This window comes from Gossypium hirsutum, chromosome D11 (assembly GCF_007990345.1).
Source record: "Gossypium hirsutum isolate 1008001.06 chromosome D11, Gossypium_hirsutum_v2.1, whole genome shotgun sequence".
Classification (NCBI taxonomy): Eukaryota; Viridiplantae; Streptophyta; class Magnoliopsida; order Malvales; family Malvaceae; genus Gossypium; species Gossypium hirsutum.
The window spans coordinates 28,748,760-28,809,707 of record NC_053447.1 but is presented as its reverse complement, the minus strand read 5'-3'; the positions used below and the strand labels follow the sequence as shown (position 1 = coordinate 28,809,707).

The window sequence follows — 60,948 nt, the reverse complement described above, 5'->3', positions numbered from 1 at the left end:
TACCAATTTATTAATCTTCAAAACATTAATTAAGATATAGCAGCAAAAAAGTCATAAGTGATTGTTTTTAAATAAAAATAGGGTTTCATGCATAGCTTATTAATAGTCATCTTTTATTTCCATAAAATAAAATTAAGTGTCATGCAAAATAAAATTCAAAATCCTAAGTCTCATGCCTCAACTTCAAAATAAAATATTCCAGTCATTGAATAATATAATAAATCACACAATGAACCTATAATAATTTTTTAATTAAAAATCAAGCCGAAACCCTCTGAATATCGCATCCGAGTCCTAATCTGGCGGGTTATCTGTAAGGATGAAAATTAAAGAGGGAGCAAGCAATGATGCTTAGTGTGAGTTCCATCACAAGTAAATCAATGCCAACCAATATTCCAAGCATATATAATAACAGTTGTAAGACCCAATTTTTGCCCGAGCCCAAACATTAAAAAATAACGGTCCATTACAATGCCAGCCCAAACCACATAGCCCAAAACAAACCTAATCCATTACCCCAGGGCCCGATAAGCCCAAAACACTTACAGCATGTTTGGTTAGGTGTATTGGCATAGCCATTACACCTCTAATCGGTGGGCCCCACTTAATCCCCCTTTAATCCTTTGTTTGGTTTAGTGTATTGCTATTACAGGTTTAATACATTACAGACCTAATCCCCAAAATCCACCGATTTCTATTCCGGAGGAAAAGCTCAGTTTTGCTGTGTATTAAGTTCCCCCCATTTCTTCTACCCTGTTTTACCCTCCTAATTGCTTCTTCTGGTTTCTTCTGATTCCATAAATTTTTCCTTCCTTTCGGCCGCCACAACTGCTTCTTCTTCATCACTCATCAGCAGACTGCTTCTTCTTCTTCATCCGCTCGACCTTGTTGCTGTTTCATGGTGGTAACCGCTTGATTCTCAACTTATTGGCTCTCCAACAATGGGAACAAAGACTCCAAACTTCGCCACTTTACCGGAAATGATATTCAGTGAAAGTTGTTTGGTTCTCTTAAAGACGTCGCAAGCGGCAACGATATTCGTTTCAATGCATTAGATGCTTTTTCCGGTTGGAAGCATGAAGGTTTGCCTCCTGTTGAAGTTCCTTCTGCTGCTCAATGGAAATTCAGAAGGTAAAAAGAAATGTCGATTATTTTATTTAACATTTTTGGTGATTTAAATTCAGTTTTACGATCATTTAGTTTGATTTTATTTTACTTTTGAATATTAAACTAAAAGTGAAGCAAAATTGATTGTTTGGATGTTTCAGTAAACCGTTCCGGCAGGTGCTATTGGACTATGACTGTGGAAGTGACATGGTTGAGCTTGATTCAGACAAGGTATATTTTCTTTTAAAGGAGCTGCTAGAATTAGGCTTTTGTTCTATGTCATGCATTAGCAATTTTTGTTTGAGAATTTAGAGACTAGGAAATTTTGCAAAGGTTTATTTTTGTGTCCCAGGATATTTAGGATAGTGATTGATGGTGATTTTGTTGTCATTTTAAATTGCAATCAGAACCCAAGGGAAGAAATTTCAGAGGGGAGCTCAGGCCTCCATTGGGAGGATTGCACACTGTGGCTTGATGTCGCTACGCTTACATGTAAAGAACCAATTCTTTTCTGTGATGAGGTCAGCGTCTTAAACTATAAACATGGTATGAAAGACGATACATTGTATTTTGTACGCTTTTCTTAACATTCTTAAGTTTGCATTTAGGGAAGTATTCATGTTTGTTACACGGGTAGTTTTGTATGAAGATGAATTGACTGATAATTAGGTGTCACTTATAGTTGTGAAAGTGGTAACTTAGACAAGTTTTGGTTTTTTTCAATGGGTATAATCTTGGAAAGGCTAGAATGGAAGGTAGCTGATTGCATTATTTTCTTTTGTCTAAAGAGTCATGCCAAGTTCTTGGTTTCTTTTACAATTTTGGGTAAGTGGGTGACTACAAAATTCTTTTGATTATGCAAATCTATGTGGTTGACATTTTCTTAACCATCTCTTCATTTTTTTCACTCTGTATCCTGGAAGAAATGCTAATTTCAGGTTCATCTGGTTGCTTGAAAAACTCTTAATACATAAGCCACTGCACTCTTTTTCTCTCCTGAATTGATTTCCCCTTTCAACCACTTGCTGGTTGATGGAGTGCTACTTAGATTGTGGGACACCCGCATCCATTGTGTTTTTGGTGGGAGTGCACATCCTGCCATTCTTCGAGAAAGATGTTGGAAGGAAGGCACATATCAATCTTTATCTACTGTAAGTATATAATCATTGACTTCCTCTCTGGTTTTTTGTGTTTGCCTATGCCACACTAGCATGTTCACTTTTATATGTGTTTACATGGGAATATTATCTATCATACTTGTTAATTTCCTTGTAAGTTAAAGTGACAAATCTTATTTCCTTGTTACTGCAACTTTAAAATGTACCATTTCAAGTAGCTACTCTCCCCTTCTCCTTTTGGTGTGATTGGGGGTCAAAAAGTATACCTCGAGAGGCATTATTTCCAATGGTGCACCATTGACCCTTTTGTCGGTGCACCATTGTCCGACTGGTGGTAGCCAAGATGAAATGTTATGACGATACCAATTGCTCTACTGGAGAAGATAGTACTTCAAAGCCAGGAAAATCAAGAAAGCCAAGAAAGCTTTGGATTTCATAAAAGTATCCATAGAAGGACATGGTGGGCACCCGAATTCAGATATTAATATTCATACTTTAATTCTTTTTTGACAGTTGACTTGTTATTGCTTGGTTTTAATTCATAGGATCAGTGATGGACATCATTCAGCTTCATTGTTTAGTTTCTGGCATTGGTGCTCATGACATAGGTAGAGTAAGTAGAGATTTGATCATCTTGTATCTCTATACTCACTGCATTTTCATTCAATGGTATATTGACTCATTGATATACATTTCATGTTTCGTTTAAAAGCTAGTGATTGATCACCTGATTTCTGATTTTTATTAATGTTAATCAGAAAGATTGTTTTTTTCTTATAACTTAGGCTTTTATGTTGATGTAAGACTAGGTGGTTGGTATTTTCTGTGCATTGTCTTTTAGAATTATATAACTTTGATCTCTAGTGGTCTCAATGTCAAGGTTGTGACCAATGCAAGACAAAATTTATCTAACATTATAGATGTGCTTTTCAGTGACAGGGTTTAATGAATTGTAGTATAAGTAAGCCAAAACCTAGAGTTTAAGCTTTGACTTTAGAAATTTGCTACTATCAGGGGAACGAAGACAACAAAGAGTGTAGAGGGAATAAATGGCAGATTCCCTTCTGCTGAAAACGAGGAACAAGTAAGCTTTTAATTTCTTCTGCTGAATGATTGCTTTATATTGTAGTTGAACTAAGATCTTGAGGCAGTACTGCAACTTGTCAACAAATATGCCTTCTGGTTTTTGGTGCTTTAGAGGAAACATGTGCTCTTGGCAATTTAGCCTTCCTGGAGAGGTAAATTACTTTTGATTCATTGTGATTTTTTAGCAACCTTACCTCATGGCCTTCTTTTTCCTGATTTATCAATGCATCATATAAATCCAGAATTGGCAGAGATTGCTTTTTCCCTTAACTTGTGGAATGGACACATGAAGTTGGAGGTTATTTTCAATGGCAACTTTGGACAGTATTCGTTTTCCTGCTAGATTGGTGAGCTATTTTGTTTGAAGTGAAGAATTTGTTTCATGGAAGGCCAATTGGAGTTGAGAGCAGGGTGAAAGAGATATTGTATCGGCTTGAATTTCTTCTATTGAATGCTTGCTTTATATTTTTAGTTGAAGTGAGATATTGAGGCAGTACTTCCATTTAATTCAGAATTGTTGTAAATTCAATCGAGTTGTTGATGATAATTCGATGTGGTTATGTTTTTTTTTATTTTTTAGAGTTCAATTCTTACTCACTTATTGAATTTTATTAGTTATAATTATTTTAAATTTTATTAAATCATATATTTTAATTAAAATATATTTAATATTAATTATTTCAAATTATCTTTTATAGTATCATACATTATGATTTGAGTAAATTCATATAAGAATATTAATTATTAAGAATTTTATTAAATTATATATTTTAATTAAAATATATTTAATAATAATTATGTTAAATTATCTTTTATAGTATCATATATTATGATTTGAGTAAATTCATATAAGAATATTAATTATTAAGAATTTTATTAAATTATATATTTTAAATATAATATATTTAATAATAATTATGTTAATTTATATTTTATAGTATCATATATTATGATTTGAGTAAATTCATATAAGAATATTGATTATTAAGAATTTTATTAAATTATATATTTAATTATAATATATTTAATAATAATTATGTTTAAATATGATTAAATTATTTATTATTTATATTAATAATCTTATTAAAATTTAAATAACAATAACAATAATCATTTACCCAAACAAATTTATGCTAAGGGTATTCTAGTCATTTTAGTTTTTTCCATTATGCTATTACACCTCTATTCCATTCAACCAAACACAAGAATACTATTACGCCTCTATTCCATTACATTCAACCTAACAATTGATTTGCTATTACGCCTCTATTCCAATACAGCGAACCAAACGTGCTGTTAAAATTTTCAGAAAACCTTAGCCCCCAGAAACCTTTCTGGCGCCGCTCCTCTGCCCTCCACGTGAATGGACACATCGCCCGAGGTTTGATGCGTCTTTGCCGCCGGTCACCTGCAAAAGAGAACAGTGCACAACAGTAGCAAAATTATATAAAAATATAGTGTAAAATCGGCTATAAATGGCCTGAAAAAATATTGTAAAAGGGGGTTTTTCAGAAAATAAAGAAAGGACGAATGTAAAAACAAAAAAGGAGAAAAACAGAAAAGAAAATTAGAGAATTCTTTTTCTTTCTTTATGTTCGGATATCTATTTACCTTTATTTTTCTATTCTATTTTTTTCTTTCATACTAAACAACACAAAAACAAAAACAAAAACAAAAACAAAAAGCCTTACCTGCGCCGCGTCGGAGGAGGAGAGACCGAACGGTTTCTCCTCGTTTTTTCGGGTTTGGGCTCACCTTTCTCGAGATCCGACGTCAAATCCATGCTCTAGAGGCCACCAGGTTTAAAAAGAGACCCGAAAGGCTCGATTTTGCACCTCCAGCCGCGAAGCACTTGGCCGGATACTGGTCGGAGTTTTGAGAGAAAAAGAGGGGGTGTTTCTGTTTTTTTTCTGAAAACTAAAAATGAAATGTTTAAAAAAAGATTTTTGGTTTAAATAAAGTTATTAAACAACGCCGTTTTGGGGTTTAGGTTCAAAGACCAAAACGACGTCGTTTTGTTCTCTGACCCGTGACCCGACCCGCTCCAAAAAGGGGATCCGCATGTTTTCGACGAAGGGGCTATTTGCGCAATAGGCCCCTCTGCTTTCATGTCGTTTTACAATCCGATCCCTTTTTGTTTTATAATTCGGTTACAGAGTTTTCTGCGCTTTTCATTTTAGCCCGTGCCAAAACGCTGCGCATAACGATGGGAATATTTGCTCAATCAGCCCTCAGTTCTTTGGGCGCTTTATATTTTGTTCCTTGGGGACCCCCTTTTTTGTTTATTTGCGTTTTAAACCCCCAATTTTTATTCCAAAATTCGATTAAACCTGTTTGTTTTATTATTTTAGTTATTTTATTAATAATATTAGCAAATTAGACATTATTATGATTATTATTATCGCTTGTTACTGTTAATATATTATTATTTGTGTTTCACTTATTTAAATTTCAAGTGTACGTGTCTTATTATAATTATTATTATATAATTACTCATATTTTTATATTTTATAATTCATATATATATATATATATAAATCTATATACATATTCATATTTTTATTTCTTTAATTTATATGCATATACGTATGTACATACTCACATTGTTTTATTTTATAATATACATATTTATATCTTTGTTGTCTTTGTGTAATATATATACACACATGCGTATTTTTATTTATATATATATGTACTTATGTTTTCATACTTTATAATTCTTATACATATACATATATATACGTATAGACATGCATATTTTCATTATCTATATATACATACCTACATAGGTTTTTTTAAAATTCATACATACATTTTTATATTTTTATAATTTTATCCATTTCTTTATTATCATTATTCTTTTACTTTATGTTTATTTATTTATTTATTTATATGTCCATTATCATTTTAAAAAATGTTTTAGTTTTTATTTGTTTATTTACTTGTTATTGTATATAATTGATTCGTATTTTATATATTTTTATTTTTATTGTTTTTGCAAATATTATTTTTACTTGAATTATCATAATTGTTATTTCGTCATGTATAATTTTTATCCAAATTCGTAAAGAAGAGAAAATTTTAAAAATAAAGGCAATACTCGGTATTTGGGATTTTCGAGAAGATTGAGCCCTAACGTATTGAATTTCAATTTTCTTCGTTGAATCTAAATAGTCGAGAATGCTCTTTAATATAAAAAAACATAAATAAGAAGCTCATTATTGGGAATTCAATATGTTGTGTCCTAACGCATTGGATATGATAGATTGTTTTCTCGAAATGAGGATTTTTCTACAAAATAATAAAGGCAATGTTTTGCGTTTGGAAATTCGAGAAAATGTACCCTAATGTGCTGGGTTTCGATTTTTCGTTTAGCCAAATAGCCAAATACCCTCTTAAAGTTTCAAAGTATGGGTTTTGGAAACCATACCATAAGGTGATCTTGGTTTCGAGAGTTTAAAGTATCGTATCCTAATGTGCTGGATGTGGTATTCTTTCGGAACAAGAGAATCCTAAATTCCAACCCATATTGTTCGAAAGTTTTTAGGATTGTATTTCTTAAAAGAAAATTCTTCAAAGTTTTCAATCTTCGACACTAAAGACACTAAATAATCAACTAGGTACCAATTTTGGGCGTTACGAGGGTGCTAATCATTCCTCGTACGTAACCGACTCTCGAACCTATTTTTTTGAATTTCGTGGACCAAAATCGTTGTTTTAATAAAACCAAGTCATTTATTAAAAACAATCACTTTTTGAGGTGACTCGATCACACCTCATCAAAAAAGATTGGTGGCGACTCCCGTATTTATTTCCTTTTTCAAAAAACCAAGTCGACCCCGTTTTATCAAAAAATGGTGTCAACAACAGTTTTCAATACGTTAGTAATCATATAGCATAGCAAAAATTGACAGTTCATTCAAGCATGTTAATGCGTGACGATGCAATATATTTAGCAATTTCAATTTACTAGTATAAAGAGGTCCTACCCCACCAATACACTCCACAGTAAGAATTCCCCAGAATTCTTTTATCCCAGACACTCTAGTTTGTAGGTAAACAACCAGTGTTACAGGTTAATACGCTACCAGTAGTTGTGAGTACATATCGGGTTTGCATATAATAGTTGTTAGTATAAGTTGTGGATAAACCACGAGTTCTTGCAAGTTAATACGTTACTAGTGGTCGTGAATACACAACGGTTTTGCTGACGAAAGCTGTCAGTAATTTGTGGATAAACCACCAGTGTTTGTAGTTTAAAATTGCCAGAACTTCCTCCTTTCAAAGCAACCCGTCCCATGCAATGCAGTATGTCATGCGAGAATCAATATAGTACAGAAACAGTAAACATGTTTAACATGCGTTATATCAACAGTAGCAATAGACATGGCTGTCATGAATTCGATTTATCAATACAGTAAGCATGTGATTCATGCAATTAAAAATTTAGTTATACTAATAACAACAATAATCTATTGGTATTTCAGTCATAAAAGGCATGTAAAATCATGTAACATGCTTATAGAGTAATAGACTAATCAATCAATCATGGATTCTAGCATCTATTGTAATATCCCTGAACCGAGTCTAGTAGTTTCGGGTATATTTTTTGGGTTCCGAGTGTGAAACTAGGAATTTATAGCGTTTCTAGTAATTTTTAACTTAATTTAGGGGTTAATTTCATCTAAAATCGATTAAAAAATAATCTAGAAAATTAAAAAAAATATTTTCAAAAAATTAATTTTAAAGATTTTAAATAATTATTAGTGAAAATAATCAATTTGGGTTGAAAGATAATTTTAAAATAATTTTTATTGGGGGTAATATGAGTAAATTTTATATATTAATTAAATAGGATTTAATTGTAAAACAAGGGAAAATTTAGAGTATTTATATGGAAAATAAACCTTAAAATTCAGGATTTTGGAGGGAAATGATTAAATGGTAAAGTAAGGGAAATATGGGATTGGCCATTAGGCAAATTTCCCAATTTTAAAATTTCTGGTGGGTGGTTTCAATTTTAAAACTAATGTGTCTAGCCCACTTTTCACACATTTTACATCAGATTAGATTGTTTTAAAATTTGTTTTCTTTGCATGCTTTTAAAGATCTATCATCAGAGAATAGATCCAACCAATTCTTTCTCAAAATACTCTCTTAATTCACTTGAATTCATTCTCAAAAGTAGCAAAAAATATTTTGAAATTTCTCAAGTTTATTAAATCAAGATTTTAAATCAATGAATTTTGGAGCGAATCAAAGGTAATATTCAATCCTAAACTTGTTTCTATGATGATTAGAAACATTTTTACATGATTTGAGAGTTAATTAAAAGATTTTTGTCAATGTCATCTTCTTCCAAAAACACATGGTTCTTTAATGGTGGATCTTGAATTTTGAGAAGAAATCTACAAATAAATGGATGTTCTAACTCAAAATGGATCTATTAAAAGGTTTTTGATCTTATTTATCAAGATTAAACATGATTTTTAAGGTAATTTAAAGAAATCTGAATTTCATCATCTTCATGAACCGGTTTTCTAGAATTTTGTGAAATTGATTTAAAGATGAAATTGCTGCTTAGTATAAGTGTACTTCATCTAGTATTGATGACTGAAAGTGTTAAGGAGGGTTGGAAAGATTGATTTTGTGAGGAATTGAGTTTTCGACTTGATATTACAAATTCGATAATGTATCTTTGTGAGAGGATTTCAATTAGTATAGTTAATTAAAATTTGTGTTTATTATAGCATTGGAAAGGTGGTAATGTCTACTTTATCTCTGTTGAAACTTCGAATCTTGAAGAAGACCGAGCTAACCGAAATTGAAGCTTGTATTTGCTTGGTTAATCACTTGTTTTTGGTAGAATAAATTGTGTGGTGAGTGTTTCTAAGGGCAATTTGGTAATTGACCCTCATTTATGTTTAGTTAGTAGCTTAATTGATGATTTCAATTGATTAATTATGGTTGAATGGATGATTTTTGCAAGATTAATATTATATGTACAAGAGTTAAATTTTTATTGAAAAATGGTAAGTAATTATTTAGGTGGTTTTGTGCAATTTAATTAGGCTATTTATATTGATGATTAAAGCATGTTTACTGGAGTTTTTGATCATGATATATTGGTGTTACAATTGGTAATTGAATATTGGAAAATGGCAAATGAAATGTTTAGTTTAATTGGATGTTAAATGGCTATGTTACATGTTACACATAAGCATTTTGTCACATTAAATTGAGCACAATAATGACTGATTTATATGCTATGTTGGACTGAATATATTGGCAACATGCATGGTGGATCCATTGGATATAGTTGGCATGCCAAAGGATTTGTGAGTACTCACTTTTATTTGTGACATTGTGAGCATATGGCTCTAACTAGACTGATTTGTTTGGAGTAGATAATGGAGTGTTGAGCATGAGTCTCCAATCATTGGGTTATTTGAGGCGCTATAACGGAGCATGTGCTTCGGCCCACTCAACTCAATGGACTATATTTGATATTTGTGGGAATTCAAAGATCCGTTTATCCGATGTATGATCACTCGGTTAAGCCATGAGAAGTGTATGTCAATATATTTATGTGTGATTATTGTTATATCATTCGATGTTTGTAAGCCATGAATAATTGGTTTTTGATATTGATAAAGTAATTGGAAATTAAATTGACATGTTTCATTATTATGGCAGATAATTGGTGATTGATTGGGTGTGATTTAAGCATGATTTGGTTGTTGATTTCCTAGTCATTTTTATTAGCATTCACTAAGCTTTTTAAAGCTCACACCCTCACAATTCATGGAGATAATCGCTGGGCTTGAAGAGCTGAACAAGAGAGTTTCAAGAGATTTAGGATTGGTAGAGACTTTATTACACGTTTTAGAGACTGTAATCGGGCATTGTGGAACTTCTGGGAATTAGTTTAATTTTGGTTGTAATTAGACTTTGGACATTTTATTTTGGATGGTTTTATAATAAATTTAAGGCATGTTTGAGTTTAATTATTGAATGATTTACTGTGTATTGTTGCTTGATAACACAGTGATTGATAACACGGTGTGTGAGGCATGAAATTTATACTAACGATTATTTAAATGAAGCTTCCATGGAGTAGGTTACTAGCGACTAAGGTACACTACTTGATTGATTTATTCGGTGTTTGTTATGCAAGAAATTGATTGTCTAATTCTATATAATTGAGGCTTAATTAATGTCAATAAATTCAATTGAAGGTGTATGTATATGCATGTTAATTAATTGTAGTTAAATCGGGTTGAATTGGCCATTAAAATATGCAAGATCGGGTTTTAGAACGAGTTTTTCGTAAAAATAGGTGCAGTGGTTTTCAGACAGGCGTGTGCTTGTCCACACAGGTGTGTGAGGGGTTGCACATGGGCGTGTGGGTAAGTGACACGGCCGTGTCGGTTTTGGAGTTTGAATTTTTGTCTTTTTAAATTGGTATTCTAATTTTTTAAGTTATAATTTAGTTCTGAAAATTGATTAGTCTAATTAGAGCCTTAAATGATAAGGAAACTTGATAAAATTTTAGGATTAGTCTCATAATAGGTAAAATTTAGAAACGCATTTAATTTATAATTTGAAATAGGTCTTGATAGTTTGTATTTGTTACAATTTAGTCTCTAATAATAAAACTTGAATTAGACATAGTAAACGAACTCAAATTAAGCTAAAATTTTTAGGTTTGCTTAATTTGACTAAAAGAAGGTTGGTAAACACTTAGATATAAAATCGGGTTAGTTTTACCATCTGTAACAGCCCAATTTTCAGTAGTGTCAGAACAGTGATTTGAGATCACTAAATTCGATAAAAAAGTTAGAAAAAATTATTAATTAATAATTAAAAGTTATGCGTGATTTTAGAAATATTTTGAATTAGTGAATTTTGTGATTTAAAAGAAATTATTAGGTAAATTGGGTCGAAAACGAGGTATTGGGACCTCGATATTATAAACTGAGCTGTAAATATTTTTATAAATATTTACGGAGTGTCATTAGGGTAGTATTAAAGTTTCGTTAAGAAATTTTAACGTTTCGATGGTTAATTGATTAAAAAGGATTAAATTGCAATAGAGATAAAAGTTTAATTAAAGATTAAAGAAAAGTTAAAAGGACCAAATAATTATGCCTTTTTCTAAAGTTAAGGCAGCATAAGTAGATTTTTTTTAAAAATCTAAAGTTAAAATATATTATTATTATAATAATATTACTTAAAAGTTAAGTTATATATTATATATATTATATTATATTATATTATATTATATTATAAACGAAATAAAAGATAGAAAAAGAGAATTGAAACAGATTTGAAAAACGAAAACAGAGTAGAAATAGGGGAGAAAGAAAGAAAGAAAAAGAAAAAGGAAAATTTGGGGTTTCAAAGTTCAAAGTTAATTTGGTAAGTCAATTTAATCCCTTTTCTTATAATTTTTGAGTTTTTGGAGTTCTAGAACAAAATATTTCATGGTTTATGTTGAAATTTTGAAAGATAGTTGATTTTTAGACATGAGTTATGTTTAATTAATTGATGAATTAGGGGTTAAATTGATTGAATTTCAAGTTAGAAGTTAGTAAAGGGTTGATTTGTAAAATAAATTTATAGGTTTTGAATTAATAGGGACTAAATTGAGAGAATTTCAAAATTAAGGATTTATGGTGAAATTAGAGAGTTAAATTAGTTTAAAGTGGGAATGAAATGAAAATATGAAATTAGTTTTGAGAATAAAAGTTAGTCTCGATTCAGGTACTAAATTGGAATTTAGACAAATATTGAGTAAAAATTGAAATATTTAATGTGAGATTGAATGGTGTTGTATTGATGATTTTTAATTGTTTTAATTCCGTAGCAATCGCCGTACCGAAATTCTCGACTAAAAAGGGGAAAAATATAGTCGACGAGGAATAGCTCAGAATTCCTGGTTTGTATTTCTATAATCCGAATCTAATTATTAATTGTTGTATTTTTAATTAAATGTTATGGTAAGTGATTGAGGTGAGTATTATTGTTTTTTTTTTTTACAATTGAAATGGATTGTCTTGATATGTGATGAAATTATATTGGTTGAATTAAAGTGGAATATATATTATGAATATATATGTGTAAATGTGAAATTGTGCAAATATGATAATTGAATTATTTTTTATATGTATAAAATTCAGCCTTAATGCCCAAGTAGATGGAATTTAGAACTACTGGGATATTAGTGGCGTGCCATTAAGGAACTTTAGCGTGCTCTCTGATTATTAGCACGTTGGTGCTATCTGATTATTAGCATGTTGGTGCTCTCTGATTACTAGCACGTCAGTGCTCTCTGATTAGCACATCTGTGCTCTCTGTTCATCAGTGCATAATAATGCACCTTTGTATTTGTTCCGTATATCCGGTGTGTTCTATAAAATCTACTTTGGGCTAAGAATAAGAATATAAGATAGTAAACTGAAAATAGAATGTGAAATATGTTGTAAATACATGGAATACACGAGTTATATACTCATAAATTGATTGTGGAATGGATAGTGCCATTGTTTAAATGATACGTGAATAAATTATGGAAAGGTATTATATATAGCAAGTGATGAAAATCGAGTATTGTGTGATTTTAAATGTTCAATTGTGCTTAACATTTTATTATACATATTTTATTGTTTTATTTTTTTTTAAATATTCGGATTATAGAAATACCACTGAGTTTTTACTCAGTGTACGGTTTTGTTTTCCGTGCGCAGGTTAAGTACTTAAGTTTGATCGCTGATTCAGCATCCAACAACGATCCCGAACTCAAATACGGTAATGTTTATTTCTTTGTGTCGGCATGTACCTAGAGTGTCTAAATATTAGTTATTTTGTAGTTTGATTGTAAATGAAGTTATAAGATCTATTTTTGAGAGTTTATAATTTGGATTAAAACGATGATTGATGATTTATTTTGATGATATAAAATTTTTTAGATTTCTGTTTGTTTGATCTGAAATCTCCGGTAATGCTCCGTAACCCAGTTCCGGTGAGGGATACGGGTTGGGGTGTTACATTTATTGGTATCAGAGCTTTGCAGGTTTAGCTGATTCTCGGACTAAATCGAGCTTGAAATTTGAGTCTACAGGTACATGCCATAATTAAGTCGAATTGAGTTGGGATTTGGATGTTGATATATTTGTTTGTTTCAGTTTTAGAGTTGAAAGTGTTGAATGATTATAATGATTATGTTAATAATAAATGTTATGTTTTACGTGTGTATATATGAGAGTCAAATTTTGAGGCTTTACGACCTTCACCCCCTCACCTGTACAATGGAATTTATAAGATTTATATTCATTAAGTTTACAAGTGTGAAATTGAATAGTTCAATAATTGAATGAATAATAATGCGGTCAGAGCTGAGGATGGGATAGCAAGTAAAGAGAGTTCTAGAAAGATATCATATTTTTTTTAAACATTATTCGGGATACGCAATGTCATTATTAAAGAAGAAGTTATTCACGAGTAATCGACTTAATCGGGTATGGAATTTAAAGAACGGGTTAATCAGAATTTCTTTTGAATTGATTTCTTTATTGATTGGAATAATGTGAGATCATTGATGATTTAGTAGTTAGTTGGATAGTATTGAAATTGCAAAGATATCTGAATGCAGTTGTTATAGTCGAGTATCTTATAGTGATATCTTCTGGGTATTCTATATGTTCATTTATTCTCAGATGTATATGTAATAATTCTGGGTATACTTAGGTCGTTAATGTAATACTTCAAATTAGGGTCGGTCTGTCCCGGTCGGGTTTGGGGTGTCACATTTATCCTAAAATCAGTAACTGGATTGAATTAAATAATCACTAAAAATAGTTCAAGAACCATTCTTCCTACAGGGGAGACACAACTATGTGGCAGGCCGTGGGGAAGGTCCTAGGTCATGTGAGAAGCGAATTCTCTAAGGTTTCAGGATGGACATGGTTGTGTGCAATGGTCGTGTGGTCAACATGAGTGGCCCACATGCCTGTGTGGTTGGCCTTGTGGTCTATGCTAGACTTGGTTTTGCCTCAATTTTCTCATAAAAAAATACACACTTGACACTAAGGTTTCAAACTATGATCCTCACGTCCAAATTTGATCTGGGATACCTACAAGAAGTCTTTCAATCAATAATTACACAAGAATTAATTACGGATTTCAAGAAAAATCAAGATTTTGGAAGATTTTGTAAAGGTTCGTAATTGAATTGGGGAATTAGCGAGGAACGTTGTTATTTCAGAATTTACAAGTTCTATTAATTAAAATTAGAGTACTTACTGAACTTTAGATGAGAATTTGAGGGTTAGCGATGATAATTTCAACAATCAGTGGAAAACGATTCATGCTCGGGATTGATTTTATATTCGAGAAAACAATAAGATATTCACAACAATGGAGAGCAAAAATTATGTAAAGAATAAGATGAAAAGATTTATGGAAGAAATAATGGAAATGAGCAAATAAAATATGTTTTAATTTGGAAAGAAAATTATAGTTCTTTCGTGATTAGGAGAAAAGATTAAATATTTAAGGTTTCTTGAACTTGAGGGATTGTTTGGGTAATTAATCGTTTTTGCCGAAAATAAAAGAAATAAGAGGGAGAATGTCAGGTTTCAAACTTGGGTATTAAGGGAGAATAGATGTTTAACCATTTAGGTTACTACCCACTCTTATTCGTTTTCTACCAAAACTAATATATATCCTAAATTGAATTTGTTACTTAGTTGCTGAAAAAAATAGGAAGCGTGTGAATTAACCCTAAGACCTTTAAGGAGTATAATAAGCACTTAACCATTAAGACCAAGTTATTTTTTAATTAATTATTACTTCTAACCCTTTATATTTTGGGGTGTTACAGAAGAAAATGATACGAAGTATAAAAAATAGTGAATATTTTGTATTTAAAATTAAAAAGATTGATTTTGGCAAAATAAAAAGAAAAGAAAAGATAGATAATATTGCAATATATTTCATTAGAAAAAGTTTATATTTATTTTTTTGTCGATGTTGTTTGAATAAAAAAACGTAAAAGATATTTGAAAAAAAGAATCAAAGAGAAAATTATAAGAGAGATGAAGTTAAGGGTTAAATCAACTTTTTATTTTTATGTTTACATAAATGAATAAAATTATTTTTAGAAATATGAATAAAAATATATTTATTTGGGAGTTAAGATTTCATAATAAAATTTCAAAATACATTAGTGAGCAATGGCGGAGCCAAGGGTTAGCATGAGGCTCAACTCTATTAAAATAGAAAATTTTTCATTTAAATCCTTTATAATTTATAAAATTTTAAATTAGTAATAATAGAATTATATTTTAGTCCCCAAAAAATTGATAAAAAATTGATTTAATCTTTTAAAAATTAACAAAATACTATTAAGATAATCACTTTCATATTAAATTAACAAATTACTATTAAGTTAAGTATCAAATTACATTTAATATTAAATATATTAAAATAATATTATTTTTTGAATAATAAATCTGAAATAAATTTTTTTGGTAGAGTCCTAGTGGGAGTGTAATTCTTCCATTGCTCAACCACCGAAAACCCACCGACTCTGACCATTTTCCAACCATCAGAATACTGCTGTCACAGCCGTCGACACCCCGAGCAGGTTTGCTTTCTATCAGTTTGATCCGGGCCAGTGACGGCCCTACTGGTCTAGTCAACCAATGGTTGGACAGTCGGCCCGGTTTCACATACTAGACCCGATTCGACCAATTTTTGGTTATTGGCCTCGGTTTTGGGCTCTCGGGCCCAATTTACGATCCCAGGGCCAATTTTCAAGTTCAATTACCTATTAGGTCAATTGTCTTACTTGAAAATTAATTTACAAAAATATCATATTAATTTTAATTAATTTGATTAATTTAATTTTACTTGATCAAAATTAATTTTCCCAAAAATCACTTATATTTTCCAAATTAATTTTTCAAGAAAATTCTTTAATCAAATTCTCTAGTTAAAAAATTCTTACGATCGCCCAATTAATTCTGATTCAAATGCAGTCCAATCAAGCTTTTGTTGAGCTAGTAGAGGGACCAATCAGACATATACAATTAGGCTCTAGTAATTGCAATTATATCAGAAGTGTTGTTTCGATAATTCACAATTACTTAATCATGGATTCAGTTCACAAGAAGTACCATGATTGAAAAACACTAATTGTCTTTATGAAAGCAATTCATCCTACTGCATTCTCATATAATCTCATCACGTGTGTGTTACCCTTATATGATATTCTTGATTCCTTTGAGTTAAATCATTCTGTAACACCCCAAAATATAGGGGGATAGATTAAATGAATAACCAAATAATTAAATATGCTTGATTGTTAAGTTTTGGTAGCATAATGGATTATGTGCATGTGCTTAGTGAATTATTGTTATAAATGCTATGAAAGGACTTGAAAATTTACATGATTAAGTCTTATTTGGATAATTTCACAATTTTACTCTCGATTTTACCAAAAAGGTTTTACTAAAATATTTTACTAAAATTACGATTTAGTCCTTAAACTTTGCTTCAAATAATTAATTAAAATATTAAAATAATATAATCAGATTTTGTTTTATTAATTAATCTAAAACAAAACTTGATTACGAGGTTTAATTAGAAAATATTGTGTTTTAATTGAGTTAGGACCTAATTGGAAAAGGGGTAAAATAAATTAAAATATTAATAATGAGTCTTGACTATGAGTATTAATTATTGTATATAAACTAAAATATGAGTGTATTAAAAACCATAAAGTTAAATAAGTTAATAAAGAAAAAATTGATTAAAAATATAAGATAATAAAGAATAGGTAAGTTGAGCCGAAATAGATATATACAATTAAGTGACTAAAATTAACATGAATTGAGTTCTAGTATTAATGGTTAAGAATTTTTAGTAAAACATTTAGGGCATCAAGGTTCAAGCCCCACATTTTACATTTTTCCTCTTCATTTTTCAGCAACTAAAGATGAAAGCTAATCTAGTATAAGAAATAAATGTGGTAGGAAATGATAAGAAATGGATAGTAGATCAATGGTTTAATTACCATTTTTATTAATTTTGGTAGAATGGTTTAATTGCCAAATCAACCCTCAAATTTGGAAAATTTATAATGACGCCCTAAAGATTTGTGAAGTTTAGAAATTCACTCCAATCGAATCCCAACAAGAATTCATCTCTTATCCTTCTTCAAAATTCAAATAGAAATAGAATTTTATATCTTTTTATCTTCTTATCCCAATTTGAAATCATATTTTATCATTCTTTAAAAATTCAAATAGAAATAGAACCTCATAACTTGTTATCTTCTTATCCTAACTAGAATTCAAATTACTCCTTTTCAAATCCTAATAGAATTTATCCTCCTTATTTCTATTTATTTCCCTTTTCTTTTTCATCTTTTCCTTTGAAAATATTTTCTCTCCATTATTGATAATTATTTTTGTTCCCAAATCAAAATCTATTCCCGATTTCAACTCATTTTTCTATCGATTGATTTTCCATCACTTACATTCCGTATTTTCATCAAAAATTTGGTAAGAATTCTCGTTTTGATTTTTTAGAACTCGTCAATTCTGAAATTTTTTTATTTCGTTAAATCTTTCAATTTGTTATCAATCATTAACATTTTAGTAAAAAAAAACCCTCAAAACTTGAAAACTCCTCATTGACCATCCCTTTTTTTCAATTGAAAGGCCATTGAAGGTGTTTGGATTGAGCTTGAATGTGGGGTAGTCGCCTAAGATCCCGAGAAAGTAAGGTGGGTGACTTTTTATGAAAAATCGAGTCAAAATTTGAAACTGCCCAGGTACACACGATCTACCACACGAGCGTGTAACCCGCCTGTGTAGGTCACACGACCACTCACGCAGCCATGTTCCCCTGTTTTCCCCTGCATCTATGTTTTTCACACGGCCTGGAGCCTCGCACACAGCCTGAACACACGGTTGTGTGGCTCTTACACTTTTACCTCTATGTATCGCACACGGCCTGGGGCTTCACACACAGGCTGGTCACACGGTCATGTGGCCCCTGAAACTATAAAATTATAGCTTTGCCTCATCTTTATTTATTTTATGTAATTCAGTCATTCATTAGGTTTTTAATGGAATTTAGAGAACTAGATTTTTCAGTTAGGTCCCGGACTAGGAATAGAATGAATAAACACATGAATGAATGAATGAATTTATGATTCAATCCCTCTAAAAGCTTTTATCTGCGAGCAATTGTGGATCCTCAGCCAAACGATAGCTTTTCTCTGCACCCAATAAATGTAGTGGTTTTAAGTCCACGAGATGGACCCAGACTCCCTATTTGGAGCACTAGTGGTCGGGGGTAGGATTAACAAATACATATTATGCATACTCATTGAAAAGTACATGATGAAATGACTAAACTGATAAGGTCCATATATCTAATGTGAATGATATTATGGCTCTATAGTTGATTTGCTCAATCAACTTTAACTGACTATTAATGTTCGGCTTGTCTAAAGTGACAAAACTGAATTGTCGTATTGATTTGATTATTATGTGAATTTGATTATTATGATTAACTTGCATATACGAATATTGATTTGATTTATTGTAAAGAGACTCCCACTAAGCTTCCATAGCTCACTCCCCTTATTTTTCATCCTTTCATATAACCCAACGGACTAGGATGTGGACTCGACATGCAAAGGGTCTCGGCTTGTTCTCGCTAATGATTTATTATTACGATTATCGTTTTATTTTATTAAAAAACCATGATATGGGTCAATTATTTTTAATTACATCAACTAGGATACATGTTATTATTAGGTATTTATATAGATGGAAAGGTTTATACTTATTATTTCTCATTGATAATGATTTTAAAATGTTGTTTATTGATTAAGTGTTTTAACCAGGTTATTTTATTATAAAAAGATTATTTATTTATTTTCTGCTGCTAAATTAATGTTCGTTTTTAATTGATTAATATGAGATATTCACTATTATAAAACAAGTTTAGAGTTGTGAATGGATTTGAAAAAAAGACAGGATCACTTTGGTGATTAATGTGATCTTTTCGGCTCAGGTCTACCATCTAGGCCGGGTTGGGGTGGTTACACATTCACTCAATAAAATCCTATTTTATCTTATTGTAGTCATTGTGTCTTCTTAATGATTAATATGATCACTGTCAACAAATGACTATGATAAATTGTTCGCTCGAGAACAAGCAACCCGTGGCCACATTTGATATTTATCAATCCACACAATGCTAATGAGAGGATATCATTAACTCTTTAATTGAGCTATGAATTCCACTACTACTAGTAAAGTTATGCCATACACAAGTCATGTACCCAAAATACTAGCTATTAGCTCGATCATCTTTAAAGCATAAGCCTCTACTTATATCAAAGCACATAAGTTACATACACATGATCAGTGACTAAGGATTTAGGTAAATCACACCATAAATGTCACAAATAAATTAATTCACAAATGGATTTAGAACTAATTCATCTTGGGTTCATGCCAATGTATCATTCTGCTAATGAATACATTTAGGTCTCTACTTGTGGAGTCAACTACTCTGATAGCCAAGACTAGCCATCTCCTCAATTGGAATTGTGGACAACATAATAATTCTTCTCAGTATTTGAATCAAATGCTCATTTTGATTCTTTTACAGGATTACGGACTTGTTTAGATTATCTACTAAAGTAAGTTATCTTTCTCGCAATGTAAATGTTCTTACAATGCCACTTATCATCAATTTGAACTTAGAAAATCAATGAGCTAATATTTTCTTGTCACAATTTCGCTATGCATGCAAAATATGAAAGACGAAAATACAAAAGACATAACAGTGAAATGTGAAATGTGAAATTTTTTTATTAATCGTTCAAATACATAGAAAACAATTACATTTTTACACAATATGGGCACATTTCCCAACAATCTCCCACTTGACCTAGTGAAGTAAATGTGTCATGTTTTGCATTCCCATATCCTCAACATGTTTGTTAAAACTTCTAGTTACAAGAGTCTTAGTAAATGGATCCGCAAGGTTAAAAGCTACTTTCACCACATCTATAATTCCTTCGGCTACTATTCTCATATCAAGTGATACTTCCGATCAATGTGTTTTGTCCTCTTGTGACTTCTCATTTCATTGGTATTAGCTATTGCAGCATTGTTATCATAATACAGTGTTATAGTCTTTTCCATACTAAGAATGACTTCAAGATCGGTTAAAAACTTTCGAAACCATATTACTTCTTTCGTTGTCTCAGAAACAACCACATACTCGACCTCTATAGTAGAGTCAGTAGTGCAAGTTTCTTTTACACTTCTCCATACTATGGCTCCACGAGCTAGGATGAATAAATTTCTCAATGTTGATTTCCTCGAATCTTTATATGTTTAGAAGTCTGAGTTTGTGTATTCAATAGGAGTATGGTTCTCCCCAGAATACAGAAGCATATAATCCCTAATTCTTTTAAGATGCCTTAATATATGCTTTACAGTTTGCCAATGCCTAAGACTAGGTTTCACCTAATATCGACTAACCATTCCTACTACAAAACAGATATATGGACGTGTGCAAAGTAACACATACATAAGGCTTCCAACTCTCAAAGCATGTAGAACCTTACTCATTTGCTCTTTTTCTTCTGCTATCTTAGGACAGTAATATAAAGAAATATGAAAACCTAATGCGGTCGACTGAGCGTTTCGCTTCGCATTAGTCATTGCAAAACATTCCAGTACCTTATCAATGTATGAAGCTTATGATAGAGCTATCATTTTATTCTTTTGATCCCTAAGAATTCGAATTCCAAGAATATAACTAGCTTCACACAAATCGTTCATGCTAAATTGTTGAGCTAACCACAGTTTAACCGATGACAATTCTCCTACATCGTTTTCATTAAGTAGAATATCATCAAAATACAAAACGAGGAAGACCATCTTTTTGTCTTTTATACATTTATAAACACAAAGTTCATTAGCTTTTTGCTCAAACCCAAAAGTCATGATCGTTTGATCAAATCTTTTATTCTATGAGCGAGACGTCTGCTTAAGTCTATAAATGGATCTTAGTAGTTTGTAAACTTTCTCCTCTTTTGACAACATAGTCAGTGGGTTGAACCATATAAATGGTCTCATCAAGATTATCATTCAAGAATGTTGTCTTGACATCCATTTACTAGATCGTGTAATTGAGAGTAGCAAAAATGGATAAGAGCATGTAGATAGACTTGATGATGGCTATCGGAGAGAATGTCTCATCATAATCGATGTATTCGTGTTTTTTCTTTAATAAATAATAGTCCAATAGCTACTGCTTTGTGAGTTGAATTAATTAATGATAAATTATTTATATTTCAAAAAATAGGATATTCAAATAAAAAGAAATAGTAGAAAATTAAAGGAATTATACTGACTGTTTTTAAGAGAGTAAAAATAAGAGAAGTAGGTTTATAAGGAATGTAATTTTATTTATTCAAAAATAAACTTATAATATATTGCATTTAATTTATTAATTTATTATTTAAAAATTAAACTAAATTCAAAATAGAAGAAATGGGTTTAAGAAAAGGAAAAAGAAATATTTGAATTGATTTAATGGCTCATTTAAAAGAATTTATATTTTGATAAGGGAATTTGGGTTGTGGAGATTACATTCCTAAACTTAATCTTATTAAAATTTCATTTAATCTAACGATATCAACTAATAAAAGAAAATAATAACAACTCTCAACTCTTAAATAAAAGAAAATACACATTTAACCATGCTTGAATCTAACGATATCAACTAAGTTAAGACTTAATCAACACGAATTGAATATATATAGGGTACAGAAACAAAAACTCTCAACCTAGAAAGAGGAAGGAAAAGAAAAAAAATTAATATTGGCCTAATAATAAGATTAAAACTAAAATTAAATTAAAGTGAGTATCTCGGAATAGGATCGTATAAAACAATGATGTCTTATCATATTTATCCATTTTTTAATAGTTTAATGTCACATCAATAATTTCATCCTAAATTTCAAGATTTTCATCTTTAAAAAAATCAAATTCAACTAAAAATCTTGAAATTCATGATGAAATTACTTATATGAGATTAAATTATTAAAAAAGGGATAAAGATAATCATTATTTCATACCATCCTTTCTCGTATCTAAGATAACTGGAATAATAGTTTTTTTTAAAGAAAGGCATAATTAGTTAAAAATGAATCATTATAATTAATTTAATCAAATGTTTTTAAATTAAAAATATAAATAAAATATATTCACCAAATGATTTACTTTAATCTTTTAAAATCATGTACCATATTCACCTAAAAGAAATAAATTTTTATGTTGAAAAGAAAAAAACAATTATTCTTTTATAAAGATGGTTACTTTTTATGTATGGATTATTATCACATACTATTAATATTTAATGTTTTAAAGCTAAAAATATTATTTAATTATTAGTTTTCATAGGTTCCCTACAAATCAAAGTAAAAGATTTGAACTAAAAAATAGTTCTGCCAAAGGGAAAGGAGTATCTTAAGTCCCTTTTTTGCATGCAAAAAGCCATTCATTTTTAGTCAAAAACAAAGTAAACAATACTAAAGTAAAAGCAAAACACTTTTTATCTGTAAAGGTAAAAAAAGAAGAGACCAAATAAGAATCAAATCTCATTCTCATTAAATAAAATAATGACAAACTCATACCTTTTTGGTTTTTCCTTTGTTTTGATGATTGTGTTTCTTCGGGCAAATTACATACTTATTTATTAACTTACGGATTTTTTTCATTTTGTTACGAAACTATTCGAAAACTTTTATTTAAGTCACTAAACTATTAAAATTAATGTCATATATAGCTTTCTCATGGAAAGCACTCTTTCTCTTTCCCTTTTACAGTTTGAATTCTTTTCATTAACTAACTTTGAATGTAACGAATTTACGAACTAAAATCCAAATAGTTTGTTTTAGATTTTTGACATTGATTGTGCGATCGACTTGAATCTAAAGTATGTTCTTCTACTGATCGATAGGTACTAATTTACCATATCGATTGTGAATTGTTGCTTAGAACTCGCTAGCAAAAATTTCTTAACTTAACAACCCAATAACTTAAATAAAATATTTTTAATAATTCAATAACTTAAATAAAAATTTTGAAATATTACATTCACCAAAACAAAAACTTCCCCACATATATTACTCTTTTGTTTTTTTATGAGAAACGCTCACCATCAGTAGGGTTAGGGTAATCAAAGGGAACTTCAGTAACAGTGGAGGAATCCAGTAGATCCGAGTGCAGGAATCCATAGTTACGCAAAATCTGATTATCAGCAAAATTCAAAGCTTTCACCATACCTTCCCAACAAGTTTCCCCATCATATTTCTGATTATGGTTCCCACTACAAGGCTCACATCCAGTGAAATGCGTGATAAATGGCCTCTTCCATTTCCCAGTTTCCTTCAAAAACTCTTCCCTAAACGCAGCGTATTGCTCACTCACTTTCTCTGCATGTCTTCTTCTTAACCTGGCCACCTTTCTCTCCATTTGCAAATACCTCTCCGTTGTGTTATCATACACTCCGATAAGGTCGACCCAATACCCTTGAAAATAAAACTCCTTTTCTAAATAAATATGATCGTAGTATTTCTCTTTTTCTTTGTAAAGAAGATAAATCAGAGCCGATTGATCGTCTGATTCCGGGAACAGCTTATCTTTGAACATTGATCGTTGAATCTGACCCCACTTTTCATAATCTTCACTTATTGGACCCATGTTAGACCATGTACTGATCAAACCCATAGACCATTGGCAGTTCCTTACAAGGAATACCCCAGCGTTTAAACTGGTCCAACTCCTCTTGTTATAAATCAACTCAGGCCAACCATTAACGACCATGTTATGGTTTTTATACCTTTCTAAGGGTAACTTGAACTCCATGTCTGTAAACAAGGCATCCGAGTCAACCCACCAGATCCACTCAGCTTCAGGGTGAGCCAACATGGCGGCTTTAACAATGGGGAACTTTGCCCAGAAGGATTTCATCTTCGGATGCAACAACAAATTGTTGTAGAAAACATCGCAGCCATGGATTCTGCAGTAATCAACCTTGTTCTTGAAAAGACGTAAGAGCAAATGATCACCGACGGGATTCTTACATGGCTTAGGTTGGGACCCGGTTACAAGAACGATTCTTTCACGTGCTCCGGCGGTGAACGAAGGGTGATGCTTTAACCACTCTTTGCGTTTTCCATCCCAATCCTTCACCGGCTTTTCTATGGAGTAACTCATCTCCGGATCGTCATAAAAAGTGGGGTCTTTCGGGTCGGACTTTAAGTTAACTCCGAACCCACTTTCGACCGGATTGTTTTTGGAGTTGGAGGATGGATGGGTAAAGGTGGGTAGGAAGTTAGGGGTTGGAGTGAAATACGACCAAAAGGACCATACTAACACAAGAGCTAAAAAGGCAGCAGCAAAGAAAAGAAAGGCATCGGAGAGATGAGACCAAAAGGACCGGCTTCGAAGTTTTGCCATGGCAGATGATTGGAAATGAGATAAGTCAGGATTCATTTTTGAAGTTTTGATGTTTGGTAATGAAGGAGATATGCCAGGGAGGTATTTATAAAGGGTAATTTTGCTTTTGCATTTGCGTTAGTGAAGTGATATGACATTGGTGATTCAAAAATTAGAAAATCTTTAAAAAGTAGAAGATCCAATGCTGCTTCAACGAACCCTTTCTTCTAATCCTGCACTGTATTGCAGGAAGAACCAAAAAGAACTAAAATGCTTCTTGCACCACACTCAAGTGGTGCAATGTAATTCAAATAATACGAGAGGAATAAAGAATCAAGACACTGAAATTTTTAATTTTGGGTTTTTTACTTGAAAATAGTATTATTTTCATTTACTTATTATAATTTCTTTTAAGGTTAACTCAACACTCAATGTTTTGAGTTATTTTGTAAGTATAGAATAATATTCATGAACTCAACATTGGGTTAGTACCAATAAAGATTTATTTTCGAAATTATTTACGGAAATGGGCTATTTCAAAAAATAATAACGGGTATGGACCGAAAATCCAAAAACGCTCTGAAGTGGACGTGTTTTTAGAGAAAAACCCAAAAACAAAAACCTCCACGTCAGTGTTTTTTTTGTGTCAGGCAAAAGCACGCTGAAGTGGATACGCTTTAGTAAAAAGTGCTGACGAGGACGCCCTTTTGGCCATGTAATTTCTAGTGGGTTTTTTGCAAATTAGGGCCTAGGTTTAGGGTTTTAGGGTTTGATTAGGGTTTAGGAAAATTTAAATTAGGTTATTATGTTTTTAATTGTTTAGGGTTTTAGGGTTTAATTTTTTAATTGCTAAGTATTGTTATGGGAAAAATAATTTTAACAAGATAGGTTCTGAAAAAATAAATTTGACGTGATGTGTTCTGAAAAAATTATTTTGACAAGATGTATTTTGTTTTCTTGTTTTTTGAAAAAATGCTAAGTAGGATGCACAGTCAATAATATATTTGTATAAAAATATTCAAAAGAATTTCTATTTTATTAAATGAAACAATATAAAAATAATTTGTACAAAAATATTCAAAAATAAAACAATGCATGTGCCAATCAGAATCAGTGCCACATGGGGGTGGTCGATAATTACGCTTTGGATTCCTTCTTGATTCTGCTTCCAGTTGGGGTTGTGGTTGTTCGGGATCAACTTTTGGTTGTGGGTGTTAGGAAGATAACCTACCTTGATAGAACAAAGATCGCGAAGGTGCTTGCATCACCCATGGCGAATGAGCGTAATCGGCTTAAATTCCATAAGGCGATGGGGATTGGAAATGAGTTAAGCTCCCCAATTGTGCCTCATGTGGTCCCTCCTACAACGATGGCCTATATATCATCGGCTGACTCAGAGTCATCGGGAAATGAGATGCACCAGGCCATACTTTCCAACCTGACATAGGAGTGGAAAAAGGATACACATAAGGGTTAGGATACGCACCTTACATAATTTGAAGGGGCTGTAGTGTGGGCATCGTCGCTTGCTCCGTTGGGGTCGGTGATTGCGTGGGCACTATTGATGGGCCCACTTCGCCATCCCTTGTCCTTGGATTTAAAGGACCCCGCCGTTTCTTTTCAACACAGATTTACCGACGTCTCTCCTTTTCTAAGAGCAAATATGGCTTGCCATGGATCCTAAACCATGACATGTAATCTAGATAGCACGCTAACTCCAGAACGATAATCGGTTCGCAAGTAGGTATATTATCATACAGGTTTTCCCCCATTTCAATATATTTCATGTAGAAGAGAGACCAATGCGTATCCGGTCACCATAAGTCAATTTTGTTCTCATCATCAAGCACCTCAGGTGCCACAGGAATCGGTTGTCGGAATCCGAATTGCCGCAACACTCTATTCGTCTAAAGTATCTCGACGGTAGTGTAGTTGGCCAATGGAACCCTAACGTGCCAGATGTTCGGATTCTATAGGAATTCATCCAAAATTACTGCCCGAATTGTCGGATTCTCGTATGGTGTCCAAACTATATGAACGTGATAAAAATATTAGTTATGTACATAATACTATATACAAAATTGACTATGTTATGTATATATAGTTCAAAATGAAATAAATACTTACATGCGCTTCCGACCGTTGGTTTAATAGAAGCCGTATATCTTCAAGAGCAGTAAGTATTCCCCCATAACTCGGTGAATGGTTTCACCTATTTAAATAAAATTTTAGCATAATATTTTGTTTTAAATCTATTTAATAATTGCAAAATCTAATATAAATTTTACCTTGTTATGAGTAGGAATGTATACGTCCACTCGAGGACGTAAAAATGGAAAGCAAAACCGAGCCCATGATTGTAGCAGTGAGAGGCAACCTCCGATTTTGATTTTATTTGGTTGCGTTACCCAACACATCTCCTGGTACAATGTCGCTAACACGGCAGACTCCCAACTAAGTTCACCAGCTACTCTAAAATCGATGAGTTTCAATAGTCACCTTAGATGTACGAGGTATCGTGACTTGTTCGGCATCAAATAACCTCTGAGGATCTAAAGGATGTACGTCTGAGCGTATCATACTCTTTGTACTTCAGCCGAATCATCCCCCAGCACTGGGAATGTCTTTCGTAACTAGTCCATATCGATCCGACCTCCGTAAATAATATCCAAAATCGCACCCAAAATATTGTAACATATGACTCCCCAATCAGCAGATTGAGCGGACCCAGTGAGTACGGATCCATTCACCAGTAACCCCAACTATAACTGCACGTCCTCCAAAATGATGATGCACTCCCCACATAGAAGATGGAATGTCTGCGTCTCGGGTCTCCACCTCTCCACAAACACGCTAATGAGTTTCGGGTCCAACTTGCACCCCCGGCCTATATTGGCCACGTCCCAAAAACCCGCTCCCTTCAAGTAATTTTCAATCAACAGTGATGGAGGACCAGATAGATTATGAATAAAACGTTGTAACACTCTGGAGGACCAGGTAGATTACGAATAAAACATTGTAACATTGGATCTACCGGCTATTATAAAAAAAAATTATAAAAAATATTAATTAAATTATAAAAATTAAATAAAAATTAAATAATATTAAAAAATGAAATTAACCCTTATCATTTGCATTTGGTCGATGAAGATATGTTTATCATCGAGACAAATTAATTGTCAGGTCATTGCTAACACGATCAAATATCTTAAAAATTATAAATAATAATAATATTAATTCAGACAAATAAAAAATTTAGTGAGCTTTGAGAACTTTTTTGAGAAATTTAGAGAGAATTTTAGAAGAATAATAAAATTGGTGTGAAAAAAGGGGTTGGGAGGGTTTTATACTTTTTTTCCTGACTATTGGGCCCAACGATCAGATTTTTAAACGGCTGTTAAAGGTGATTGTTGGGAGATTACATAGCCAAAAGCGCGTCCTTGTCAGAACTTTTTACTAAAGCGCATCTACATCAGCAAGCTTTTGCCTGACACAAGGAAAAAAACGCTGACGTGGAAGCGTTTTTCTGGGTTTTCCCCTAAAAACGTGTCTAGGTCAGCGCATTTTTGGGTTTTCGGTCCATACCCGTTATTATCTTTTGAAACGGTCCATTTTCGCAAATAATTTCGAGAATGACCCTTTATTGGTACTAAACCCCTCAACATCTATGAATAAATATCTATGATCTAATTTTTGGGTGATGATGAATAAATATTACTATGAACACAACACTTATTGGTTTCAAAGATTAAGAATTTTAGACTTGGCTGTTATGGATAAGGTTTGACGTGATGAAGAAGAAACTCAACTCCTATAGATGTTGAGTTTTAAGCATTTTGTAAGTCATGGAAGTTGAAGACTATAGATGTCAAGTTTAGGCAAACTTAAGTTGGTCGACCCCCTTTCTCACTTGTATAAGTTCTATAGTTTCTTTGTAAAAAATCATTCAAAAACAACATTGTCAAAATCTGCTCATTCCTAATTCCCTTGAAATCATCCCAACGACTTGCCAAGTCTGCACAATTAAGTTAATCAATTAAGTCTTGGTTTTTTGTAATTAATGAATTAGTCGTATGAAAGTTGTTATTAGATTTGTTGTCAATATTATGTTATTATTGTATTTATCAGATAGAGTAAATTTGTAAGTGTTTTTGGAGCTAATATTGTTTTTATGATTGATGAATATGTTGCATGTATGGTATGAAGAAGCTCTCTTACAGTTTTATTATGTATGGTTGTTATTGTGCATGGATGATGTCATCCAACTATCTTGAATTTTTTGGTGTTTCTATTTTTATCTTAGCTAGTTGGTAATAAAAAAAGACAAAATTGAATAGTTGAATAACTATTTTGTAACTTTTAATAATTAGATGACCAAAAAGATAATTTACTAATAATTGAGTGCATAGTTAAGTGACCAAAAGGGAAAAAGCCATAATTAAGTGACCTCTACTATCATTCTTATTTTAATTTTTGAAAAATTAACTTTTAATTAAATTAATATTCGATTAAAGTAACATCTTTAACTTAAAAATGCTCTAATTTTTACCAGCAATCTTGGCTATTCTTTCGTAAAGAAGAAAAAAGAAAAGAAACCTAAGCAAAAATAAGTTACACAGTGTTCTAAGTCAAAATTTACAGGCTATTCTCCGCCATTTAGCATCCACCCCCCCCCCAATTATAAGTATACAAGCTGTGTATATTAATGCATAGAAGTTAAAACCTCCAAAACATTAAGTTCTCGTCTCTGCCACATTATTACAAGTATTTGCATGTTTAGAACATAAACTAAGGCTGAAAGGTAATGGTTCTTAGAGCTGCAAGACTGATTTAATGAAGAATATACACTTGACTGACAATGTGTTGATCATAAATTCAACCGCACATAAATTTTAGCTACTTCTTTCAGTAATCGACTCCTCTCTAGTTTCACTTTAACATCCATTTAGATCCCGCCATTTGAGGTAAACCAGTCCTGCACGGTAATGAGTGTATGCCCCCGAAACGACCAAGATGTGAAAAAGTTGGTGGCTGTGCCCAGCAATGTCGAACTTCCCGGGCATCCACCGTTCCGGTATCCTTGTCGCATAGACCAAAGCTCCAATGCCATAAAAAAGCCCCATCAAAACCTCATACCCGGTTGTGAGAAGTGCCTCAGGCTGGTGCCAGAACAAGATGAGCTTGTGAAGAATGGGTGCTATTCCTGACATGCCCATGCCAAAGAAGAGGGATGCACGAATGCTGCGAAACTCGGGATTCTGAAACACTGGCAATAAGGAAACTAAGATCGTTGAGACTCCCAAGATGGTTATGAATCCCAAATAGAGGTTGCAAAAGAATGGATCGCACATGAAGGAGTAATACACCGGAGGATAGAAGGAAGTAGATATGAGAGCTGCGATCCCAGCATAGTCTAGCCTGAGCATGATATATGATAGGCGCTCAGAGTGGCAAGAGAGAAGGTGGCATGTGCTGCTAGCCAGCAAGCAGAACATTGCACCACCCAAGAAGGCAAAGAAAGGCCACCGTGTTATCGGTCTCACCATCAGGGGTGCTATTATGTTTGCCCCATCCTCCTTCACACTTTGCTGCAATTAGAAAGAATAAAATGTATTGGCTGCATGAAGCTCCCACATGCATAGTGCAACCATTGGTATTAAAAGAACAGATATCACTACGTCATAGAAAACCACCGTAATAAGACTAAGAAACAAAATACAAGAAAGAAATCAAAGAATTAGAAAAAATATCTGATTGATTCTTTTCATTCACAAAAAACTACTTTTCTGATAGAGCTAAGGGCTGCTTATATAGTGAAGCTTAAGCCTTCTCAACTGCTCATACCAGCTTTACAACCTCTTTAACCCTGCAACTAACAGTAACTAACAACATTACTGCTATCACCGCTTAACTTTCCAAAATTATCGAGGATAACAATCTCCAGGGAGCCAAGATAAGACATGAAATGTTCATGCATACACATGTATCTTAAAACTATATCCACTATAGATCCATAAGGTTAAAACTGGCAGCTGCAAAAAATGTAACAGGATTCAAGCACCGCTACCCTCTCATTTTTCAGACTCTGAAGTGCACTCCCAGTAAGATCCTATTAACATGAAAATACTAAAAGAAACTTTTGAACTCACAATCGTGGCAGTTGATTTCCCATTGCAAGGACCTAGCAAAATAAACTACATACTTCGTATTTAAAGTTCCACATATTGTGTTTAAACCATTGTAAGTCGCGGGGAAAAAATCTGCAAGACAGACATGTACCATATGGGTTGTTATATGCTTAAAGAATATTTCCCTGGATAACAATACTAAGCTTTCCATGGTTTTTGCTTATAAGAGAAGCCTTTACTGAATCATGTCAACACAGTAGATATCAACTTTATAACTTAGCACCTACGGCTATAATCATATGCCTTCAATTGTTTATAAAGATTCTGGAGTAAAAATTTTCAGCGGAAAGTATACTAACAGAAAGACCTATTTGATGCCCACAGGTCTTTGGGTTCTTCACATTTATTGACCCATAATACTAAACTTTATGGATAGGTCTTGGGATTATAATTCCTTGACGCAAAACTACACTGACAACAATAGGACAGAGGAAAAGCAATCTTTATGGATTCTCTGCCTCAGAAACAAGATTCAGTGTTGTCAGGGCATGCGCCTAGGCACACCTGAGCTGTGCGCCTTAGCACTAGACAACAGAAGTGCCTCAAACCCTTCCAGGCAATGCCCATTTAACCAGGCACATAGCTTTTTTGCAAGGCAATAGGAATAAAAAGCATCCGCCTCATATAAATTCTCTTTAATTTAATTTTCACTTTTTTCATTAGATATACCTTTACCAATAAGAAAGGGTTAGTATTAAACTCTATCCTTATCAAAATTCTTGCATTAAACAACAGACATGAACCATAAGTAAATCATGTATATTGACCAATAAAAGAATTGCATGTTCTGTAGATATAGATCACACTTTAGAGTTTATTATAATATATCTTATGCTATATATAGAGACACAGAAAAACGCACAGATATAAATATTGCACTTCACTTCACTCAAGCTACTGCTTCTTTTTTACACCTTGCACCTGAGGCTGTAAGGGACAAGAGTAGCCCCTTTCCCAGCAAGGCAGCAACCCAACTATTCCTTTCTTACCTGGAGGCTTTTCTTATTCTAAAATTTATGATATTCACTAACCCATAAAATCCAGAGTCCTCTATTACAGAATAATTTAAGGCTTTCTTCATTTCTATAATTCACCACCAGAAATCCAATTAATGGGATATCAGATAAATTCTGGAAAAATCGACTGAACCACTCATCAGCTAAAAAGGGTACTCATTCTCTTGATTCATTTCCTCAACAGTAAAGTATTTGAAAGATTTGCAAACTAATTAACTTAAAAACAATTTGCTGGACCCTTTAAACCTTAAAACAAACTCGGTTTCTTAGTCTCTATAGATATAATGTATCTATACTCTGTTGTCTATTGTCTCATACAAATTAGAGAATGCTAGTAAGATTCAGTACTAACTAATAAACTTATGGATAGTCTACTGAACATCTCCCAATTAGCTTCAAACTATGTAAAATAAATTCAGACGTGCAATATATAGGCTGTCTCCTAACAAATCCACTCCTTTTACTTCCTCTTCTTATCTTTGCAAGTAAATCCAGCAAAGTAGTCAATAGCTGAAAAGCATATATCAATAAACCAGATGGAGATAACAAATGCGTCCCCATAAGAAACATTTTAAATGCCACAGAATTTAACATTTAATAATACATCAGAATAATAAAAAGTAATATCAGCCAAGTTAAAAAAAAAAACACAAAGAAACATGTTCAAGAGAAAGCTGAAGGATATAAGTTCTCAAATAGGAAAATTTTCAAGATTTATGAAATAGCTTATGAAGGATAAGGAGCATTACCAAAACACAAACATCGGTGTGATTTCCAGAAAAGAAACGCTCAGGTAAACAATTATACAGAAGTTCCCTGACATGCCAACCTGAGAGCAACAGTAACTCCTCCCGAAGTTTGTGCAAACCGGGCATATTTGGTAAGGAAGGCAGGCATGTCATTAATTCTGAATGCAGTTTGTGTAAATAAGCCTTTCTCAATACATCAGGAATGTGCTGCAGAGAGTGAAAATCAACAACCTTCGGAACCTTCATTGCAGTGTATATCGTAAGGGCAAGGAAAATGAAGAACCCAATCAAATGCCTGTAAAAGGTAACAGCCATATTCACTTATCATAGAACAAGAAACAATATATAATCAGTGATCTGATAAAGCAGCAGTCCTCTCAGAAACACGAAGTCAAGGACTACTGCACTTCAATTGGTTAGGCCAAGAAAATAATTCACAAATTGACACATGCTTACATTAATTTCTATACAAAATTTCTAAATTTTCTCTTACCAGCGCTAAACAGAAAGGCTAAAACTAACTAATCATGAAGAACTTAAGTATAGCATTTCTTTTCCTCAACATAAATGTAAATCTTCTTGAAACCAAAAGGAAAAAAAAAAAGATACAAGTAAAACCAATTAAATCTTCCCACATAAACAAGAAAAGCAAGAATTATTCAAACCTGTAGAGAACTTAGGATCTGCACAAAGAGCATTTAGTAAGGTATATAATTGCAGAACTATTTTTCATTCAGGGCATAAAGAAATAAAATTATAAAACTAGCCTATTCATAGACAACTACATTATTGAACATTTAAACATGAAAAATTTTCAACAAAGATAGCCTCACAGGTAACTCTAAGGTCACTTGCTCACATCTGGCAGAAATTAAAAGAGATAGTAGTGTGAGCAAGCAAAGGAACTTACGTCCAAACGTTCAAGGTTTCGTTGTGAATTGTGAAGATGCTAAGCAAAACCTGTTTCATTGGCCATTCTGATCTATAGTGGCCCAAAATATACTCATTGTCCCTCAAATATCCAGGCAATGAGTGGTACTCAACCAGCTGATACTTAACCTTTTTCCACAACCTCTTCCCTTTCCCTTCCTTTGAACAGTTCACTTTACACTGCTCCATTGTTTCGGTTGGCAGGTTTGAACCTTCACAAACTTGTTCCACGCTGCCCATCTTTCTAACTTCAACAAAAAACAATTGATCAACTAAAAAACATAATTTTCATTTTAAAGAGGTAACCCAAAAATATCTTTTATAATAAAATAAAATCTTCATCCAATCCAACCATAAAAAAAGATTCAACAAAGAGGAAAGAAAAAGGGTACCTGAAAATGAAGGAAATTGAAGAATCACGGACTGAGAATGAAAACCCAGACGGGAATCCTTCTATAAAAACAGAAATCTCGGGCGGAGGACTTGATAAAAGCAAGACATAAAAAGTTGAAGACAAAACACCCGAATGTTAGTTTGTGATGATAGTAAACAAGAACAAGACAAAGAAACGGAAAAGAAAGTACGAGAAAACCTAACCTCTAAAATCAGCACAACACAAAGTCACGTTCCAAGAAAACAAAAGAACAAGGCTTCCCTTTAAGAAATTGAAGAAGGAAGCCTCATCTTAACAGCAAAGAACGAAAAACAAAATGAAACTCAAGAAATAGGATCAGATTCGCTGAATAGATGCGGAGATACCGAAAGATTGTTTGTTTGATAGTGGTCTGGTGGCACGACGGTTTTGGATTTTCCTTTTTTAAACAAATAGTTCGGTGTAACAAATAATTTCATATTAAAGTATCTAAATTTGAAATCATATATATTTAACAAAAAATTCAAAAAAAAAAATTAAAAAATAAGATATACTAAATAAATTTAAATTATTTATTTATTTAAGTACCAAAATTATTATTTTAGAAAATTTTTAAGTTTTTAAATTTCTTTATATATTCTTTAAAAAATTTTATAATTTTTTTTAAAAATATAAATTTTAGAATTTCTATAATTTTTTGAATTTTTTAAATTTATTTTAATTTTTTATAATTTTTATTGTGAGAGAGACCAATTTGCTCATTTTCAAAGTTAAATTATTCGAGTTATTTGAATTGTAAAATTCAACTCTACGTAAACTCAAAACTCAAATTACTTATTCGAGTTGACTCGATTAACTCAAAATTTAATTTTTTCGAATCAAATCAAATTTTGCTCACTGTGGATGAAACAAGCCAGAATTTTTCTATTTTGGATAAATTATAACTAGTAGTATTTCAATTATTAGCATTTATGTTTTGGTTATTTAACTCCAAAAAAATTTTATCTAGTCGTTAATGTTATCGACATTTAATATTTTGATCATTTCTTTGCTAATTTTTTTTATAATATCGATTTTTTATTGACTTAATAATAAATTTAGCTCTCCAATGTTTATAGATTCTATCAATTGGATTCTAATTCTAAAGAAATCAACAAATTAACTCTTAACTTCACACATTCTATCAATTTAATCCTAATTCTAAAACTATATAAAAATTAAAAATATATATTTAAAATTTATTTTTTGATAAGAATACATAAATTTTATTAAAATGTATAAATTTATTAAAAAATATATTTTTTGATAAAAATACATAAAATTTAGTTCTATGTTTTATGAAGTTATTAGAATAAAGTGAATAAATATAGGTGTCGCAACTAGGGTTCGCTTTAGAATGAAGTAAATAAATATAAGGGTTTAAAAATTGAAACACAACTCGATTAAATCTTGTAACTCACTCTAACTAAATGATGAATTTTAGGGATAGCTCATATTTAAATTTACAAATTTCTAATATATACTAGAAAAAATTATGGCGGCCCACCCACTATCAACATAGCTTCATCCTTGTTAGGGCATGTTTAGGAGTATTTGGTAAGTAGAGTTTTGTGTCTTTTTTAGTTGATTTGGGCATAAATAGAAGATTAAGTAGTCAAATCATCTAATTGTAGTATTTGGTGAATAGAGGTTTGTAAGAACTTATTAGCTATAACCTCCAAAACAAAAAATGCTAAGATGGACAACTTTTTCCAATAGCTAATTAGAAATGACATATGTGAAATGACATATCTAACCATGCTAACTCAAAAATTACTCTCTTTACCACATGCTCTCAAGCCTAATTGGGGTGCCAAAATATTAGTAGCCTCAATTTTCTCATTTTCACTTTCACCTCTAAAGTCCAAAGTAAATCTCAAAAAAAATAATAAAACAAACCCTCCATTGTGAATCTACAAAAATCAACATTACCGCAAGAAATTTTCAATTGAGCCCATTCATTCTTAAGAAATTGTATTTAGAGGGCCTTTAGCATTTTAAAGGCGCGGTAAAATATTTTAGCAAAAATGCTAATATATTTGTCTCAAAATCAAAATAGAATCATCTATGTTGCATTTGCATTACATAACTACATCAAATTAAGTAAAGTTCTTGACCCAGCATTTAGGGTCATAAATGCAGATCTGAAATTTATTCCTCCCAAAACATTTTCAGATGCCGAATATATTTCCACTCAAGAAGTTGAGTGTATGAGTACTAATGAAATGACAAAAGTTTGTAATGGCATCACTACTAGTTTGATGGAAGCTAGACGACAACATCATGTTTCTTAAATATTTGTTTTTACTTGTTTGGATATGTATCTATTTCTTGAATATTTATGTACTCTTAATTTATTTTCAATTTACTTGTGTAAAATGATTTCTTATGCAACTTTATATTAATTGAAATATGTTACTTGACAAATTTATTCAGAATGTGACATAATTATCACTAAGAATATAGTTTACAATTATATTGATACACTATTAATATTTATCAATTTCCACAAGGTTAATATTTGCAAATAAGGAACTTAAGAAAATTGTTCATTTAAATTTTCAAAAATATTCACCAATTAATTTCCACAATGGATGTTTTAATTCCTTGGTAATAATGTTTTAATTCAATGATTTCACCCAATAAATACTAAAGTATTATAAACAAATAAATACTTAACAATAGAATGTGGCATACCCGTATTTGTCATTTTACACATATCAGCTTTTATCTATCAATTAAGTTTTATCAAACACTTTTAAATAAACAGTTAATAAAATCAGTTGGTCAAATTAGTTAATATGTGGCATACCCGTATTTGTCATTTTACACATATCAGCTTTTATCTATCAATTAAGATTTATCAAACACTTTTAAATAAACAGTTAATAAAATCAGTTGGTCAAATTAGTTAATAGAATCAGTTGGTCAAACCAGCCACTGCAATCAGCTATCAGCCAATTGCCATATTTTATAAAATTAGTTAATAAATGAATACATCTTAATTTCTTGATTTTGCTTAGGTAGTGTTTGGGAATTAGTATTTCAAAATTTGGATTTTAAGAATCATGTAAATTGAGTAATAAACTATTTAAAAATATAGCATTCATGATCATTTCTCAAACACATGGATTTGTTAGATATAACGCCCTTAACCCGATCCGATTCACTGGGTCCAGATCTCGAGTGTTACAAAACGATACAAAACATTTATCAACAATAGTTTACATTTTCTCATTTATTTCAACTTGTTATTGGAAATTTATGAAAGAAAACTTAACGTTTGGGGATTTAGAATAAAATATATGATAAATAACTTATTAAATCAGATTAGTTACAGATCTTTGCAATATAGAAAAAATAATGTAACGCCCCAAAATTTCTAATTTCGTTATTGTAAAAATATGACACAAATATCTGTTAGCTTTAGTAGTTATGTGTTTTGGGAATGTTTGGGAGGTCCCAAGTTCAAGCCTTTGCTTGGGCAAATTTTGGTATTTTGAATGAATTAGGTCTTACTCTTGTTTAATAGGCTTTTATTTGATTGTTGGGTAAATTACATTAGAATGGGCCTGTTGGTTTGGTGGTTAAATGGTGTGTTATTATGGTGAAGATCTTGCATTCAAATCCCTATGCAGGCAAGGGTATTATTTTTTGCTCAGATTTCGGGATAGAGTTGTGTAATTGGGGGATTCTAAGTAGTTGATGTGTAGTGGGAATTAGGGGAGAAGATTAAGAGATTTTGGGGGTTATCGGGATTTTATTTTATTTTTTCCCATAACCGAATTTTGACTCTCTTTTCCAAAAAAAAATTCAGCCGTCTATTCTTCTCTCTCTCCTCTTGCCGAAATTCTCTGAGTTTTTCCATCTTTCTCTTCTTTTCTTCTTCTTGATTTTCCCTAATTTATTTATTTTCCTTCGTTTAGTGTTCGTTTAGTTTCAGTAAGTGTTTCTCTTCGTTTCTGTCATGAATCTCTTAACGACTGAAGTGGTAATGTTTTTTCTCTGCGGTTTGGGCGTAGGGGGAGGCTCGGACTGGTGAATTCAGTGTTCTCGTCTTAACAATAGTTAAACGGAGGGTTATCGTTGGTGGTAAGTTGGGTTTCTGTTCATTCTTGGTTGTCAATTTGCTTGCAAATCCATTGAATTGATGTTGAGTATCTTGATTATAGGATTTGAAGTGCTCGAGAACTATTTTAGCATCAAACAAAACTAGGTGTGTACCCGAAACGCAACAAAAAAAGGGATTCGGCGAAAAGCCAAAATTGCTTGCTGTTTGGATAGCAAGAGTAGGCTAACTTTGAAAAATTGCCATAAATTGTGGAAATCGAATTAGAGGATGAAAAAAATATGAAATTAAATCTTATTAAGTCTAGTTTTTCATAGAAGAAACGGTGTAAGTAATGGAATTGTAAATTGTGAGGTATAATAAACTTTGTGAGACAAGGTCAGATTGAATTCGGGTTCCCCTATTCTGACTTTGGAAAATCATCAAAAATTGGAGAAAAATAATTAGGAGTTAAAATTTACATTTTTAATATATTAATGAGTCTATTTTCAATAAAAACAAATGGAAACATCATCAAAATTTTGTACTAAGAGATAATTAATTTTTAGCAAAGAAGGGATGAAGCTGTTAGACATCAGAACAGCGGTAAGTTTGAAGATTTTACTGTACTTATTGGCTAAACCAAAAATTCTGAAAATTTTATGGTAGAAAGTTATTTGAGTCTAGTTTCAAAAACATCAAGTGGATCTTAATTTGGAATTTTGTAACTCAAGTTATAAATAATTTAGTAACAGTGACTCAAGTAGACAACTTTTAAGGAACATATAAGTAAATAGTGAAAACATATATGATAATTAACTAGCACGGGTTACATTAAAAATGGATCACGTGGCCAATGCCAATTTGGGCCAAGTGGGCCACATGGGCGTGTGAGCCCATTTTTCTGAAAAGTTCTGTAAGGTTGCACGGGTCACCCAAGTCGATTATGGACCTATTGTAGGATCAATAAGCTTTACTTAGACCCCTATATGTATGATCTGTTTGTCTGATTTCTATACCGAGCATGACTTATGATATCTGAATGTATGTACTATTAATTGCATAATGGCATGTCATATTTTGTATGTTGTATTGCATCGGGGTGGGTTGATGATATTTGGAGAAAGTGTCTGAAAGGCTATTAAGCCTGTTATCTGGTAGCTCAGCTGCAACATTCTAATTATGTGCCGCATTTTGGTACAACATGGTGTGTAGGGATGGGTGGGTTGATTTAATCCCCACATGGTGTGTAGGGTTGGACAGAGATGGTGTGTAGAGGCTGGTGGGTAGGATTCTGATTTAATGTATCTGCATTCTGTATCTGATATGGGCCAAGGCCCTAATGTATTTCTAAGACTGTATCCGAATGGGCTAAGGCCTAAACTAATTCTATGATGGGCATGGGCCCCAGACTGTATCTAACTGAATTCTGTTGATTATCTGTATGCATGTTTTCTGTGGGGATTATACACTGAATTTGCTAAAACTCACCCTTTCTCTGTTTAACCTGTACAGGTAATCCCCAAACTTGATGGGTTAGTGCAGCGGAGGACTCGACGGTGGCCACACGTAAATTTTAGACTATTTTCCGTTAATGCCTAGAATTTATTACTTATTTGAAGTTTTTGATGTATCTTCTGGACTATGGACTGGTTGGCTTTAAATTTTGGGAATTTTTATGGATTTTTTTTAAAAAACTGCAACTCCACAAAACATGGTTTTTTTTTCTTAAAACTAAGATTTTTCGTAAATAGAAATGATTTTTCCTAAATTAATTGGTTACAAAAGCTTCCGCTAAGAGACAAGTTTTAAAGTTTTTTTTGAATTAAATAAAGTTAACTTACTGTAATGGTTTTTAAACTTGACAATCTTGTCTTCAAATCCCTTTCCATGTGACATCATCAGATTCGGCCATAACGTCTAGGCCGGGTTTGAGGTGTTACAAATATTTTCAAGACAAACCTGAATGGTGTATTCAAGACTGCGCCATAATCCACTACATGCATAACAACCCACTTCGCCATCGTCTTGGTGTACTCCTAGCTTTATCACTCCAGGCGAAACCTCTTCTCAACATACCTGAAAAGGAATAACAAACCTTGTAAGTACAAGAGTACTTAGTGAGCTCATGAATCATACCTTGATGGATGTTTTGTAATCTTGTAGGAATCTGTATGAGTTTACTTCTACTCTGCATCATTTACTACAGCTAATACCATACAATCTTATCACTCCCGCATACACCAATTATCATACCCTTGTTATACTTAATCTTTCGTATTTAATTAACTAGAGAATTTTTTTCCATCGTTTTATAGTTCTCTTATCCTATAATACTTTCATAACAAAATTTACCCTTAGAAACCACTTCCAACAATCCATATTTTATCTCATACTATTCTCTCAAACAATTGCTTATTGACTTTATCTTGGCGGATACATACAAAAAATCTCATACTATTGGTTCACGCACAGGTATACCCTGATCTAGTTCTGTAAGCATATCCATCTTGATAATTCACGGTGTATAACGCTTAGATGAAATCCAAATCATGCTATGAAAAAATCTTGTATTTCAAAATAGCATTTTCTCCAGTTCAGAATAATTTTAGAAGAAGATGACATACTTCTATCTTTCCATATTTACATTTCACTATGGTAGATACCCTTCTCGACAAACAGATATACATTCTTTTTTTACTGAACCCTTACGACTTTATTCAACTCTTATTTCAAAGCATCTCAATACTTTATTATAGAGACAAACTTTCAGATTCACAGCTTACCAGATATTCTTGTTACCTCAAGCCACATAGGTTTAGTAGGACACCATACAGACATTTAGATAGAATATGCCACTAAGGCGACCCATTCAGAATTTGCTATAAGGGTATTCTTATTAGAGTTTGCCACAAAGGCTATTCTTTCATGACGTGTTTACGACATGGATTTGCCTAAACTCACAATACGTGATGTTTGCCCACCATCATCCTGGGACATACAGAGAACCCCATTGGGTAATCGCCATCCATTAATTCTTTTTAGAGTGTGTTATGGCCATGGGCTTTTCCTTCAGAGTTCATGTTTAAAGTCCTGATGGACCCCTTTTAGACAACTCCGTTGAGAACAGACACAGACTCACTTGATAAACTCTTCATGCATTGACACAATCTAAATTCAACCTTTTTACTTCACTAACATACACTCAAACAAGACACACAACTCATAGCATACATTTCAGACATATACATACTCAGCCATACTTTAATATTTTAATACTCGTACACCATCTTCACATACTATACTCTTCATGACTTCAGATCTATAGTTCAATCAATTTTCTATAGGTGGCTCACAATATGAATAATATATATGTAGGAGTCAATATAGAACTTACCTAATTCTCACCTACTGCAATCCAAAGCTCTAGATCTAGACATCTAACACGAAAGCGGTAGTAACCGCTACTTACAAAGAATAAGAACACCACTAAAACCCATTTATATACTACTTATCATCATCTTAACCACAAGTAACCCCCATACAAAACCTTATTTCTTCATCTTTCTATTCATGCAGTTTAACAGACTTACTCTTTCATAACTTCATTATGCATAGTTGCAATACTTACCTTAACATGGAGTAATAAATTACAAAGCTCAAATCTACAACTCCAACTTAAGAAGAAAGAAATATTGTTGGTTCCTTAAGATTCAAATAGCAACACTTCTGAAAAAGAAAGAAGAAAAACTCCCCCTTTCTTTAGTCTAAATATCTATAAATATAACTTAAGTCTCCACTGGAACTTGACATGTGTCACAAACTTTCAAAACTATCTTTATAAATGATTTATTGCTATAGAGAGAACCTAAATGAAAATCCAATAAATTTATACACTTGGTTCATCTATTCTATTAATTTCTAACCAAATCGTTAATAACGTAACTAGCATAGTAACATAATGAACTTGGCATACAATACGCTCGACAACAACCCAATTTACCAAAAATTCTCAATACTCTTACCAATCTTTTCTTCTTTACAACTCAACACATTCTTAGTTTAATCCTTACATAATATTCTAACGTTTGCTATGCATCGGATCTATATGCCAAGAACAACAGTCGAGCGGATAGAGTCGTGTCTCACAAATTACTCCCAATCTACTCGCCAGAACTTAGGACCCACCAAAACTGGTTGTTACATTAGAAGCCTATTTAGTAATGAATTTTAAATCCTTAAAGTATTGTTTTTATTTAACGAATTCATGTTTTTATACTTTTCTATTGTATGTTAGATTAAATCTCAGCTAGCTTGTCTACTTCATTCTTACCATTTACATAATAATTGAAATCCAAATTCAAAATTTTAAATCCAAGTTCTCAAACAAAGCAATATAAAATTTACAACTTTAATTGTAGCCCAATTTAATAAGAAGGATAACTATAAATTGGTATAATGACTTATTTAGCCCTTTAACTTTATAAAAAAAGTCATTTTAGCCCTCATTTAATTTTTTACCTCTTTTAACCCTTAAACTTGACTTGTTTGTCAAATCACCCCAAAATGGATGGAAAAGTTAATGCTAATTTTTCCATCCATTTTGGGGTGATTTGACAAACAAGTCACGTTTAAGGGCTAAAAGAGGCGAAAATTAAATAGGGGCTAAAATGACTTTTTGTAAAATTAGATGGCCAAAAAAGTTATTATGCCTTCTAAATTTAGCTCCTAATTACAGGACACTAGGCGCAAGCATGGGACTAGTCCCCTTAAAATTGAAAATTTTCTTTTAAGCCCTTTAAAATATGTAAAATTTAAGTTAATATATGGTGAATTTATACTTTGCCCCTTTATGAATAATAAAATTATGATTTAGTCCTTATAAAAACAGTAAAATTATAAGCTAATGCAATGATAAAATTACATTATACCTCTAATAAAATTTATAATTTAACTTTCTCTAATAAAATTTATAATTTAACTTTCCTAAAAAAATTTTGGCTTCATCCCTATGCATAATACTTACTTTTTTGTCACTTTGGTCTTAATTTTTTTATCACTTTATCCCTCAACTATTAAATTCTAATCAAATTTATTTTTTTTCATGAAAGAATCAATCAATTTTTTCTATTTCTTTGATTTTTTATCTTCTTCTAAATAGTCCATGCATATTTCAAAAAAAAATTCAAAAATATTACATATTTTTTAAAAGTATTCAAAAATATTCATAAAATTTTTTTAAAAATTAATCATTTCAACATAGAAGTACATGTAGATTGTCATATAAGTAGCCATGCCAATGTCGTTAAAATTTTTATAATGCAGGCAACTTTTTATATAAAAAAGTAAATTGACTAAAATTTTTAAATAATTATAATAAAATATCAAAAATATATTTAAAAAAGTAAAGCTATATTTTCTCTTTAAAAATATGGTTAATTATATAGATAGATACAAATAGAAATGCAATTATAGGGGAAAAAATTTTATATAACAAATATATTTATAAAAATATATTTAAAACTCACATAAAACTTTGGTGAAGAGATAAAGTTAAGAACATTTAAAAACATGTTGTGATAAGTTTAAATCCTAATTTAAATAATATTATAGATTTATATTTCTAATCAACTAGCCCACAAATAAAAAAATATTTTGTTAGTATTTTTTTATGTTTGTTATATAATTCATGTTCGAAATTTGTGACTACCTTTCTTAATAATGTTGTCTCCAAAGTTCAAACACTACACCAAAACAGGCTTTTAGCGGCGCCTTTAGCGGCGTTTGGACAAAAAACGCCACTAAAAATGAAGCAGTAGCGACGCTTTTAAAAAAAAGCCGCTAAAGGTCGATCATTAGTGGCGATTTTTAAAAAACGCCGCTAAAAATAAGCATTAGCGGCGTTTTTTGGAAAGCGCCGCAAAAAGCCTAAGCCCAAGGCACCGTTTTCTGAGTTTTTTGGGGTCTTTAGCGGCATTTTCTGAAAAGCGCCGCTAATGCTCAGGTCTTTAGCGGCGTTTTTAAATAAGCGCCACTAATGTTCAGGTCTTTAGCGGCGTTTTTTAATAAGCGCCGCTAATTCTCAAGTCTTTAGCGGCGTTTTTTAATAAGCGCCGCTAGTGCTCGTACCTTTAGCGGCGTTTTTTGAGGAAGCGCCGCAAAAACATTTTATCTATCTATTTGCTATGTAATTTGTTTATTTATATTAATTAAAATCCAATTTATTTTTAATTGAATATTTGTTAAAAATGGATAAATTTGAAATAATGACACGTAGAAATAATTTGAAATAAAAAAAACATAGAAAATTATTTGTTAAAAATGGAGAAATTAAAATACTATTATTTAAAATAATTTTAAAATTTTTTGGGTACATAATTGATTGATTTTTAATTTATATATTAAATAATTTCAAATATAATTTTAAAAGATACGATAGTATTAATTTTAAAATATTTAATTTAATTATCATTATAGTTTAGGGTATATATATGGTTAATTTAGGATTTAGTAGGGCCGGTTTAAGAGTTACAATTTTAAGGTTTATAGATTATGGAATTAGGGATTTTGATTTAAGGGTTGTGATTTAAGGTTTATTTAGGGGTTAGGGGTTAGAGTTAGAGGTTAAAGGTTAGAAGTTTAGGGTTTATGGATTCGGTGTTAGGTTAGAGTTTAGGGTTTAGAGTTTAGACTAATTAATATATTTTAAATTATATAATATTAAATAATGTTTAGGGGTTAGGGATTTAGGGTTAGGGTTTAGAATTAATTTAGATTAATTAGTGTTTTTTAATTTATATATTAAATAATGTTTAGGGGTTAGGGGTTAGTGATTCGGGGTCAATTTAGGGTTTAGGATTTAGATTAATTAGTGTTTTTTAATTTATATATTAAATAATGTTTAAGGGTTAGGGGTTAGTGATTCGGGATCGAGTTAGGGTTTAGGATTTAGATTAATTAGTGTTTTTTAATTTATATATTAGATAATGTTTAGGGTTTAGGGGTAGGGGTTTGGGGTTTATGGTTAAGGGTTAAGAGTTAGTGATTTAAGGTTTAGATATTAAGGTTTAAGCTCAGATTAATTAGTTTTATTAATTTATATATTAAATATGTTCTTAATAATATTTAACCTTAACAATTTGATATTTTTTATATGAATATATATAGGTAATTAATTATTTAATTTGGACAGGACCAAAATATAAGAAAAAATAAAAAAAAATATAAAAAGGAAATAAAAAAACTAAAATTTATAATTTTATCAAAAACTTTTAAATATTACTTAAAACTTTAATAATTATTTACTAAAAATTTTAATGAAAATATAATAAATAAATAAATAAATAATGTGAAATTTAGCGGCGTTTTTTAAAAACGCCGCTACTATATATACAAATTTTTCAAAACGGCACCGTTTTGGTAAAAGAATTTAAATTCCTTAGTGGTGTTTTTGCCAAAAACATAAATTACATAACTTGCATTAATATTATACATAAATTACATGACTTAATTAATTAATATTATACATAAGTTACATAACTTACATTAATGCAATACATAAATTACATAACTTAATTAATTAATATTATACATAACTTACATAACTTACATAACTTACAACTTACATAACTTACTTTTTTTTAATTATTCATAAATTACATAACTTACATTAATTTTCATAATAAATAACTTACATAATTTACATAATACATAACTTATATGACTTACATAACTTACATATATAGCATAATTTTCATAATACACAACTTACATAATTTTCATAATAAATAACTTACATAATACATAACTTACATAGCTTAATTATACTTATTCCTAAATCCTAAACCCGTGCAATTTATTGTCAAGATTAGGCTTCAAGAAATAAGAAATGGACCGGTCTTGGATGAATTTGTCAAGGGTAAGTGACGGTTATTGAAATGGAGTACAAACTTTTCTAAATTTTGCATTTCAATATGCAAGCCAAGAGAACATGATTCTTTGCCCGTGTAAGAAGTGTGTCAACATAAACTGGCATTATCGTGAAGTTGTATACGAGCATCTAATTGTTGATGGGTTTGTTCGTGGTTATAAACAATAGTTTTTTCATGGAGAATGCCCGCCTAGTACTTCCTCTTCAAGGATAGATGTATCTTATGATAGTACTGCTTACCATCAGTCTGTTAGAGGGGATGACATGGTTTCAACTAGTTTATTTGTATTGCAGATAAAATGCCTAGAAAAAAAGTGCGATCGCACCGTATTGTTCAAGGTACTCCAAACTCGGCGGAAACAAACAACACTGAACAACAGACTGCTATTGGATCTTCGAATGTTCCGGTTACACCTGAGGAACCTATAGAAGTTCAAAGTAATTTAACATTTAATTTACATGTGTGTTGACTTCTTGTTTATTTTTTTTTTAAATTTCGTATATTACAATACTTTTATTTTTCAGATGAAACTGGTGGGACGCGGAGAGTTCGCGGACGTACGGTACTGAGTGATTTATACGAGCTAGATCCAATCAAGCATGTCCAAGTATCCAGTAATAGCTTTGGTCAGCCTGTTGGATCAGAAGCTCACCTTTTAGCAGGATACATGGGCATTCTAGCACGGAATGCAAATATGTTGCTAATTAACTTCGAGTCATGGCATAAAGTGCCCGAGAGTAACAAGAACCAAGCTCTCGATAACATTAAGGTAACAAAACGTGTATGTCATTTATAATACTTGGGTTTAAGTTTCGTTTACATTTACTTTCTTAAGTTGTGTTTTTTGTAGGCGAGATTTGCTCTAGATGTCTCCGATGCTTATGTAAAGAAGGCATTGAGAAAAAGATGGAGAGACCATAAGAGCACTTTAAAGAAAGACTATTTTAAGACAAAAACAACACTCGACGAGAGATTACAAAATGTCCCGCCGGGAATGCTGAGGTACCAGTGGGAAGAGGTCGTTAGATTTTGGACTTCGAAGAAAGGAGAGGTATGTGTAACTTATAAAATTTTGTAATTATTTTAGTATATAGTATTTCCTAATTAACGTACTAATAATTTCATAATGTAGGATCGTGAACGAGTTGGAAAAAATAGTAGGCAGCAACAAAAATTCACTCACACAGCTGGGTCGAAAAGTTTTGCGTGTGTAGCTCATGCAGAGGTATTTTGAATTTTTTAATATTGGCAGATATTTATTACTTTCTATCAATTAATATTTTTACTATTGTATTGTAGGAACTGTCGTCCGGTCAAAAAGTTGGACGCCTTCAACTTTTTGACATTACACATAGGAAGAAAGATGGAAACCCTATGACTCCTGAAGCTGCAGAAATTATGGTACGTTTGCTTAATACAATTTCACTTGTTTTAATTATTTATAGTGTTTATTTTCTAATGATTTATTTCATTTATTGTAATGCAAATATTTTTAAGTTATGTTGCATTGGGTTTTTTAATATATATTGCGTTCCTAACTATGTGATTTATTTTTTAGGAAAAATTAAAGGATAAGAAGGCGGAGTACGAAGCGATTGCTTCCAGTGATAGTTCTGTTCATATTGACGACATTGATAACCGGATTATCACTAAAGTTTTGGGTCCTGAAAGGTATGGTCGGGTTCGATTTCAAGGATCTTTTGTTAACCCATCCCAATATTTTGGATCTAGCTCGCAACAATATATGCCTTCGGGGAGTCGAGCCGAAGCTGAAGTTCAGAGGTTAAGAGACCGGATGGCTCAGATGCAAGCGACAACAAATGAGCAAATTACACAACTTAAAGCGGAGGCAAGCTGAGGTTCAAAAAAGATATGAAGAACTCCAGCTACAACTTAAAGCAGATGCAGCAGCGAGAGAAGCTGAGGTTCAACGAAAGTATGAAGAACTCCAGCAGCAGCTTAAAGCAGATGCGGCAGCAAGAGAAGCAGAGGCGGCAGCGAGAGAAGTATAGGCTGCAGCGAGGGAAGCAGAGGCTACAGCGAGGGAAGCAGAGTAGCTTTAGAGTATGATGAAGATGTTTCAACAGTCGCAACAGCCGCCGTCTTAGACTATCGTGTAAATATACTTCGATTTTGACTTTTAATTATCATTTTTACTTTTAACATTTTTGTAAGAATAATACGAATTTTATTTTATTTATTGATATTTATTATATTATTTGTTTAATATATAGATTTAGTACTTTTGGCTGGTTTAGATATGATTTCTTCTGATTTGTTTTTACAAGAGGGCTGAAAATATAAAAAAATTTATTTTACAAATCTGCCAAATTTAGTGGCGTTTTTCAAAAAAAAACGCCACTAAAGGTGTTGGCCTTTAGTGGCGTTTTTGGTAAAAGCACCGCTAAAGATAAGGGTCTTTCGCGGCGTTTGCAGAAAAAGCGCCCCTAAAGATCATGGTCTTTAGCGGCGTTTGTGGGGAAAGCGCCGCTAAAGATTAGGTTCTTTAGTGGCGTTTGTGGTCGAAGCGCCGTTATGGATCAGGGTCTTTTGCGGCGTTTTAGGGAAAAGCGCCACTAAAGACCCTAATCTTTAGCGGCGCTTCCACTAAAACGCCGCTAAAGGTCTTAGTCTTCGCGACGTTTGTGCTAGAAGCGCCGCTATAGACCAACACCTTTAGCGGCGCAGTCATTAGCGGCTTCTGTTGCGGCGCTTTTCAAAGCCCCGCTAAAGGCCTAAAAAAGCGCCGCTAAAAGCTTATTTTGGTGTAGTGAAATATCATTCTTTCTTTGAAAATTCAATTTGCCACTACACCCAACACTTTTTAGTTGGTAATATATATATATATATATATATATATAACACTTAAAGGAGAAACCATTGTTAATATGCATAAAGAGAGATGTTTCTTATAATATATACACAATTATTATTTTGTACGGTGGCAGTTTACTTTTTTTGACATAATTTGGTACTTTAATTTTTATAGTAATATAGTTAATCTAGATATTTCATACTAATTAAAATTTTGACATACAAATATCTAAATACACAAAAATTTACAAATATCTAATTACACAAAAATTTACTTATTTTTCAAATTTATATAATAACGATGAAATTTTAGTTTTGGTTCCTATATTATACTTAAATTAGAAATTTAATCTCTATATTTTAATTTTTGACATAATTTAATCTCAATTTTATAATGACATTGTTAACCTAAATACTTCATTTTGACTAATATGTTGATGAACACATGTCTAAATACACAGCAATTTTACTTTTTTTAGATTATATAACAATGGTCAATTTCCAAATTTAGTCCTTGTACTATGGTAAAATTTAAAATTTAATTTCTATACTTTAAACTTTGACATAATTTGGTACTCCAAAATTTTCAATGTTTTTATTAGCTAGTCTCAATATCTTATTTTGATTAAAATGTCAACTTGAATTTTTAAAAATTATCAATACTGTTAAAATTCTCATTTAAGTTCAAGTCTATTAGATTGTCAACTTTTTTGTTACATGGACATCAAGTGAGTATTTTTTTTAAGGGCATAAAAAGCTCTCAAATTTTTTTAAAAAAAAAAGAAGAAGAAAAAGCAAGTAAGCCCCTGACGTTTTTTTTTCATTCAATTAGGTACTTGAACTAACAAAATGCATCAAAAAAACCTTTTGACCGTTAACTTTAACGGTTGACCGTTTAAGTTAATAGTCTTGTTTTTTTTTCTTTCTTTAGATTCTCCGCCTCATAACATGTTATGATTGTGACATGTGGCAGAAAAAGATAAAAAATACTTAAATTAATAAAAAAATGTTAAAAAATACAGAAAAATATAAAAATATCAAAAATTTAGAAAAATGTTAAAAAAATGTTATATATATGTAGAAAGTTTATTAACAATATAGAAAAAAGTTTAAAAATATAAATGTATATGATTTCATCTCCGTCACGTGTCACGTTGTGGTTGTGGCATGTGACAAAAAAAAGATAAAAATATTATAATTTTGATACATTTTGAAATTAAATTTCTATACTTTAAACTTTGACATAAATTTTTATAATTTTTATACTTTTAATAATTTATTATATTTTTTATAACTTTTATAATTTTTTCTAAAATTTTAAATAATTTTGTATAAAAATTTAATAATTTATACATTTTTCCTATATATTTTTATAATTTTTATCACCTTTTATTGATTTCAACTTTTTATCATTTTTCCGCCATGAGTCACAACCACAATATGGCATATGGTGGAGATAATAACTTTAAATCTTATAAATTTTATAAAAAAATTCTATAATTTTTATATTTTATAATATTTTTTTCTAAATTTTTTAACAAAATTTCAACATTTTTCTCTATTTCATTTTAAATTTAAAATAATTTCTATAATTTTAATATTTTTTATATTTTTAATATTTTTAAAATTTTTATTGATTTAAATATTTTTATCATTTTTTCCACTATGTGTCACAACCATAGTGTGACATGTGGTGGAGATACTTGAAAAAAGAAAAAATATCGGGGCCGTTAACTGTAATGATTGAAACTCTTAAAGTTAATGATCAAAAGGCTTTTTTGATACATTTTGATAGTTGAAGTATCTAATTGAGTGCAAAAAAAAATGCTTAATTGCTTTTATGGAAAAGTTCGAGGGCTTTTTACACATTTAAATTTTTTTTAAAAAATTTCAACATGTCAGGTTAGCAAATTTAACAAAAAAATTTAATGTTATTAACAACCGGACTTAAACTTTTAAAACCAAAAAGTAAACAAACTAAATTCTTAAAAAAAAGAGAGAGAGATTAAGTTCAAAATATACAAAGAGTATAGAAATTCAAAACATATTTTAGTCTTCAAATTTTTAATCTATAATTTAATCCAATAAATTAATTAACTTAATGCGTGGTAAAAACCATTATTTCAGGATATTCCAAGGCTTTTAAAACTGTATAATTAAGATCAGATTAGATAACTTAGACTTTGTGTTGGATTAAATTTGAATCATGTTATTTTCACCAACCGGCAATACTGTCTTTTACTTAAACGTTAATCTTGTGGATGAATGAGTGAAATATATATTATAAGTTAAAAATATATATTTTAAAAAAATTAGTTAATAATAAATATAAGTGAAATGGTAATAAATTTGTAATTCCATCTTTAGATTTATAATTTATAATTGCTTTATTTATAGATAGAAGTGATTATGGGTAGAGTCGAGTTGTAATAAAATTTCAAGCTCGTTTTATAGGTTCGAGCCCGACTTGAAAAATGGACTTAAAATTTTTCTTAAGCTCGGCTAAATCAAAAAGTTAAAACCTAAGCCGGCCAGTCCGTATTAAAAAAATTATATTATTTTTTTGCATAAAAATAAATTTAAAAAATATAATACATCAATACACTAAAAACATTAAAATAAATGTTTTCCAACAAATTGAAAATAAATTAAAAAAGTCTTTATACTTAAATAACACCAAGATAGGTGCAACTTAGCAAGTAAATATCTCTAAAGTAGCAAAATTAACAATAAAACAAGAATTTTACAATATCTAAACAATAACAACAAAATAGTAGCAATATAATAGTGAAATGGTAGCAAAACAGTGAAAAACAACAACAGCTATTTTTTTGCAAAATCGGGCATGGCCCAAGCTAAAAAAAAACTTACCCAAGGCTTGACCTATTTTCTAAACAAGCCTGATTTTTTTGTCCAAACCCTCCCACTTTTTGAGCGGGTCTTCAGGCCGAGCCGGATGGCTCGACCCATAATTAGGTCGATTTATAGATGATATAAAAGTATGGAAAGATAAAAGTGCCATTATAATGTTATTAATTATAATTAAAAGAATTAATATTCCTTATTAGGCTTTCAATATTCAAACAATTTTAGACTTTTTACTTTTTTTTTTTCTTTTCATTAGATATATTTATGATATAATATGGATCATATAAGTGTGAGAGACAGCAAAATTGATCGGGAAACCAAAGCACACCAAATTAGGTTACTAATCTAATTGATAAGCAAATTTTAAATAAATCGGATTTTAAAATGATTTCAATTGAAATAATATTAAAAAATATTTTAATTTATTTAGCTTTAAAATTTAATAATTAATATTTGAAATAATAAAAACAAAATAATTCAAATAAATGATTTAAAATTAATTTAAAAATTTAAACTTGAACTCAATAAAATTTTAATCTAAAATAAATCATTTCAGATTTGACTTTACCATTTGACATGTTCAATAACTATTCTAATGGGGTAGTTAGAAATATTATAGATTTTGTGTAAGGATAATGTTATTGGGTGTTTGGTTCGCCGAATATAACATTATGACTTGTAATATTACCTTTCAGAATGAGATTACGATGTTTAGATTTCAATATTCAGATAATCCTGTAATCTCACATTATGGTATCCTGTAATATAAAGTGAAATCTCATTATAGCATATTTCTTAGGTAATCTAAGAATACAAGCGAAATCTAAATTTCAAGACAAAATTACCCTCTATTTTTATTATTATATCAATATATTGCTTTTTAAGATAAAACTAAAATATATCTTTTTTTTCTTATGTTTTTCTCTCGTAAATTTGAAAATCAAAATCCCTAATCTTTTCCTCCCAATTTTAACTCCGCACTTTCCTCGACATTTATTAGCTCAATCGATCAAACCAAAATTGCCAAAAGGGAGGGTGAATTGGCCTGTAAAAAAATTGGTGGAAGTAAAGAAAGACTATGAAACAATAAATGCAAAGATTTAGAGTGGTTCTATAGCAACCCGTTTTTAGTGAAATCGGATTAGTGGTTTCGGGACCACAAATCCAAGCCAGTAAGAATTTGTTTAATATTATTTTACGTTTGAATTATGATAGGAATATCGTATAAAAATTTAGTTAAGAAAATTTTACCGTTTACATGTTTAATTGGTAAAAGAACTAAGTTGCATGAAATGCAAAAGTTGAGTTCTAGTAGCTATAAGTATCAAATAACTATGGAATTCAATATTTAATGTCCTTATATGGAAAATAGACCATTAAGCAGAGTTAGTAGATAAGTATGATGATTCATCCATGGAAAATTAAATAAAAAAGGACTAAATTGGAAAGATGAAATAATAAAAGATGATATTTTAATTAAATAATAAATATCATCATTTTATATCATCTTTCCCAAATTAAAGACATGGAAACCCTAGTTATGGGTGTTGAACTCAAGCAAACTATTATGGCTTAATTAGATCAGGATAGACCAAATACAGAGTTAGAATGAAAAAAAGAGAAGGTATCGGGTTAGTAGATTACAAATACATGAACACTTGTTGAGGTAAGTTCGTGTAACTAAATTGTGTATATCTATATGTTTGATTTGAATGTTGTATATGTGAATTGTGAAATTTCTATTTATATGAAATTGATTACATATCTGACAAAGCCCGATAAATGTTAAGTTCCGTTTGAATAGATGAAATTTCGATGGATACAGGGTTCCTGTATTGGTTGTGGTCCTGCATATGTTGCGAACACACCATAGCTCAAAAGAGCGTCCCGTTATTAGCTCTCATGAGCATCCCGATATATGACCCTCTCAAGCTTCCCGTTATATGGTTCTTACGAGCTTTCCGTTAATAGCTCTTCAGAGTATCTCGATTTGGTTTGTGATCCTACATGTGTTGTGGACACACTATAGCTCTTATGAGCATCACGTTATATGGCTCTTCATGAGCTTCCCGATTAAAGGCTCTTTGTAAGCTTCCTAATTAATGGCCCTTCGGAGCTTCCCGATATGGCTCGCTTGAACTTCCCAATATATGGCTATTTGGAGCTTCCTAATTAATGGCTCTTTGAAGCTACCCGTTATTGGCTCGCATGAGTTTCCTAAATATGACTCTTATGAGCTTCACGTTATACAGCCCGGATAAGCTTCCCGTTACATGGCTCACATGAGCTTCCTGTTATATGGCTCGAGAGAGGACTTCCTATTTATGTGCTCATATGAGCATTCTTGAATATGAATTGATGAATTACAATTTTGTACGCTTCGAGTGTACTACCTGTGTATCCATCGATATTTCAAGTAAATTCAACGGGTAAAGTTCCGACATGGGATAACCTAAACTTGAGATGAATTATTATGGAAATGTACATATTATATGAATATTTGATGTCGAAAGCATATATATATGAAAATTGTTACATGATGAGCTCATCCTTGTTTCTTGATATTCACATGAAGTACATGATTAACATGTTTCTTGAGATTATATGTGTTTAGGCAAATTGTCAAATTTCTTTGGATAAATATTTGTATGCTTACCTTATGTGTGAAATAATGGTAAGTTAAATTTCATGTTATACGAACTTACTAAGCATTAAATGCTTACTCTATTTTATTTCCTCTATTTTATAGTAATTCGGAAACTCATTGGGTTGGAAGCATTAAATGACCTTATTTTGTCCACACGGGCGTGTGTCTCAGCCGTGTGTGACACACGGCCTAACACATGGGCATGTGTTTTGGCCATGTGTCCCTTGCATTCTTTAAATTCCAAAACAGAATGCTCATAATTGATCACACAGCCTGGCACATGGGCGTGAGGCTTGACCGTGTGACCCTTGCACCTATACACGGCCTAGCACACGGGCGTGTGATTTGGCCGTGTGACCCAAGTCAAATAGTTACACGGGTACGAACACGGGCTGGGACACGATTGTGTGCTCTATTTTGATTGCCCACATGACCTGAGACACGGGCGTGTCACTTGGCTGTGTGAGCCACATGGCCTGACCACACGGGCGTGTGTTGTAATGGCTCGATTTTAGCTAAATCAGAATAGTGGTTTCAGAACCACAAATCTGAGGTTGTAAAATTATTTTAATTTTATTTTTGGTATTTACAGTATGTTATTTAATATGTGTGAAAATTTCGTGATTTAATTTTACCGATTGGTTAGTTAATTTGATAAAATGACTAAATCGCGTAAGGCGTAAAAGTTGTGTTCTATAAGCTAAAGGTGTCTAATAGCTATAGAACATTAAAGTAAAGGTTCTTAAGTGATAAATAGGCCATTTGTGAGTTAGTGGATGATAGTGGCTTGGCAATTGTGTAAATAGTAATGATTTTAAAGGTTAATTAAGTAATTAGTAAATAATGTTAATATTAAATAAAACAAAAGTTAAAGTTATCATCTTTAACCTTTGCTCAACCGAAACTTCAAAGAGAAAAAAAACCATGGAAGTTTAACATTTGGCCAAGCTTTCATTGTCCAATTAGGTACGATTTTTGTTCTTTTTTTGATGATTTTTACGTTTTTGATATCGTTGCTTCGTATTCTAGCTAGCCCGTGTCTTAATTTTCAAATTTTTTGATGATTTTTTGAAATGCCATTGATGAATATTCAAGCTTTTTGTTATTTGATGATGAAAAATAAATATTTGTTGGTAGATTATTATATTTTATAAAGTAATTTTTGATGAAAATGTAAATTAGGGATTAAATTGAGAAATGTATAAATTGAGTGGTTGAAATGTGAAATAAATGCAAGTTTTGGGCTTCCAGGGACCTCTAATAAATTCGGCTAAGCATGAGTGTATTGAAATTTTGTGTACTTTGTGATTTTGTGAAATAGGGACTAAATTGAATAAATGTGAAACTTTAGGGGCTAAAGTGAAAAAAGTCCAAATAGGAATTTTTGAATGAAATTGAATGAATAGGTGATTAAATGAGCTAAATTTGAATTCATATAGATCAAGAAAGGAAGAAATCGAATTTGGATCGGGGAAAATCGAAAGTTGTCGAATAGTCATTTCGATCCGTTCGTTTCCAAATGAGGTAAGTTCATAAGTAAATAAATATTTTTGGATTTAAATGTAAATGTTATATACGTAGCTGAATTTGATTGTTTTATACATTGCCAAATTAATTCGTATACAATTATACATTATTGAAATTTATTTGTATATGGTTATACATTATCGAAATTGATTTGTATATGAAGATAAGTTGCCGAATTGATTCATATATGATTATACATTGCTGAAATTTATTTATATATGGTTATATATTATCGAAATTGATTTGTATATGAAGATAAGTTGTCGAATGGATTCGTATATGATTATACATTGCTGAAATTTATTTGTATATGGTTATATATTATCGAAATTGATTTGTATATGAAGATAAGTTGTCGAATTGATTTGTATATAATTATACATTGCTGAAATTTATTTGTATATGGTTATATATTATAGAAATTGATTTGTATATGAAGATAAGTTGCCAAATTGATTCGTACATAATTATACATTGCTGAAATTTATTTGTATATGGTTATACATTATCGAAATTGATTTATATATGAAGATAAGTTGCCGAATTGATTCGTATATGATTATATATTGCTGAAATTTATTTGTATATGGTTATATATTATCGAAATTGATTTGTATATGAAGATAAGTTGTTGAATTGATTTGTATATAATTATACATTGCTGAAATTTATTTGTATATGGTTATATATTATAGAAATTGATTTGTATATGAAGATAAGTTGCCAAATTGATTCGTATATAATTATACATTGCTGAAATTTATTTGTATATGGTTATACATTATCGAAATTGATTTATATATGAAGATAAGTTGCCGAATTGATTCGTATATGATTATACATTGCTGAAATTTATTTGTATATGATTATACATTATCGAAATCGATTTGTATATGAAGATAAGTTGCCGAATTTGATTCGTATATGAATATATATTGTTGAATTGATTTGAGCATTGGATGACTAGTTTCGTGTATGAAATGATTTAATTACGAAGTCGATAGCTCTGAATGAACCTTAGAAAATGTATTTGATATTGATGACATGATATTTGGACTTCGGAGATGTGATTTCGTGTAATACCATGTTTGGGACATTGACATCGAAGTAAGAAAACGTGTAAGACCATGTCTGGGACATTGACATCGTATATGATTCGTATAAGACCCTATCTGGGATAGTGGCATCGATATGCGTTAACATGTAAGACCATATCCAAGATATGGCATTGTACGAGCTTTATATGATTTCTGTGTGTTCTTAACAAACCCGAATGTGAATTTGAGCTAAATGGTTCAGGTATGTGTGAAGTTATATGTTTATGAAATATAAAGGTAAGTTTAGTATTTAATGTAATAATATGAATTTATATGAGTTAGTTAAATGTATATGTGTTTGGGATACATTTGAATTCGACCTAGTTGAATTGAATTATAAATATCATTGAAATGATTTATTTGCTTATGGCTTACTAAGCTTCCAATGTAACACCCCTTACCCGTATTCCTTAACGGAACAGAGTATGAGGTATTACTAAATTTTTAAAAAAATTTCGACAGCATTCCTACTTATTTTTGCTTAAACCTCCTGCAAATCTACAACACATTCCAATATACCAACCAATTTCATTTGTATAAACACACATACAGTTTAACTATTAATAAACACTACATTTAAAAGGGAACCATAACATATATTTACATGATGATCCCACATTACATAAGTCGTCTATACATGCCATAAAATTTCGGAACACTAGTAGTAAAATACCCCAAATGTGAAGGATAGTGTAGATGATTGTCTGACTTCGTTCCAATTTCCGAGTTGTTGGAAGTCACTATAATCAAGAGAAAAATAAAATCGAGTAAGCATATAGCTTAGTAAGTAAACACATGATAAATAAGTAATTACTCCCATAACTACACCAAAATATAAACTTATTCATGAATAACTTTATTGTTTAGGCAATTTCCAGCAAGCTTTTTTTTCTGTGTCATAGTCGCTAATTTATTTTTATCTGGAGCTACAGGGCTCCAAATTGAGTTCCGTAAATTTTCCCTAAAACTAGACTCATATACCATTTCACAATAAAAATTTAAGAATTTTTGACCCAGACAATTAGTACAGTTTATTCATTAAACATTCCCCTGTTTCACTGCCCAAAGGTTCTGACCCTTCCTCACTAAAATTCACTTAACTCTCTGTAAAAAAATTGAAAAATGGTTTCGCTTGTTTCTAATAAAAATAGACTCAATAAGGATTCCAGGGATATAAATTTCATGCCATAATTATTTTTGTAAAATTTTTGGTAATTTTCCAAATTTAGAACAGGGGATCTCGAAATCAATCCAGCCCTGTTTCAGTAAAATTCAGATATCTCTAAAAATACAACTCTTTTGCTTATTCTATTTCTTTCATATGAGAATAGATACATTCAACTTCAATTTCATATATTATTCAGCTTCCCATTCATTTTCCACCATTTATGGTGATTTTTCAAAGTTACCCAATTGCTGTTGTTCAACACAGTTCATAATTAAATCGTTCCTTTTTGCGTTTTTGATATTTTCTCCCATCTCATACATGGGTCGATTTAGTATTCAACTCAATATTTACCCCATAAAATTTTCCACCATATGGAAATATTCACCTTCCACACTTTTTCGTTGAACACTCGGAATGTTAACCGTTATCGGTGGATCCCGCACTTAGCACCACCACTGAATCGGGGAATCAGCACTTAGCAACCCCTCGGGGGAATCAGCACATAGCAACCCCCTTTTTCATTTCAAAGATACGGTGGATATCGCACTTAGCACCACCAATGAAATCGGCACTTAGCAACCCCTCGGGGGGAATCAGCACATAGCAACCCCCTTTTCATTTCAAAGATACGGTGGATATCGCACTTAGCACCACCAATGAAATCGGGGAATCAGCACTTAGCAACCCCTCGGGGGAATCAACACATAGCAACCCCCTTTCACATTTCAAAGATATGGTGGATCACGCACATAGCACCACCAATGAATCGGGGAATCAGCACACAACAACCCCTTTTATATACAACATACTCCGGCTTATTCCGAGTGTTCAACCCATAAACCATATATTGCAACCCTTTATCACCTTTCCCGATTTAACAACATTTTTAGGATATTGCCAAACATTTATTTTAATTCCAAATAAATCTCAACATATATCAAATAATATCAAAATAATACATTAAGTCACGTGTTTACTTACCTCGGTGCAAAATATCGTAATTTTGCACTTTACTCCACTATCTTTTCTTTTTCCCGTTTGATATACTCTTCACGTCTTTCTTGATCTATAATAGCAAATTTAACTCGTTTAATATTCACATTTATTAAAATAATCCACCACCCAACTTTTTGAAAAATTACAATTTTGCCCCCAAACTTTTGCATAATTACACTTTTGTCCCCAAGCTCGGAAATTAAACTTCATCACTTATTCTTAAGTTTTATAACACGCTGAACATTTTTCCCTTCTATGGAAACATCAAATTCCCACTCCAACACATACTTTTGAATATTAATTATTTTTACCGATTATGTCTATTTACCCGTTTTCGCTTAAAATTGCTTAGCAAAAGTTGTTTAACATAATCTCTAGCTTCATATTCCACCATAAAACAGCAAAATAAACACATTTCACCTATGGGTATTTTTCCAAATATGAACCCTAACACGAATTAATGGTAGAATAAGCTAAACCAAGTTACCGGGACTCCAAAAATATGAAGAACATTAAAAACGGGGCTTGGAATCACTTACTATGGAGCTTGAAAGCTTAAAAACCCTAAATATGGCTTCCCCCTTGCTGATTTCGTTCACCATGAAGAAGATGAGCATATTTTGCCATCTTTTTCCCATTTAATTCTATTTAATAACCAAATGACTAAAATGCCCCCATTAAAAAAAATCTATTTCACCCATTTCTTATGTCTATTTTTGTCCATCAACTAATTAATGGTCTAATTACCACATAAAGACCTCCAATTTAAAATTTCATAACAATTAGACACCTCTAAGATGTAGAACTCAACTTTTGCACTATTTATAATTTAGTCCTTTTGACTAAATTGAGTGCCCAAACGTCGAAATTTTCGAACGAAATTTTTACGAAAATTTTCCGTGAAATTGTAGACCATAAAAATATAATAATAACCATATTTTCTCTCGTCGAATTTGTGGTCCCGAAACCACTATTCCGACTAGGCCCAGAATCGGGCTATAACATCCAAAGCTTACTTTGTGCATTCTTCCACTATTTTATAGATTATCGAAGCTAGCTCAGACTCGGGATCGTTGGGAAACGTCATCACACTATCGATCATCTTGTTGGTATTTTTCAAGCTTTGTATATATGGTATATGGCATGTATAGGCTAGTGAACTTTTGATATATTTTGAATTGTAATTCTAGCCATGTGTGTTGGTTTGGAAATGGTATATAAGATGGAGTTGTGTTTAGGATTATGTTATGAGATGAATCATGGTAATTGAAGTGTATGTATATTAGCTATGTCTTTAGCATGCTTATTATGATAGGTGATGTTTCGATGATTAAATGATGGCAAAGAATGGATATGTTTTATGATTGATTGGTTGGTTATTTAGGTATTGTTCTGATTGGTAAATAATGACTATGTGATTCAATTTTACGAATTTGACTAGTAGGAATTAGAGGATGGTTATTAGTTGAGTTCAAAAAAGAAATTGTAAAGGAGATTATATTACTTTGTGCTTGAATTGTAATGAATGACTATTCTGAACCGTGTTTTGATCGGTAATGCCTCGTAACCCTAATTCGACGACAGATTCGGGTTAAAGGGTGTTACATGTGTCCTCTGCACATTGGAAAAATTTTAAAATTTTGCGAAAAATTTTTAGAGTACCCGGTTTAGCCTCGACTAGACTTGATCATGGGTTGG

The 60,948-nt window shown here is 31.4% G+C and overlaps 2 protein-coding genes and 1 pseudogene across 4 annotated transcripts; 1 reads left to right on the top strand and 2 right to left on the bottom strand.

Annotated features, from left to right (window-relative positions):
• The first annotated feature begins 344 nt into the window (after nucleotides 1–344).
• Nucleotides 345–3,296, top strand: LOC107911116 (TIP41-like protein; annotated as a pseudogene).
• A 20,166-nt stretch (nucleotides 3,297–23,462) lies between these two features.
• On the bottom strand, nucleotides 23,463–25,205 carry LOC107913302 (glycosyltransferase 6). Its single transcript, XM_016841848.2, has one exon. The coding sequence runs from the start codon at nucleotides 24,914–24,916 to the stop codon at nucleotides 23,561–23,563; it is 1,356 nt and encodes a 451-aa protein (XP_016697337.1). The 5' UTR covers nucleotides 24,917–25,205; the 3' UTR covers nucleotides 23,463–23,560.
• A 4,352-nt stretch (nucleotides 25,206–29,557) lies between these two features.
• On the bottom strand, nucleotides 29,558–34,597 carry LOC107913301 (heptahelical transmembrane protein 4). 3 transcript variants are annotated; one of them, XM_016841846.2, is made up of 5 exons: nucleotides 34,340–34,597; nucleotides 34,135–34,224; nucleotides 33,723–33,986; nucleotides 32,813–33,107; nucleotides 29,558–30,447 (listed from the first exon to the last, which is right to left on the bottom strand). In XM_016841846.2, the coding sequence occupies exons 3-5, from the start codon at nucleotides 33,980–33,982 to the stop codon at nucleotides 29,794–29,796; spliced, it is 1,209 nt and encodes a 402-aa protein (XP_016697335.1). In that variant the 5' UTR covers nucleotides 33,983–33,986; nucleotides 34,135–34,224; nucleotides 34,340–34,597; the 3' UTR covers nucleotides 29,558–29,793. The 3 variants fall into 3 exon arrangements, with proteins under 3 accessions (XP_016697335.1, XP_016697334.1, XP_016697336.1); XM_016841845.2 differs by having other exon boundaries at nucleotides 33,723–33,990; nucleotides 34,340–34,594; XM_016841847.2 differs by lacking the exons at nucleotides 33,723–33,986; nucleotides 34,135–34,224; nucleotides 34,340–34,597 and having other exon boundaries at nucleotides 29,558–30,125; nucleotides 30,209–30,447; nucleotides 32,813–33,081.
• Between the last annotated feature and the right edge of the window lie 26,351 nt (nucleotides 34,598–60,948).

Coding starts and splice junctions, on each gene's coding strand:
- LOC107913302 (XM_016841848.2), bottom strand. CDS start 24,916: ATGAATCCTGACTTATCTCATTTCCAATCATCTGCCATGGCAAAACTT.
- LOC107913301 (XM_016841846.2), bottom strand. CDS start 33,982: ATGGGCAGCGTGGAACAAGTTTGTGAAGGTTCAAACCTGCCAACCGAA. Junction 33,108..33,722: donor GAAACCTTGAACGTTTGGAC/GTAAGTTCCTTT, acceptor TACCTTTTACAG/GCATTTGATTGGGTTCTTCA. Junction 30,448..32,812: donor ACACCGATGTTTGTGTTTTG/GTAATGCTCCTT, acceptor TTCTAATTGCAG/CAAAGTGTGAAGGAGGATGG.